The sequence below is a fragment of the Macrotis lagotis genome, chromosome 3, assembly GCF_037893015.1.
Source record: "Macrotis lagotis isolate mMagLag1 chromosome 3, bilby.v1.9.chrom.fasta, whole genome shotgun sequence".
In the NCBI taxonomy this organism is placed as follows: domain Eukaryota; kingdom Metazoa; phylum Chordata; class Mammalia; order Peramelemorphia; family Peramelidae; genus Macrotis; species Macrotis lagotis.
Genome location: NC_133660.1, coordinates 283,609,963 through 283,670,910, shown reverse-complemented (window position 1 = coordinate 283,670,910; position 60,948 = coordinate 283,609,963). Strand labels below are relative to the sequence as shown.

General features: G+C 47.0%; 2 protein-coding genes and 1 pseudogene across 2 annotated transcripts; all 3 read left to right on the top strand.

The window, feature by feature from the left end:
- The first annotated feature begins 739 nt into the window (after positions 1–739).
- Positions 740–25,589, top strand: CAPN1 (calpain 1). Its single transcript, XM_074231101.1, has 22 exons — positions 740–846; positions 2,231–2,498; positions 2,707–2,776; positions 3,097–3,215; positions 8,983–9,116; positions 9,207–9,375; positions 12,665–12,748; positions 12,976–13,061; positions 14,782–14,856; positions 15,462–15,622; positions 16,762–16,940; positions 17,854–17,865; positions 19,676–19,887; positions 20,066–20,105; positions 21,086–21,151; positions 21,244–21,301; positions 22,097–22,161; positions 22,648–22,716; positions 23,008–23,086; positions 23,744–23,860; positions 24,144–24,202; positions 24,679–25,589. The coding sequence occupies exons 2-22, from the start codon at positions 2,232–2,234 to the stop codon at positions 24,703–24,705; spliced, it is 2,148 nt and encodes a 715-aa protein (XP_074087202.1). The 5' UTR covers positions 740–846; position 2,231; the 3' UTR covers positions 24,706–25,589.
- A 95-nt stretch (positions 25,590–25,684) lies between these two features.
- Positions 25,685–50,982, top strand: LOC141518790 (solute carrier family 22 member 20-like). The gene is made up of 10 exons (XM_074231102.1): positions 25,685–29,599; positions 29,687–29,790; positions 34,362–34,516; positions 36,943–37,111; positions 38,561–38,684; positions 39,355–39,470; positions 41,644–41,858; positions 43,636–43,744; positions 47,079–47,282; positions 49,526–50,982. Exons 1-10 carry the CDS (start codon positions 29,225–29,227, stop codon positions 49,623–49,625), a joined length of 1,671 nt encoding a protein of 556 aa, XP_074087203.1. The 5' UTR covers positions 25,685–29,224; the 3' UTR covers positions 49,626–50,982.
- On the top strand, positions 31,373–33,566 carry LOC141517174 (tetratricopeptide repeat protein 39B-like; annotated as a pseudogene).
- Positions 50,983–60,948: the final 9,966 nt, after the last annotated feature.

Sequence of the window (60,948 nt, the reverse complement as noted above, 5' to 3'; positions counted from 1 at the left end):
CTGCAGTTCATTTGCCAGATGAGGAAACTGAGATAAGTGGGGTAAATTGATTTGGCCAGGGTCACCCAGCCGGAGAGTTTCTGAGAGTCAAGTTTGACCTCGGGCCTTCCGGGCTCCAGGTCAAAGTGCTATGGGTGAACAGGAGGCCCTGGGCGTGTAGACTTTAGTTTTTGATCGGACCGAGTAGACCCTCTACAAGTCTAGGGCGGGGTCGCCAGAGCCCCCCAGCCCAATGTTGCATTTTACAGATGGGGAAATTGAGGCCCAGGGAGGGGCCACTCGCAGAATCCCTGGGCGCTCCCGGGGGCGAGGTCCGAGGAAGCAGCCCCCCACGCTCTCCGGGATGGCCAAGGGGGTGGGGGTGGAGCGGCTGGTCCGGGGGTGGAGGCTCCGCCGCTCCTCCCCCTCTGCCCCCCCAGCCCGAGGGAATGCAGGGTGGGGAGCCCTCTCCTGGGCTGGGGGGGGGCTGCCGCAGCGGGGCGGTGCCTGCCCAGCCCTGTCACCCGAGCTGCCTCCCGGTTAAAAATACCGCACCCCTCCCCGCCCCCAGCCAACTGGCAGTGCCCTTCAGCCCCGGTGCCAGGGCTGTCCCTCTCCAGCCCCCCAGGCTGCTGCGGGAGACTGGCGGCAGAGATAAGGGCCGGGGAGTCCGGGCTGGGGAGTCCGGGCCGGGGAGGCCGGGAGGAGGCGGAGGCAGGGGAGAGGCGGAGGGAGGGGAGCGGGCAGGCCCGGGGCTCGGGGCGGGCCCCAGCCTCTTCCTGCTCGGGCCCCAGCACAGTGCCAGGCAGGGCCCCCCGCAGTGGCCCGGGAGGACAGCCCGACGGCGCGACGGACGCCCCAGCCCAGGTAAGGGGCCCCCCGGGGCCCCCCGAGCCCCCCCGCCCCCCGCTATGGCTGCGGAGCAGCCAGTTAGGGCTCCCCCTTGGGGGTCCCTCAGAGAGAGGAGCTTGGGTGTGGCTGGGCAGCCGGGCTCCTCGGGTGCCGGGGCCGGATCCTCCCCCAGCCCCCGACCCCAGGCTTGCCCAGCTCTGCACCCCAGCTTCAGGCTCTGGGAGAAGGGCAGGGGTACGTGCACGGAGACGGGAGTCCGAGGGTCTGTGTTCGGATTCTCCCCTGGGGCCCCTGGGGCCCCTGGGCCTCCATTTGTTTATCCTCCCGGCTGCTCTTTTCTGGCTGTAAAACTAGGCGCCCAGGAGGCAGCTGGGTAAAAGAGGGGGCCTGAGGTGGGGTGGGACCCTGGGCTTCAGAGAATGATGGGCAGGAAGATAGGGCGATTCCCGGGGCGACCTTCTCCCCATCCCCGCCCCCAAGCCCCTTTCCGGAAGGGACATAGTTGGGGTGGCTGAGGGAGAGGAGCTCCAGGCTCTCTGGGAGGGCTTGACTGTTTGGGGCATGGGCCTGGAGAGGTGGCTAAGGAATGCTGGGAGCCCAGCTGGAGGGGTGTCTGGAGGATGGGGCTTAGGACCCCAGGATTCTGCTCACAAAGTTGGGCTTGGTGAAGATGGGGGTCTGGGGTGGTATGAGGGAGGCTGGTGCCAAGCAGGGAGTGGGCAGGAGAACACAGAGGAGCTCTGAATTTGGATTAAGAAGACCCACATTCTGTTGTTAAAAAATAGGAGGCTTTGGGGGCACCTAGGTGGAGTCAGGAGGACCTGAGTTCAAATTCAGCTTCAGACACTTAATACTTAGCTGTGTGACCTTGGGCAAGTCACGTAACCCCATGGCCTTGCAAAAACAAACAACAAACACGAAACCAAAAAAAAAAATGAGACTTGGACTAGATGCCCTCTTTAAATCTCTGCTGGGTTTGGGGTGACAGGAGAGCAGGTCCCCTGGGCTGGCGTAAGAACCTGGATGTCCTGAGTTGGGGGATATGTAAGGGGGGCAGGGTTTGAGGGACCAGACTGGCAGGGTTCTGAAAACAAGGCCTTGTAGACCTTGAAGATGGGGCTAGAGAGATGACCTGGGGCTTAGGGCCTGCGTTCTGAGGAGGGATTAGTGCTGGGGAAGGAGACTTGAGTTTTGGTTGATCTGAGTGGAACATCGTGATGATGGAAGAGAAGGTGTGTTGGGGGGCTCTGAGAAGACAGCAGAGAGACTGGGAGTGGGAGACTCTAGGCAGGGGTCCTAGTGGGGGGGGGTCAGGATTTGGAGAGGGGAGTAGGGGTAGAAGTCCGGGGTCCCAAGGAGGGAGGAAGTCTATACTCTCGTCCCTCCCTTGTCTCCCTAGGATGACAGAAGAGATTATCACCCCTGTGTATTGTACAGGGGTGTCTGCCCAAGTCCAGAAGCAGCGGGCCAAGGACTTAGGTCTGGGATGCCATGAGAATGCCATTAAGTACCTGGGCCAGAATTATGAGCAGCTACGGGCCAAGTGCTTGCAGAATGGGGTCCTCTTCCAGGACGACACCTTCCCGGCCAATTCCTATTCCCTGGGCTTCAAAGAATTGGGGCCTAACTCCTCCAAAACCTATGGCATTAAATGGAAAAGGCCCACGGTAAGTGGGGCCCTGGGGCAGGTCCCCTGGACCCTAGAGGGAGGCCTCGAGGGGGACTGGCAGGAGATCTGGACCCAGGGAAAGAGTCTGGGTTGGGGAGCAAAGTAGAGGTGAGGGGACTGGGGCACAGAGCTTCTGGATCCTCTTGGGGAAAGGGTAACGTTACAAGGAATCCAAGATGTCATCGTTCTCCGTGTCCACATTGTAGGAACTTTTGTCAAACCCTCAGTTTATCGTGGATGGGGCTACCCGAACAGACATTTGTCAGGGAGCCCTAGGTAAGACTGGAACTGCTCCTGTTCTCCTTCATTCTCCCTCCTTCCTGCCCCCCCCATATCTGGGCCCTCCCTCTTGCAAGTAAGGACAAGCTCTGATTATCATCAACAAAGCTGGTTTACCTGGATTCCTGAGTCTTTTCCGTAAACTGTGGGGCTGCTGGGAGGGAAACCAGTCCAGGAAATCTGTGGCTTTCTCTGGTTTAGGGACATAATGGGCACTGCCTAGCCTTGTTTGCTCTCTCCCCTGCTTGTTTGGAAGCGAGTTGGTGGTGGGTGAGCTGTTCCCACCAGAGCTCTCTGATGACTGGTGCTCATTGCAGGGGATTGCTGGCTGCTGGCGGCTATCGCCTCCATCACCTTGAACGATACCATCTTGCACCGGGTGGTGCCTCACGGGCAGAGCTTCCAGCATGGCTATGCTGGCATCTTTCATTTCCAGGTGAGGCTGGCTTGAGAGGGTGGGTGTAGGCTCGGAAGCCAAAAATATAGAGCTGGGGGGGGGGGAGGGTTACCCAGGGTGGAGAGAGGCCAAGTTTAGATAAGACAGTCTCTATCTTCCCAGTAGGGATCACAATCCGGTATTGTTGTTTCCATTTTTTCAGTGCTGTCTAACATTTTGCAACCCCATTAGAGGTGCAAAGATCCTGGAGTGGGCTGACATTTTTTCCTATGGCTCATTTTTTTTTAAGGTTTTTTTTTTGCAAAGCAAATGGGGTTAAGTGACTTGCCCAAGGCCACACAACTAGCTAATTAAGTGTCTGAGGTCAGATTTGAACCCAGGTACTCCTGACTCCAAGGTTGGTGCTTTATCCACTACGCCACCTAGCCACCCCTTATGGCTCATTTTACAGTTGAGGAAACTGGGGCAAACAGGGAGAAGTGACTTGCCCAGGTCACTTGGCTAGTAAGTGTCTGAGGCCGGATTTGAACTTGAGCTATCCTGACTCCAGGCCTGGCACTCCATCCACTGAGCCTCCTAACCTGTCCCCAATGCCTCAGTCTAGTAGGGGAGATAAAAGAGACCCTAATAACTTGAATACAAGCCTACCTTCAGAAGTGCAGAGGTGACCTCCATTTGAGGGCAAGGTGAGAAATTCAAGGAGAGACATTGTGAATAGGAACTCTGAGGATGCTCCTATCTTGTGCAGACCACTGCTCTGGTCTCTGGGGCCTTGTCCTCATGGTGTTCATCGTCTGAGAGGAGAATAAGATCCAAGCCCCCGATCACAACCACAAGACAAGGATGGCCACTGTGGGCAGAGGATTTCACTGGACCATCAAGGGCAATATAGGATAATAGTTCCCATATCTTCTTGGTCTTTTACTGATCTCATGTCACTGCCCATCCCAATGACTTTTCACTCCTCTAATAGAAATCTTTGCTAGATCTCATTGGCCAGCTTCTTTCTTGGCAGAGCTATTGGAGGGATTTGCCATTTCCTTCTCCAGGTCATTTTACAGATGAAGAAACTGAGGCAGAGGGTGAAGTGATTTGTCCAGGGTCACTCAGGTATTAAGTGTCTGAGGTTGGATTTGAACTCAGGAAGAAGAATCTTCCTGCCTCTAGGTTGGACACTTGATCCATTTTACCCCCTGGCTGCCCTCATCACGTCTTATCCATGGTCCTCCGGCCTCAGCCTAAAGTAGTCTATTCCCCCTTTGGATGGTTCCAATTGTTAGGAGATTTTTCCTAACCGTCCCCCAAACTACTCTTTCTGGTCTCAGGCTGAGCAGCATACAAGGGACACTCCTCCAAATACTACTTCAAACTAGCTTTCATGCCCTCACCCCACACACACACCTCAAGGTCTCTTCTCTAGACTAGATGTTCCCACTTCCTTCTGGTGATTCAAGTCCTGGCCTTCCCCATCCTGGATGGCCTCTTGAGAACTCTCAAGTCTCTCAGTAACCTTCCTAAAATATGTTACTCAGAACAAAGTGTAAGACTCCTCCTGGAACCCCAGGAGGTCAGAAGATAGTGCAGTAGTCCTGGATCTTAGGTTTCTCTTACTGTACCTTTCTTGCTTGCCTTATCACACTTCTTCCTTGATTTGGCCCTGACCTAGACTCTGGCCTAGGGTTACCATTCTTCTCTGCTTTGGATTATTTGCAAATCTGATAAACCTGCTCTTTTCATTTTTTATCATAGATAAAATGGTAAAAGAGGGAGGGCCCAGTTCCCAACCAGTTTCCACTCCCTTTTGTAGCTTAAACTTTTCTTGGCTACTCTGTAGCTTGTCATTTCTTCTGTTCCTCTTTGCCCTATTGCTGGAATCTTTCCATCAGCAGGAAAAGTCTGGGATTTTGCTGACTCTGTAGTTTTCTCCTGATTTGTCAGTCTAAAAAAGAAAAAAGATGACTGAAGTCACTGCTTCCTTTTCTAAATGTACATGAGGCATCCCTTCAGTAATACGCTCTAGCATCTTGCCAAGCTGCTTGGCTGATAATTTGCTGACTTTGTTTTTGGTGAAATCTATATTTGCTTTTCTTCACATTCATTGTACCATTTGCAGTTCTTAAGGCTCTCTCAAAGAGAGATGGGTGATGAATTGGGCAGTGTGTGTGGGGGGGTGTCCTTGCTAGTCCTTCGACATCGAGTCATTTGCAAATCTGAGGAGCCTGCTCTCTACTTTTGTCATTGATTCCATATTAAAGTGAGGTGGGCTCTGGGTCACTCCCCTTTCTACCTTAACCCTTTCTTGACTATTCGTTGTGTCTTGACATTTCTTTTGTTCCTCGCAGCCCCATTGCTAGAATCAATGGCTAGCTAGCAGGACCTAGAATATGGCCTCCCCATTATCATGGCCCAAAACTTCAGGGCTACTCACCCTAACAAAGCCGGCTCCCGACGTAGTAGACTGGGGATGGGAAACCTTAGCATTGGTTTTGTGATCTTAGATAAGTCAGTTCCCTTCTTCCTTAGCCCATTTTTTTTCCTCTGTAGAATGAGGATATTAGACCCTTGAGGCACTTCCCTTACTGGGGTGTGTTGCAGGGAAACCACCCCAAGCTGTTTCTCAGGTGATTCATCCCTAGGGCCTGGACCAGGTGGAGGGCATTGCCTAGGGCAGGGCTTATTTTGTGCCAAGAAGCTGAAGTCCACACCTTAATAAATCTCCTCATTTCCTGTGGCTCTGAATACCCTTTCTGTACTGATCTCAAAGTCATAAGCCTTGGATTCAAGTTCTGACTGTGAAACTCACCAGCTCTGTGACTTTAGGCGCTCACTAGTGAAATCTGAGCCTCAGGTTCTTTATCTATAAAACTGGGATACTTATCTTAGGTCTAGTGCTGGAAAGGTCTAACCACTGAGTCCAGTCCCCTCTCATAAAATAAGAAAACTCATCTTTGTGGCACCTTCCCCTCCTGCTCATTGAGTTCAGTGATCTATGTAAGTAATTCCCCAATTCTGTCTTCTCTCTACAGCCCAGTCTGGGACTGCCAAGGGTCTGATGGACATTTGCACCTGGATGTCTAGCCCAGGGGCACCTCAAACTCAGATGTCTAAACTTGAACTGTCTTTACCCTCGGCAAGTCATGGGATTATATTCAATGGGACAGGGACAGCCTATCTCTCCTCTAAACTTCTCTGTTGTTGAGGGGGTCATCATCCTTCCAGTCATATAGGTTGGAAAGATCTGGAAACTCTAGATCTAATCTTTTGCCAGGTTTTATTGACTCTAACTGGTCTCCTTCCCCTAGGGGAGGTTGTAGATCAGGATCCTCACTACCTTTCACCTGGTCTACTGCAATAATCTGCCAATTGGTCTCCCTCTCTAGGCTATCATCTTTCTTTAAAAATGCTTTATTCGGGGTGGCTAGGTGGCGTAGTGGATAAAGCGCCAGCCTTGCAGTCAGGAGTACCTGGGTTCAAATCCCATCTCAGACACTTAATTACCTAGCTGTGTGGCCTTGGGCAAGTCACTTAACCCCCATTTGCCTTGCAAAAACCTTAAAAAAAAATCTTTATTAGACATTTTTTAATGAACAAAAATCTATTTTCGAAGGCATGAGAACTTCCAGGAATCGTCAGACAGAACAGTCTTCATTTGGGCACGTCCACAAAATGACTCTTAATTGCATTCTCACTCCTCTCTCTGGGAGTCACTACATCTACCCTGAGGCCAAATACATCTTTTAGAAAAACAACAATCCCCCAAACAGCTTTTATTCATGTCTTTTTTTACCTTAGCAAAATTTCTCCCATATCCCTTCTCTTTCCGAAGAGCCTTCCTATATAATGAACAGCATTTTTAAAAGAAGAAATGAAACCCCCCCAAGAAAACTGACCTATATATTGTTAGAAATCTGGCAATAGATGCCATACTTGCCCTCCTGGGCTACAGAGCAGTGGAGGTGGGGAGACTCTAGCTAGTTCTTGGTAATTTCACAATTTTCCTTTTGATCTCTGTTCTTTCCTTTCTGCTATAGGAGTCTTCTTTTAGGTAATTTCCTTGTCCCTTTGGATCAGATCAAGTAAATCTTTCCAAACTTCTCTGATTTTGTCAGCTTGTTGTCATTTCTTACAGCATGAGGATGGCAATCCTGTTAGCTTCCCTCTTGTTTCTAAGGAAACTCCTAGCCCTGCTATTGCAGAAGCTGTAGTCTGGCTCCAACCAGTCTTTCCAGGCTGATTTCCCTTTGCTCTCCTTAATCATGCTCAGTTCTAGCTGATTTAGTGTGCAATTCCCACTCCTTTGCAGCTTGACCTTTTAGGTTCACTCAGTTAGGAAGTGGATTTGAACTCAAGTCTTTCTGCCTGCAGACCCAGCACTCTATCTACTGCACCGCCTGGTTACCTGGGTGTATTGGTATTATTTGTACTAATGGGCAAATGACATACAAAGATGAATGTGGATAGTATATGGTAAATAAAGGTAATATTTTGGGGGGTGGGAGGGGAAGTGCCTGCAGCTGAGGAGATTAGGAAAGTTTTCCCGAAGGAGGTGGCATTTGAACTGGCCTTGGAAATGAAACTAGAGATTCGGAGAGGAACAGCCTGTGCAGAGACACTGAGGTGTTTATCTGGAGGCCTGATTAAAAAGGTTGGGAAGCATTGTGGAGAGCTACAAGTGTCAAAGGAAGGCGGGCAACTAGGTGGCACCATAGTGAAGAGCAATGGGTCTGGAGTCAGGAGGACCTGAGTTCAAATCCAGTTTCAGACACTTGTTAGCTGGGTGACCCTGGGCAAGTCACTGAATCATACTGATCTTAATTTCTTCATCTATAAAATGAACTGGAGAGGGAAGTGACAAACCACTTCAGTGTCTGCTAAGAAAACCCCAAATGGGGTCACCCCTTGGGCATGATTGAAAAATGATTGAACCCCAGCAAAAGAGTTTATTGAACAGAAAAGTGATGTCCAATCTGTGCTTTAGGAAGATCCCTATCAGAGTGCAGAAGATCAGGTGGTAGTGGGCAGAGAGCTCTATTAGGAGGTGATTGTGGTAGTCTAGGTATGAGGTTGAGAGGCTGGAGTGGCCCATCACCTAGGAAGTGGCTGTGTGAAGGTGGAGGGTGGAGATGGAGTCAAAACTGGGAGACTCGGGTGGCTAGGTGGTGCAGTGGATAAAGCACCAGCCCTGGAGTCAGGAGTACCTGGGTTCAAATCCGGTCTCAGACACTTAATAATGACCTAGCTGTGTGGCCTTGGGCAAGCCACTTAACCCCATTTGCCTTGCAAAAAAACCTAAAAAAAAAAAAGGTAAAAAAAAAAAAAACTGGGAGACTTGCCAAATAATGAGCCATAGAAGGTAGAGGAGTCTTCACATCTTCGTCAGGCCATGCACATAGTAGGTGCTCCCCCCAAGTCTGCTGAACCATATAGATTTGAGGGGGAGAGGCCAATTCATAACAGACAACACATAGTGATGAGGGATTTAAGGTGGGTGGTGGTCTCCATGGGGGGGGGGAGGAAGAGAAAGAACAAATGAGCAAGATATGGCTGTTAATAGAATTCACAGCAACTCCAGTAGAACCACAGGTGACCTTGATAAATCCCATGCCATCTCCTGAGGAAGAATTCTGGGGGTGGTCCCATCCAAAGAGGACAGGAGGATCATGGGAAAATTGCCAGGGTGAATGTGTGATCACTCAGTACCAATGTCCATCCTTAGGACTTGTGACCCCTTGGGAACTCAGGGCTACACAATGGGATGGGAAGTACAGCTTCCCTCCCCCACTTCACCATCCCTTCTCTCCCACAGCTGTGGCAGTTTGGGGAATGGGTTGATGTTGTCGTGGATGACCTGCTGCCTACCAAGGATGGGAAACTGGTCTTTGTGCACTCAGCCCAAGGCAATGAATTCTGGAGCGCTCTGCTTGAGAAAGCCTATGCCAAGTAAGTCCAGGGGGCTCTCCCTGACCCAAGCTGGACCCCTCCTCCCCAGGTACCATGGGTACCAGTGACCTCTCCATCTTGCCCCTCCAGGGTGAATGGTAGTTATGAAGCCCTTGCTGGGGGTAGCACCTCTGAGGGCTTTGAAGACTTCACTGGAGGTGTTACTGAATGGTTCGATCTCAAGAAGCCGCCTCCTGATCTCTATCACATCATACTGAAAGCCCTGGAACGAGGGTCCCTGCTGGGCTGCTCCATTGATGTGAGTTATCAAGGGCTGTCCTGAAGTGTCTGTCTGCCATTTTCTGACTTTTCCTACTTCTGGATCCTTGCTCCTTCCAGTTCCACTAATTTTTTTCTGTTGTGTTTTCTTTTTCTTTTCTTTTCTTTTTTACTTAAGGCAATGGGGTCAAGTGGCTTGCCCAAGGCCACACAGCTAGGTCATTATTAAGTATCTGAAGCTGGATTTGAACTCAGGTCCTCCTGATTCCAGGGCTGGTGCTCTATCCACGGTGCCACCTAGCTGCCCCCCGTGTTTTATTTTTCAAGCATTTATTTTCTTTCTCCACCTCCCCATTATAAAAAGGAAAAACAAAACATTTGTAACAAATGCACAAAGCACACATTCCCATGCTGTCCATATTCAGGAGTGAGCCTCTCATTCTGAACCCTGGTCCCTCACCTCTTTGTCAAGAGGAAGGTAGCTGGCTCTGTCATTGGACCTCTGGAATCATGATTCGTCATTGCTCAGATGAGAGTTCTTAAATTTTCCTAAGATATTTGACTCTATACTGTACAAATTACTCCCCCTTGGTTTGAACAAGTCCTCTCTGAAGTGGTCCATTTAATCATTGCTTATAGCACAATCTTATTCCATTAAGTTCTTTTATCATGACTTGTTAAACCCAACTGATGGGCACTCCCCTCTCCCCACTTGGTGCCCGTTCTTGACTACCTCAAAGAGAGGGGCTAGAAATATTTGTATACATTGGCTCCTTCTCATTTCTCCAATAAACCTTAAACAAGCCACCTCTTTTTGTTTTCCTTAAATTTCCTTTCTCTCTGAACTCCTTGGGGCATATTCCCCACTTTTGAAAAACTTAAAATTTATATCTTTTGTTTTTACCCCATTGCCAAGTATACCCCCCCCCCCAGCCCCATCACCTCCCAAGAAAGCCATTCTTTGTAAAAAAGGATGAAAAAAGGTAGGGGGCAAAGGATTTCACAGCTTGACCATGCATCCAGGAAAGCATACCCAGTTTTTGCAAAGATGAGAGCCAACTCTATGCTAACCTCCAAATTCTAGCCTAACAGTATCACCTCTTCCAGGGCTAGGGCTAATCATCCCTTTTTCATCCCATCTCTTAGCCTTATAGATTTGAGGTTATGAGGGATCTTGGGCATTAACTAGTCCAGCTCCTTGCAGAGTCCAACCAACCTTTTGCAGAGAAGGACAATTACACTCAGAGAAGGGATTTGTTCAAGGTCATAGGCAGGAAGTGGAAGAATTAGACCTTTAATCCTGGTCTGCTGCCTTTAAATCTTCCCTTCTTTCCAACTACCTCTCTGCCCGATTCAGCACAAGAGTCATGGACTTTCAGAGGTGACCATCTAGGCCAACTCGCCCTGGAATGTGACTCCTTGCTATCTTTGCTGTGGGTGGCAAGTGGTTATAGACTTTTGGGGAGGTATACCTCTGGGGCCTCCATTGGAGAACTCCAGTCTTTTCCTCCAAAGCTTTATGGCCACTCCATTGGCCTTCTTTGGCAGTACCTGATGGTCCAGCAGACCCTTCAGATCCCTTTCCCCACCCCCACTTTCTATCTGCTCTTTCTGAACCTGATTTTTTGAACCTCTTTTTGGACTTTACATTTCTTCCTTTTAATGTTATTTTCTGCTCTTAGACCAGATTTTCTAGACTGTCAAAATAATTTTGGATCACATGTGTCACCTAGTGTGTTAACTGGCCCTCCCAGTTTTGTGACCTTTGCAAATGTAAAGGAGTCACCTGTGCCTTCATCTAGAAATCTTTTTTTTAGTTGTTTTTTTTTTTGCAAGGCAATGAGGTTAAGTGGCTTGCCCAAGGCCAAACAGCTAGGTCATTATTAAGTGTCTGAGGCCGGATTTGAACTCAGATATTCCTGACTACACTGCACCACCTAGCCGCCCCCATCTAGAAATCTTAATTGTCCTTGGGTCACACCCAAGGCCCTGGGTCCTCCTCTGGAGATGCCCTCTAGGAACTCAACATAGAATCATTAATGATTACCCTTAGAATAGTATCTGTTGGGAGCTTAGCTTTTCTTCTTTTCCTGCAAGCTTCTCTGTTTTTGCTCTTAAACATCCTTTATTTCTTTCTAGTCAGTAATGTTCCACACATTCCTAAACAATAGTTATTTTTTGTTTGTCTGTTTTTAAAGGTAAGCATTCCCTTTATTTCTGGTTGAATCTGATGCAAATATTCCAGACTCTAATGGACCTTTGTTTCTCTAGGCCTTTGACTTCCTTTGCTGCCTACTCTTTAGATCTCAAGTTCAGTCACTTTTCTTGGACCTTTCTACCTATATAGCCAGAATATTTATACTCATGCATAGCCCAACCACCAGGGCACCCATGTGTCCATCTTCCTAATAAGCCCCTCCCTATTATCTGGCTTCCTTTCCAATTTGCTGCATGAGAGGTATAGTCAGGGAGTTGTTTTAATGTGAATTTGTCTTATTGCTCATGATCTGGAGAATGCTCATGGAATTGTTTCTGTGCTTCTCATAGTTTTGGGTCATTTTTCATTTGGAAACTGTTTCTTCATATCTTTTGACTACTTATCTTGTGCATGGCCTCCTTTCCAAAATGTCTGAGTAATGAGACTGGCAATTTTACTAGAAAATTACCATCAGGTGCACTGGTCTGTCATTTATTTGCACTGTAAACTTGACAGATTGTCTTCATTTCCTCTTTTTTGTAAATGGGGACATTTGTCTCTTCATAATCCTTTGATAGTGCCCTGTGCTGTGTCCTCGTTCACCTATCAGCCATGACTCAGGAATTAAGGCTCAGGGATGTGCTTCATCTTGGGTTGGAATTCTGGGTCACAAATTCCCATTGGCCAGTTCTGTTTTGTCCTTTCCAATTCAGCCATCATTGTCCTTGGCAGGAAAAATGAAGACAGCATATATTAAGTGCAACGGTAAAAGCAAAAGAAAGAATTTAGCAGGCCCTGCTTTTATCTGATATTGTTTATCTAGAATAGTATTCCAATCTCTTTGAGGCTTTGAGGGAGGGAGAGAGAGAGAGAGAGAGAGAGAGAGAGAGAGAGAGAGAGAGAGAGAGAATGTGTGTGTGAAAACAAATCTCAACAGTTACCCAGAAGATTGCATTTTTTTCAGTGAAATCACAGGGCTCCTAGACTATCCTCGCTGGGCGAGCCTGTAGAGACCTATCTAGTTTAGCTCTTGGCCTCCCTTCTTTTCTTCCCAGCCTGTCCCTGAGCTGATGGGAATGGTGGTGGGATCTGGCAACATTTGAGAGAAGTATTATTTCTTTGCCCTACCTAGATCTCCAGTGTATTTGACATGGAAGCAGTCACCTTCAAGAAGCTGGTGAAGGGCCATGCCTACTCTGTGACTGGGGCCAAGCAGGTAGAACCAAGCCTGAGGAGGGGCTGGGTGAGTGGGTGGGACTCACATTCTCAGACTAGGGTTCTGGGAGCAGGTTCCCAGTTCTTCCTAATGGAGGTTGCCTGGCCCACTCCTTTGGGGTCTGTGTATCTTGTCTGCTTAGTGGGAAGGATGGTGGTTGGTGGCAGGGGGAAGGAAAACTTATTAGGGGAGGCAGGGGCCATGATGATTGGGGCTCTGCGTTATAGGTGCACTATCGGGGCCAGAAGGTGAACTTAATTCGAATGCGGAACCCATGGGGTGAGGTGGAGTGGACGGGGCAATGGAGTGACAGGTAGGCATTGACTCTTGGGCCCCATACTTACCTGATCCAGTGTCCCGGGGTCCAGATGGCCCATCCTTACCCAGAGATGATCCTTCGTGGAGATGCTCTTGTCCTCATTCATTCTTATTTGTTAATCACCTACTTTGCTGTAGTGTTGAGCTGAGGATAGAAAGAGATCTTAGATCTAGCTGAGACCTGGTCCTGCCTACTGAGAGCTCCTAGTTTAAAGGGGAACAAGACGTATAGGTTTTTGTTTATGTTGTTCTGAGCCCAGCAAGTAGAAATACCCAAACATTGTCATATCCAAAGAACAGAGGAAGAGGACTTCCTGTGGAACCACTTGCCTTTTCAGGCTATTAATAATATAACAAAGTGGTTCCATGCTTGGTTCATCTGAGCCACTGACTCTACCCTATCATGTGGTCAGTGGAGGAGCCCACTCTGGCCCAGGGCTCCTCTGAGAGGCCTGAGAAGGGCAGTGCTCCCTCCCACAGTGTCCAGTAGAACTTTGTTTTCTCTCCTTGTCCAGCCCCGTGTCTGACACCCAGACTTGTTGCAGTAAGACTGAATTGGAGGATGCCAGAAGGCTTACCTAGCACTGGCTCCTTCGGACAGCACTTAGAGCAGTAAAAGTACCTGGGCTGGTGTTCTACCATCAGCCCCTACTCGCAGCCTGGCTTGGGAGTCATGTGACTGGCTCACTTTTTGTCTCTGAGCCTCGATTTCCTTATCTCTAAATGGGGGATGGGAGAGCCTGGTTAGGAAGGCTTCCCTTCCTGAGTTCAAAGCCAACTTCACATCCTTTTTAGCTGGTTGACCCTGGGCAAGCTACTTTACCCTGTTGGCCTCAGTTTCCTTAGCTGTAAAATGAGTTGGAGAAGGCAATGGCCAACCACCCCAGTATCTCTGGCAAGAAAAGTCCCAAATGGGGTCATGGAGGATTGGACACGATTGAATGATGACCCTGACAAATGGGGGATAATCACACCTAAGTGGTGTGTGCTTTGTTAAAGGCTATGGAGCCCTTGCCCAGGAATAGGAGGCTGCTTGGTGGCCTTTCCTTGAGGACTGGCTTGGCTGCTCACCAGGTTGGTCAGCGGAGGAGAACTCCTTTTGGTCCCAGCAGCTTTCAAAGACCATCTCCTGAGGCATGGAGCCTGAGATTCCCACAGGAGGTGGTGGGGGAGAGAAAGAGAGGAGGGGAGATCTCTGATTCTTGATGTATACTATCAAGACCCCTTTTCATCCATATTTTTCTCAATGTTGCTTCTTTCTTATCATGTCTGGCTCTCTGTGGCTTCATTTGGGGTATTTTGGTGAGGACACTGGAGTGGTTTGCCAACCAAAAGACAAAATTAAGTGACCTGGCATGACCAGGATCACACAGCTAGTGAGTGTCTGAGGCTGGATTTGAACTTGGGTCTTCCTGACTTTAGGCCCACCACTATGCACTTGGCCACCTAGATACCTGCCTCTCTCTCTCTCTCTCTCCTCTCTCTACTTTCCCTTAACCTCCCAACCCTGCAACCCTAGATCCCTCTTGGGACTGTGAGCCCTTTCTTTGCCTGGTCAGAGAGCAGGGACTGGAATTTTAGGGGCAGTATGTCCTGGTGCCCCACCGGCCCTTAAGCCAGGAGATAGTAGGATTCCTGAAAGAAAGGTTCCTCAAGGGCCAGAGCGGGCAGGCTGTGGGTACCTTTCTGACCCTCTGCCTGGGACCTTCTTTTAGGTCCTCTGAGTGGAACCTGGTGGACCCCTCTGAGAGGCAGCAGCTCCAAGTCAACATGGAGGATGGGGAGTTCTGGTGAGTAGAATGGGAAGAGGGGGAGCTCCTGAGTATGGGTCTCAGAAGACCCCTTCCCACAGGACCTCAAGTAAGCAAAGCATTATGGGAAGACAGGAATTCATAAAATATCAGATCCAAGAGAAATCTTACTTAGAACATAGAAAACGGGGTGTTAGAGATAGGAGGAGCCTTAGATCATCGAATGTACTAACTGGGAGGGTCCTCTTAATGTAGCATTTAGATGATTCAGTCTAGGAATTCTTAAACTTTTTCAGTTATGGACTCCTTGGGCAGTTTGGAAAGCCTATGGATGGACTCCTTCCCAGAATCATATTTTGAAATGCTTAAGAATAAAACCCATAGATCAGAAAAAAACCATTAATGTTGAAATATTTTTTAAAAATTTAGGTTCCTGGTTGGAAAGGCCTGATCTAGGCCAATCCTAGAATTTAAAGAGAGGGGAAACTGAGGTTCTCTGGCAAGGCAAGGAACTGTGTTAGCCATGGGACCAGTGAGTAGCTTAGCTAGGATCTGAACCCAGACCCCCACTCTTTCTGCCACACTATGGGTAGGCCCTCTGGGGCATTCCCTGGGACCCTGATTCATATCTCCTGGTCCCCCAGGATGTCTTTCCAAGACTTTCTCCGTGAGTTCACCCGCCTGGAGATCTGCAACCTGACACCAGATACCCTCAAGTCCCATCGCTTCCGCAAATGGAACACAACACTGTATGATGGTACCTGGCGGCGTGGGAGCACGGCAGGTGGCTGCAGGAACTACCCAGGTCAGCCCTGGCCCCAACATGCACAGGGACGCTTCTGGGAGAGGGGAGTGGGGAGGCACAGATATAGGTCAGAGCCAGAGATTGGGAAAGAGAACCCAGGAAGAATCCTAGACTTGGAGTCTAAAGGCCTGAATCTAAGTCTCAGTTCTGTCAGGGCAGAGAGGGATCCTAGTTCCTTGTCCAGCTCTCATCTGCCTATAACCCTGTTGGTGGAAGAGGATCCCTGAACCTGGGCTACCACTGTGGCGCCCCCATTGGGTGGCAACTTTTACTACCCATGAACCTGTTTCCTCTTAGCTCCTTCTGTCCTGTGTGGGAGTGGAACAAAAGTCTAGTCCTTCCTCCTGATGACAGACCTTGAAACACTTGGGTACCCTCTTTTGTACAGCTTCAACTACCAATGTCATCCTTTCTCTTTCCCCTCTTTCCCCATCCTCCCTCTCTCCTTTCCTTATTTCCTTACTTCTATCCTTCCTTTCTCCCTCTCTTCTTTCCTTCCTTCCCATCCTCCCTCCTTCCCTTCTTTCCTTCTTTAATTCCTTCCTTTTTTCCTTGTAAGAAAACAGGGACCAGGTTGGAAAGGGCTCTGAATGCCAAATAGACTTTTAGATTTGATCCTGGAGGTAATGGGGGCGCCACTGTTTCTTGAGTGGGGGGGGGGTCCTGATGTGTGCATTAGGTGGATCACTTTGGCAACTGAGTGGAGGATGGACTGAGGTGGGGTGAGACTGGAGGTAGGAGCCAGTAACCGGAACAGGTGGCGGTAGCTTGCCCATGCCTGCTCATCCTGGAAGACTCTCATCCATGCAATGTTGGCCCCAGGGAATGGCCAGTGGCTGGGGACCTTCCTTACTGATTGTGTTGGCATTATATATTATTAATAGTCTGTGGCACAAACCATGGACAGAGTTAGGGAATCATAGGATTACAGGATCTGAGAGAGTGAATAGAACCTCAAAGGCCATGAAGTCCAGCTTCCTCATTTTACAAAGGGGGAAACTGAGGTCTGCAGAGGTTAGTTGACTTTTTCATTGTTCCTTGGGGTTCAGAGGAGATGGGGGGAAGAGTTACAAAAAGAGGAGAGAGCATTTGTGGTGTTTGGATCCATGGTCCCCCTGATTCCAGTCCTATTCTCATAGCTACCTTCTGGGTGAACCCCCAGTTTAAGATCAAACTGGAGGAGGTGGATGACAGCCAAGACGACCGCCATGGCCGTGAAGCAGGCTGCAGCTTCCTGTTGGCACTCATGCAGAAACATCGGCGCAGAGAACGTCGTTTCGGCCGTGACATGGAGACCATCGGCTTCGCAGTCTATGAAGTAAGTGGTAGGGTACGGTTTTTCTGGGGCACTCTTGCCTCCCTTCCTGGGCTGGTTTTAACTTGGCTGCCTGCCTTCTTGTGCAGGCCGATCCCTGGACATGCCATTAGCATGTGGGTTTTATGGAGTCCACGTCCTAGGGAGAACTCGGAATCCCCTAGAGATCCCCTAGGAAGGGGATTTGAGTAGGGCAAGTCTAGGCCCCATGGGGGAGGAAGCTGAGACTCTAAAGGGAGCCCTTGTTCAAGGACATTAGGGACAGAGCTAGGATAAGAACCCCACTCCCATTGTCCCCTTCCGTGACTCCCTGGTCTGCTTGAGATCTGCACTGGCTTCCTGTCTTGGGGTTCCCCCTGCTCTCCTCGTTCTCTCCCTGGACTGGGCAGCTTTGGCTCTCCTACTGCTCCCCTTGTTAGGTGCCAACATGACCATCCCTCTACCCTGCGGGGCAGACATGCCTAGTTCAAGGCCCATTTGCCCTTCATGTTTGTCTCACGCTTGGGTTTAAGAGAGTATCTGACTCCCATCCCCCCAACTCTGTGGCAGTACTTTCATCCCAGGATGCCAAATCTGAGTGGGAGGTCACTGAGGCAGTGTCTGGGTTCCTGGGGAGAGCAGGCCTGGGTGGGCAGGTGAATCTTAGAACCCTATGGAACTTTGGTTGCAAAGGGGTGGCTTTCTCATTTATGAATGGAAGGATTCCTCCTCCTTCCTTCTAGGTTGGGCCCTTAGCCCTCTGGGAAGATGACCTGGCTTAGGAGTTGTGGGACCTGTGGAAGTCATCCCACTCTCCTTCTCCCTCCCTAAGATGCTTTCTCTTTTCTCAGAACCCAGGTATCTTCCCACCTTCCCTTCCCCCTTCCTTGAAGCTCCAGACCCTGGTCTCACTGGCCACTCTTTCTTTGTCTTACAGGTTCCTGATGAGGTAAGTGACCCTGCCTGCCTGGAGAGCCAACTGTGACCCTGAGGCCAGAGCTGCAGATGGGCTGGGGAGAGACCACAAGGGCATGGACCAATCGCAGAATGGGGGCCGGCTGCCAGCCTCTGCTGCTCCTCTGGCATAATTAGTTTCTGGCCAGATTCTCTATTTCCCTGGTGTAAAGAGCTGCTCAGGAGAAAGCTCTCCATCAGTGCAGATCCCAAACTGAGGGTCTTAGTAAGGATGGCCACAGACACTGTGGTGAAATGATTTACCCAGGGTCATGCTGTCTGGATGTGGGGGTGGGGGGGCTGGCCTTGGGTCAAGTCTTCTGCCTCAGAGGCTGACCCCACAGCAGCTCCTGGACCATACTGCCTTGATGAATACTCAGAAGTGTTCTGCACATCATGATAACCAAATGATTAGGATCAAATGAGAGAGAGCATGTATAAAGTGACATTCCCCATAAATGAGCAGCTAGGAATACTATTGTTAATAGCCCACCCCGTTATTATTAATATTGTGGCACATTCTGTATGTGCTGACTCATTGATCCTTGAATGACTTGAATGACTGGCATCATTCTCATAATGGCTAGGGAAACTGAGCCTGAAAAAGAGATTGCTTTGTTCCTACTCAGACAGCTAAAAAGTATTGGAGACATGTTTGGATTTGACTCCTCCTGGCTCCATCTGTACTGTGTCACTGAGCTGCCTATTTGTGGAGCACCTGAAGGCTGACAAAGCACTTTTCCCAGAATAAATATGGGAGGGAGATTGTGGCATTATTTCCCTCATTTTATAGAAGAGGGGAAATTGAGGCTCAGATTGGGAAATATCTTTACCAGGGCCACCCAGCTGGGAAATGTGAGAGGCTGGACCTGAACTCCCAAGACCAGGACCCTTTATACAACACTCTGTGAATAATTCCTTGGATAGGGTGAAGAATCCTGCCTCTGACATTGGACAGGTCTCTTAAGCTCTATTACCTGGGGAAAATGATCCCAATAGAACTGCCTGCACAAAGCTGAATCCCCAGTTTTGTGGGTGTGGACCCTGCCCTTCACTGATACATGGCAGCCTCCCATGACTTAGTAATGGTCTTTGTGTATTGCTGTGGTCACACCATCCATCCTGCCTTGGCTGGTCCTCTATTGTGAGGCCAGCTCCCCATGACAGAGCCCAGACTTGAAGCTTGTCCAGGGTTAGCTCTCTGCCTTTGAGAGCTCACAGGCACCTTTGTGCCTCCTGATTGGTCAGTGCAGATTTTGAGATCCAGAGTTGGCAGGGGCCTACCTCTGAGACCAGAGAGTACAACCTTCTCACTTGGCAGAGGAGGCAGCTGAGGCTCAGGAGGGAAGGTGACTTCCCTAAGGTCACAAAGATGATCTTTGGAAGCCTTCTATTTAAATATGCCTTCTCAAGTCCCTTTTTGGGGCCAGGACTGGTTTATTTAGTGTAGGATCTCCCAGGGAGGTAACCTGCTCTGTAATGTATAGTCTTAGAAACGTGTTGAGGGCTAGAGGGGAACTGACTTGCTATGGATCACGGGGTCAGCATCTGGTGGGATTGAACCCCTATCCTCCTGCTGGTGCTCTGTCCCTCCTAGACCCTGCTATCTCTATAGGTAAGCAGGATAGCAGTTATTGTGCCCTCTTTACAGAGAGGGTCTTGGTCCTGGTCCAGGTCCTGGTCCTGGTTTTGGTCACGTCACAGGGCAGGTGGTAACCCTGGGGGCTGAGGTTCAGGCCTGGCCCTAGGAGGGGCACTTTAAGTGAAGTCGTGAAGGCCCCACGCCACATTTCTTCCCTTGGCAGCTGGTGGGCCAGTCTGCTGTGCACCTGAAGCGGGAATTCTTCCTGTCCCACTCATCACGGGCCCGCTCCGAGCAGTTCGTCAACCTGCGAGAGGTCAGCTCGCGCCTCTGCCTGCCCCCTGGAGAGTATGTCGTGGTGCCTTCCACCTTCGAGCCCAACAAGGAGGGTGACTTTGTGCTCCGTTTCTTCTCAGAGAAGAAGGCTGGGACTGAGTGAGTGAGAGAGGGAGAGAGAGGGCCCTGCCCCAGCTCAGCCCCAAGCTCTCCAGCTGGGCCTGCCCCTGCTCAGTGGCCTCAGTTTCTCCTCCACTGCCTTAGCTCCCTGGGCTTCTGGGGGTCTCCCATGCCCTTCTCATTGGTCAATCTGTGTTGTCTGTCTGTCTTTCTGCAGGGAACTGGATGACAAGATTGAGGCTAACCTCCCAGATGAGGTAGGCAGAGTTGGACTGGTGGTTGGAAGTCCTTTCTCTTCTTCCCCTTTTCTCCCTTCCCTTCTGTCTCCTTTTTTTTTTTTTAAGTTTTTTTTTTTTGGCAAGGCAAATGGGGTTAAATGGCTTGCCCAAGGCCACACAGCTAGGCAATTATTAAGTGTCTGAGACCGGATTTGAACCCAGGTACTCCTGACTCCAAGGCCGGTGCTTTATCCACTACACCACCTAGCTGTCCCATCTGTCTCCTTTTCTCCCCCCCCTTTGTTCCTCCCCCATTTTCCCTCTCTCCCCTTCTCTCCCTTCCCTTCTCTTCCTCCTCCTTTCTCTTCTCTCTCCCCTTTTCTCCCTTTCCTTGTCTCCCTCTCTTCCCTTGTCTCCTCTTCTCCCTCTTCCTCTCCCTCCCCCTGTCTTTCTTCTTCTCTCCCTCCTCTGCTCTCCCCTTTCTCTCCCTTCCATTTTCTCCCCCTTCTATCCCTCCCTCTCTCCCTTTGTCTCTCTCTTTCTCTCCCTACCCTTGTCTTCCCCCCTTTCTCCCTCCTCTCCCCTCTTCTCTCCCTGCTCCTCTCTCTTCCCTTCTCTTCCCCCCTTTTCTCCCTCCTCTTTGCACTTCTTTCTCTCCTCCTCCCTTCCCTCCTCTCCCTTTCCTCTGTCTCCCTCCGTCCCCTTGTCTCCTCTCCATTAGGCAGCACTGTGCTATGGAATTGTAGCTTAGTTCCAATTCTGGCTTTGCCACTATGTTGGGGGCCTCTAGGCCAGCCTTTTCCTATTTCTTGGCTTCAGTTTCCTTCATCTTGATGATAAGTGGAGCTTTAGGGTCCCACTCCAGTTTGGAGTTATGTAGACCATTCTCATTTCCTCACCCCAGCACCTCCCTAGTTCAGTTTCTAGGGAAGATCTGCCTTGGCTCAGGATGGGCACAGGCTGGGTGATAAAGGACTCTGGGAGTTAACCATGCCTTCGTCAACCCTCATTCTCCACAGAAAGTGCTTTCTGAAGAAGAGATTGATGACAGCTTCAAGGCTCTTTTTAAACAACTGGCTGGGGAGGTGAGTGGGGCTTTGCAAGAGATGGAGGGGGTAGAGGGACCCAGCTCCCCTAAGGCACACTGAAACCCTCCTCTGGACTCCTTTCTCACCAGGACATGGAGATCAGTGTCAAGGAACTACAGACAATCCTGAACAGGATCATTAGCAAACGTGAGTGTTCCTGAGGAATCCAGGGTCCAACCCCCAATTCCCCCCCCGCCCCAGAACCAGGGCTTCGGGCAACTGCCAGGACAGATGTGTCTCTGAGTGTACAGTGAAGGACCCTGTTTGTTTGTTTGGGAGGCAGTTGGGTTTAAGTGACTTGCCCAGAATCACATAGCAAGTGTCAAGTGTCTGAGGTCAGATTTGAACACAGGTCCTCCTAAGTCCACTTAGCTGCCCCTGGGACCTTGTTGCTGATGTATGATTTTTTTAGTCATACAAAGAAAGGTTCACAGAGCAAGGCCTGGCTTTGGAATCCAAAGACCTGGTCTGAGACTTCCTTACTTTAGGACAGGTCTCTTCCCCTCTGTCTCCTCTTTGATAAAATGATTTGATGACAGTTGAGTCGCTTCCTCTGGGCTAAGCCTGGGGATCCAGACACAGAAAAGACAGCCAGGCTGGCCCTGCCTTCTGCTGTCCTCTCCCTCCCACCAATACTTCTTAGTGCTGACTTAGCTGAGTGTGTCTTGGATCTGCCCCAATGAAGCTCCTGGAGGGTAGGCTCTGGTTCCTTTTTATCTTTGAATCCTCTATGCCTTTCATTTACTAGGGACTTTATGCTTGAGAATGAATGAATGAATGAATGAATGAGGGGATGGTTAGATGCTTTAAATCCCCAATTAGAATTGCAGTATGGTAACTCCCATCATTGAGGAAATGATCCTCTAGCCTTGTTTCCCCCTGGCTTCTTGTCTTGCCCCTTCTCCCCAGTCTCAGTCACCTCTGTCCCTTCCCCCTCTACAGATAAAGACCTCAGGACTAATGGCTTCAGCAAAGAGTCATGCCGAAGCATGGTGAATCTTATGGATGTATCCTTTGGAGTTGGGCCAGCAAAATTTCACTCTGGATGAGGGGACTGGGTGACCAGCCTCAGGACCTTGACAGTAGCAGGGAGTAATGGGCAGGGCATTGGGGAAGGGCGTTCTGGGCATCTTGATGGAATGGGCCAAGAAAGGAGTTCAGTTCAAGGGGTCATTTTTTACAAACCCACGTTCCCACTATCTCCTTTTCACCTTTTTCTCACATGTGAGAGTCAGTGTAGGAAGAATCAGAGGACCTGGGTTCAAATCCTGTCTTTGCTATTAACTCTATGTGACCTTGGGCAAGTCACTTGTTTTTTGGGGGGATTTCTTGGTTTTCTGTTTTCACTTGGTTTTCTCATCTTTAAAACTGGGTGCGTGACTTGGGTGATCTCTAAAGTCCCTTTGGTCCTGCAAACCCTTCTCACCCATCTCTTCCCTGCTCTGGGGATTTCCCCAGCCACCCATTTAGTTTTTCTCTTAACTCTGACCCAGCGGGATGGCAATGGGAAGCTGGGGCTGGTGGAGTTTAACATCCTCTGGAATCGAATCAGAAATTACCTGGTGAGGAAATGAGTGTTCTTGCTCTCCTTTCTCCTCAGTGTCTGGGGTGGTGGGGCTCTGGGCTGCCAGTCTGGGTGCTTGGCAGTGCCCTGCTCTATTTCCCTACACTTGAGTCTCCCCCAGTGCTGAAATCAAAGTATCCAGACCAGGGGAGGCGGTTTTCTTCTTTCTATTGCATCCCCAGCTCTTCACTTGCCTGCTGGCCCATGGTCCTAGAGGCTCCCAGGGGCAGAGGAGAGGATGGATCTATTCCTTTCTCTTAGCCCCTGTCTGTCTGTCCCTCTTCCACAGGCTGTCTTCCGAAAGTATGACTTAGACAAGTCGGGCAGTATGAGCTCCTATGAGATGCGTCTGGCTCTTGAGGCAGCAGGTGAAACCCTGATCTGCTTGGGGTTTGGGGAGGGAACCACCACAGTTGTGGGGATTACCCTGTTGGTGCTGGTCACACTCAGCATCTGATCAACTGTTCCTCACAGACCTTCAGGTCCAGCAAGAGAAGGAAACTGAGACCCACAGAGGGGAGGCAGCTTTCCCAAAGTGATACAGTTTAGAAGCAAGGGTATTGGAACAAAGCCCTGAAACTTCACTATGTTGCCTCAGTTCCTTCATCTCCTCCCTGGGTCTTTTCAGGGATCCCTTACTGAGTTAATGATTTCTGGTCAAGGTCCTTTTGGTGGGTAGAAGACCCAGGAGACAACATGTTTCAAAAGATAGGCAGAGAAAGTTCTCAAGAAGAATGAATTAGATCTATCAATTAAGAAACCATTGGTCATCCTGGACAAAGGAGTGGGAGGAGCATAGGTGGAGACAGGGAAGTGTAGATGGCTTCTCTTAGGGGTTGCCTGTGAGAGGGAAGAGCTATCAGGGAAAGTGGGTGCTAGAGAGGAGTGATCTATCAGAAAGTGAGGAAGTGAAGGGTAGTGAGGCATTAATGACCAGTTTGAACAAATTGCATTAGGGATGGGTGCAAACGAGCCCCCCAGCCTGGCCCCCACCACTGATTTTTGTGTTTCTCTTCCCCATTCAGGTTACAAGTTAAACAAGAAACTGCATGAACTGATCATCACTCGCTATTCGGAGGAGGACCTGGCTGTGAACTTTGACAACTTTGTGTGCTGTTTGGTGCGGCTGGAGACCATGTTCCGTGAGTTCTGCTCTTCCCTCCTTCCCTTCCCTGATGGCTCTGGGGAAAATTTGCCCCCTGCCTTTGTCCTTGTGTCTGACTGCCCCGGTCTCTTCTGGAAGCCCCCTCACCTCCACCATACAACAAAGGGAGACATGGGCATGTGTATACAGAAACATAATCTGTGTTTGTGTGGTCTTTTGTTTGTTGGGGAAAGGGACTCGGATCATCTCTGGCCAGTAGGGAATGCCCTCTGGCTTTTGCTTACCTGACTCATCTTCTTTTCCTTGTACTTTTCCCACAGGATTTTTCCAGAGCCTGGATACAAGTGGTGATGGAGTTGTGAATTTTGACTTATTTAGGGTAACAGCCTATTTTTCTCTTCCTCTCCCTCTTTGTGTGGGGCTGGGTAATTTTTTTTTTTTAGGTTTGTTTTTTTTTTTTGCAAGGCAAACAGGGTTAAGTGGTTTGCCCAAGGCCACACAGCTAGGTCATTATTAAATGTCTGAGACTGGATTTGAACCCAGGTCCTCCTGACTCCAGGGCCGGTGCTTTATCCACTGCACCACCTAGCCACCCCTGGGGCTGGGTAATTGATTAGGGTTTGTGGGAGATGGAAAGTGTTTGGCTCCAGGCACTAGAGGGATCAGGGCATCAGTGCTGACATGAAAGGGAGAACTGGGAGCCAGGACACTAGAGTCCTAGGAGCAGGCCTGCCCTGGGTTGACAGGCAGAATGGCCAGAGATTGAGAGGGTGGGACAGTTGGAGAATGACTCCCCCCTCTTCAAGTTCCAGGTTCTTTTCTCTGCTCTGAGTTTCTCTCCCTCCCCTCTTCCAGTGGTTACAGCTGACCATGTTTGCGTGAAGCAGAGGGGGCAGGCTTCCACCTCTCTCTGCACTGACCCCAGCCTCCTCTTCTGCCTGCCATATGACTCCAGCTTCAAGTGCCTTTTCAGGAGAGATGGGAAGCTGCCCTTCCTTCTGCTTCCTTCCCCTTTGAGCTGCCACGGATATCCTGCACTAGATAGGAGCATGCCTCCCTCACTTGTGTCTAAGACACAGACAGGGTAGGCCCTCCAGAAGGTGGGGATGAAGCCTGCTCAATACTTCAGCATGGAATGCTGCTTGATCCTGTGCCAACCTTGGGACAGGGGTCCCAGGGCAAGCTGGGACTTCCCCTGCCAGAGGCCACTGCCTAGACAGCCCTCCCTGCTGGCCTGCCCACCCGATGCTCACCTGGGATTGAGACTGACTTCTACCATCGCCTCTAAGAAACCCCTCTGAGGGCACCGGCCAGTGGACCCCTGACCTGCACTGTGGATGGACACTTGCCTGCCCCCAGTCTGGCCTTCCTTCTGATCTTACACTCTTCGTACCAGTTCCCTTTGCCTAGTCCCCTCTTGGTCTGGCCCTTTGAGGAACCCCTTTGCTGGGTTCCAGGAAACCATCAGGACCTTCACATTGAGAAAGCCAAAGAGCCCCACTTGGGGCGACTTCCTGTCCCTTCCTCACTTGGATGCTGTCCATCTCCCTAAAGGCTACATATCCTGGGAGGGTTAACCTCTTTTTTTTGTTCCTGCTATTTTTTTTATACTTGGTGATTGTGAGGGAGTCTCTTTAGGGATTGGGTATGTGGTTGTGGGTGCATCTGGGAGATGCCTAGGGTGAAGGTGGAGGTTGTTTTTTTGTAGAACCCAATCAACCATTCTCATGCCAAAAGAACCCCAAATAAAACAGAAAAACCACTAAGCCTTCCTCCCCTCCAGAGTCTGTTGTGGTTGGCTGTGAGAAAAACCACCATTTATTGTTCCATTCAGCCAACTAGCATGTGTTGAACACCTGCTATTTACTAGGTACTATATTACAAAGGAAAACTCGAAACGGTCCCTGTCCTTAACTGCCAGCCAGTCTACACCATGACACACATAAATCTAGACAGCGGATTCCAATGAATGTGGGTGTGGTGCTGGTGGGCCATCGGGTCTGGCCTCCAGGCAGGATATGACTCCAAGCTCTGCTTTGTAGGAAGGCAGGCAGCCTACCTGACAGAAGTGAGCTGGGGAGAATGCTCCAGAACTGGGGGGGGGGGGGGGCAAACTTTATTAAGGCCTCTAGATGAACTATCTTGTTCAAGGAAGAGCAAGTGGGCTCAACTGGCTGGACCATCAAGTGGGAATTGGGGAAGAATGTGTGTAAATTGGAAGGTCAGTGGCGGTTAGATTAGGTAGATTTTTTGTTTTTACAAGGCAATGAGGTTAAGTGGCTTGCCCAAGGCCACACGGCTAGGCAATTATTGTGTCTGAGGTCGGATTTGAACTCGGGTCCTCCTGACTCCAGGGCTGGTGCTCTATCCACTGTGCCACCTAGCTGCCCCTTAGGTATGGTTTTAAATGCCAACCAGGAGCTTGTATTTTATGCTGGAGGCAATAGGGAGCACCAGAGTTTCTTGAGCAGGGGACAAGGAAATCAACTCTGTGTTTTAGGCATATGAGTTTGATAGGGGAAATCTAGAGCATCAGCAGGAAAGCGATAGTGTCTGACTGGAGGCAAGTCGTTTAATCTTGTTTGCCTCAGTTTGCTCATCTGTAAAATGAGACAAACCACTCCAGTATTTCTACCAAGAAAACCCTAAGTAGCTCATGAAGAGTTGGACTCGACTGGAAAATTACTTAACTTGAAGGATGGTTTGGTGAGGAGAGATCCTAGATCATTTAGGAGGCTTTTGTAATAGTTTCAGAGGCAGGACTTGCAGCTGGATGTGACGGGGAGGGTGCTCCTCTCCCTAGGGAGAAGGAAGGACCAAAAGATGACCCTGAGATTGTGACCAGAAAGAGGGAAGAAAGATAAGAAAAAAATCTAACAATAGAACTGTCCCAACCTGGAGGTGGACTTCCTCTGGAGGTGGTAGCTTCTCCTTTCTTGGGAGGTTTGGAATCCTAGAAAGGGAAATCCTTTTAGATCTGGGCTGGGCTAGACGCCACTGAGGCTTTGTCTAGCTCCTGAGATGCTGTGAAGGGATATGGGACCTCAGCCTCTGGACTCTCTCAGCTGGCGTCTCAGCAAGGAGCTGGGAGGCCATCTGCAGAGGGCTGGCTGCCTCTTCTGCCTAGGAAGGGGGGTGGGCACTGGGCTGGGGTGGCAGAGTCAGCTGCCTGGTTTGGGCCTGGGTGATTGGTTTTCTTGAGTCTTTAACACACATCTGCCTCAGTTTCTCCCTTGGAATTGTCCTTTCTCTTCTGTCCTCTCTGTGTTGAAGCCTCAAACTTTGGCCTGTGGAAATAGTCCCTTTGCTCCAATTACATCCTTAACTGCAGTCTCCACCCCATTTGCAGACCCATACATGTGGCGTCAGTCTGTGCTGATACCCAAGCCTAGAGTTGGCACATACCCGATCCCCCCCAGGGTTTCCATGGGTAGAACTACTTCTTTCCTGCCACTTTTCTGGGTGAGGGGAGGCTACTCCTGAGATCTAGTCACACCTGCTGCTTACATAAGTTATGCCTACCTCTCCTGGGGCCCAGTGGTTTGTACCCAGAGATAAGCATTCCCCTACTTGTGCACACTGTTAACCCTCTGGAGATTGGGTTTATGGAGCTTGGGCTCCATAGGAGATAGGAGATAGTGGGGACCGTGGATTTTTAAGCCTCTAATCTGTCTCCTAGGGATTCCATTCTTATGGGACCATTCTTATGGTTTTCTGGAAGACCCACAGGGCATCAATACAGTGGGGGTGGGGTGTGTGTTTGTGTGTGTATATGTGTGTGTGTGTGTGCACGTTTCTTACAGCAATAAAAAGAGCCATTCTTCCACTTTCTAGTTCTGTATTGTGGGGTGTCTTATATACCCTTGTTCCTTTACTTAGTCCAGGATAGTGAGATAGTGCAGTGGATAAGGCACTGGCTTTGGAATCAGGAGGATGAGAGTTCAAATCCAGTCTCAGACACTTGCTGCTTACTTGCTGTCTGACCTTAGGCAAGTCACTTCACCCTGTCTCGCATCCAGGACCATCTCCAGTCATCCTGATTCATATCTGGCTACTGGACCTGGAGGCTCTGGAGGACAAAATAAGGCTGGTGACAGCCGCCCCCTCCCCAATCCAATTCATGAGCTTGTCATGGCATCACCTCCCTGATGTCATGGTCTTCTTTGAGAATGAAGGACAAACATCATCAACAATCGCAATAGTACCTACCATCGAACGATTTGTGTTTATCCTGCACCCCTCTGCTCAACTGCTTTTTTTTCAGGTGAAAGAATTCTTAATTTTGGACAATGTCTATACCAGTGATTTGAGGGAACAAAGGAGCATAACTTTGCTTTTTTGGGGGGGAGGGGGATAGAAGACATTTTTTAGTCTACCCATGCAATCAAGTCTTTACTGAAGACTCAGTTGGAAGCATCTCTTGGTGACCATTGCATTCTTGCTGTGTGATCCTGGGCAAGTAGTTCATCTCCCTGAGCCTCACTTTCCATATCGGTCAAATATGGGCACTACCCACTATTCAGGGCTCCTGGAAAGCCCAGATGAGATCAGGAACAAAAAGACTCAAATTTAAAGGTTCCAGAAGTGTTATTAGCATCAGTGTCTGGCAAGAAGCTGCAGAGACCCTATTCATCCTCTATTTGCACAGGAGTCCCCCCTAGTCATCAGGAGATTCTGGGTACTTAGGAAGGCACCCAGTCCATTTTATAGATGAGACAAGTCAAGATCAAAGGAAAAAAGTGATGTGCCAGGTCACTCAGTTGAATCGAGCTCTGAGAACTAAAGCCCTGAGCTCTTGAAGGAACCTTCTAAATAGTTCCTGGCAGGAAGGTGGAGGTCAAGGTTTTCCTTCCTAGCTCACTTCCCATGAGAGGATAAGTTGGGTTTATGGATAAAAAAGGCAACACAGTTTTGAAGGAAGTGACACATCAATTATCCCCATTTCTCAGATGAGGAGACTGAGGTTCAATTGAAGTTGACCTCTCAGCCTAGAGGCTTGACCTCTATCTCTAGCTCCTTGGTTCCTGTGCCTTTGGATGAGTCCTATAGCTCAGGAGACTGAGAGCAGCTGAGTTCAGATCCCTGCCTTCTCAGGCTGGACCTCAGTTTCCCCACCTGTAAAATGGAGGGGTTGGATGAGGTCCTTCCTGGCTTTCCCCTGGGAGCCAGAGAGGAGACAGGGTGGAGAAGGAGGCAGGAGGGAGGCTGTATGCCAGCAGCCCCTGGACCTGGACACCTGAGGCTCCCCATGAGGTGTAATCAGAGGCTCTTGAGCCCAGGTCCTAATCCTGAGGGCTGTTTCCTCTCTCCACCCCCTCCATCCCCTGACTCGAGGGCTCCCTTACATATGCTTGCCAAAGGTTAGCTGGCTGCATCTGCTGCTGTCCAGCCCTTTGCTGCCATGGCCTTCACCGAGTTGCTGGACACCCTGGGTGGGGTGGGCCGCTTTCAGATACTGTACACCGCCTTGCTCTTGTTCCCTTGTTCCCTTCTAGCTTGCCACAATTTTCTCCAAAACTTCACAGCTGCTGTCCCCCCGCACCACTGTCAGGGCCATGCCAACAGGACGGGGAGCACCAACTTCACAATGGACAACTGGTGGCGGGCATCTATCCCCGAGGACCAGTACCAGAGGCCAGAGTCTTGCCTGCGCTTTGTCCAACCTCAATGGGCCCTACTGGACCCCAATGCCACCGTCAGTGGGGTGGCCACTGAGGGCTGTGAGGACGGATGGACCTATGACCAGAGCGTCTTCCCTTCCACCATCGTGACTGAGGTCAGGAGAGGGTCCAGGCCCAGGCCTTTGGGACTGGGGAAGCACAGGAGGAGATGAGTCACTGAGCCTCTATTTTTTCTCTGGCAGTGGGATCTGGTGTGTGATTCAAAGTCCATGAGGGACCTGGCTCAGACACTCTACATGGCAGGTGTGCTGTTGGGGGCTGCTGTGTTTGGTAGTGTGGCAGACAGGTGGGTCACCCCATCCTTCCCACTCCCACTCCCATCCCCACCTCCACCTTAAACACTGGGTCTCTCTCTCTCTCTCTCTCTCTCTCATCTATCTCTGCTCTGTCTTTCCTTCTCTCTCTAGGTGTGTCTCTTCTCTCTTTCTCTGTCTCTAATTGTTTTCTCTCTAATCCCCCCCTTTGTCTATCTTTCCCCTATATGTATCTTTCCTCTCTCTCTTTGTCTCTGTCTCTGTCTCTGTGTCTATCTCTCCTTCTCTCTGTCTGTCTTCTCTGTCTCTTTTCTCTTTTTTGTCTGTTTCTTTTTTCTCTCTGCCTCTCCTCTGTCTCTGTTGTCTCTCTTCTCTGTCTCTTCTCATTGTCTCTGTTTCTGTTTTCTCTCTTTCTATCTCTCCTCTTTCTCTGTCTCTTGCTGTCTCTGTGTCTGTCTCTCTCTTTGTCTCTCTGTCTCTGTTTCTCTTTTCTCTCTCTCTTCCCTGTCTTTGTCTTCTCTCTCTGTCTCTCTGTCTTCTCTCTATCTCCTCCTCCACCTCAGGAGGACTTGCTCTCATAGAATCAACATCAGAGTAGGAAGGATCCACTGAGGATATATACTCTAAATTCTTATGTGAATCCATATTTTCTTTATCAAATCCCTGACAGATGGTCAATCACCCTGTCTTAAGAGCCTCTGGGCAGGCTCCCCCCCCCCCCCAGTCACAGAAACCAGGAGTTGGCAGGGACCTCAGGGTTGTCCCTGAGGAGGAATTGTCACCAGGATGTGTCCACCAGGGGCTACCTAACCCTCCCTTCACAGTGGTGGGGTGCCCGTCCATCCTGCCAGTTGGAATTCTTCCTTTTAATCAAATCTAAATTTGCCCCCACACATCACCCCTCTCTCACACCCCATTGTTCCCGAAGAGGTGCCTCTCTAGCCTAAAGACCCTGAGGTGCTTCCACTGACTTCCCAAGACATAAACTCAAGGCCCTTTCCCAGCCCACTCCCTTCCTCTGAAGACTCTTCAGCTCATCCAGACTCAGGGGGTACTTTCCAGGGTTCTGGGAAAGTCGGTCCCCAGTCCCCTTACTTTTCTTGGTTACCCCTCAGGGTAGGCTGGTCTTGGAGTCAGGAGCCCCTGGGCTAGAGTCCTAGTCTAGAAACCCCTGTTCTGTGACCTTGGTCAGGTCACTCACTTTGCATGCTCCAGAAAAGGTGCTAGTCACACCCCATAGAGAGATTTTCCTTACTTAGGAGATCCCTAAACTAAGGGCTTTCAGGTTTTCAAAATTCTTTACAAATAGCATCTCCCTGCATCTTCACAACCCTGGGAGGCTGAAGAGGAAACTGAGGTCCATGGAGATTAAGTGACTTGTCCAAGGTCACACAGCTTACCTGACCATATTGGGTGAAGTCACTTAACTTCTCTAGGCCTCAGTTTACTCCTCTGTAAAATGAGGATTATAACTGTACCACATCCCTAGGTCATTGGGAACCTTGAAGGATATGAGTGCATGAAAAAAGTGTTGCGAACCTCAAGCACTAGGGAATTATCAGTTAGATGGGACATCCTGTCTAGATTTTCTTTGCCTCAGTGGGAGTAAGTTGGTTGCTGTCTGGCAGAAAAAGCCTTATCATCCTCATAACTCCAGTAGGTCTGCAATCTTCTTGATGAAGTTATTGTCTCTAACACCAACAACTTTTATCATTCAAAATAATTTCTTTGCTGCTGGCCACAACCTGGAATTGAGGGACTGAGTTTTGATCAGCCAGGGGTGATGGTGGCGGTAACAGCAACCATGAGAGGACCAACAGGAACATGGTGCTCATAGGCCATGGAGTGAAGTCCAAAGAAGAGGAGGAAACCTTCGAAGGTGCTTTCCATTGGCAAACAAAATGGATCTTAGGTGTTCCCTAGAAGAGTGTACAATGGGTTTAGACTTATTTCAAGATATTAGATTCTTAGAAGCCTTGGAATTATTTTGTCCATGATTGAAAGAGAATATGTATCAGGCAAACTCTGGGCATAGCAGGTAACCATGACCTTTGAGTCCTGGGACATCCAAAGTGGCTTTTCCACAAGGAAAAAGGAAACTTTACAACCTTGTCAAAAATTCAGAAAAAGAAACCAGTGCTAGAAGCTCTGGCGAGTCTTGTTTCCAAATCAATTAGTTGAGGGAAGAGGAAATGCGTGAAGAAATATTTTGTGGAATATCTCCTACAGAGAGCAATGTTGACATTTTTATAGGATGAAAGCATGGTCAGCTTCATTGGAGGTGGACTCAAAAGTAGACCAAGTTACCAAATCTTTAAATAATGTCACTCCGTTCTGCAGATGCCTCAGGACAAGAAAAAGTACAAGGAAACGGGAATGAAGCTTGGAATAGGATCATTTAATTTGATGTTAGCTCTTTTACCAGCAAAAGTTCTCCAACCACTTGAATGTATGGGGTTTTCTGGCAACAGGGAATTGGGCCTCATACAGTCATAAGAAGGTACATCTGGATCCAGTTTGTGGTCTATACCATTGAGCTTAACCCCCCCCCCCCCTCTCTCTCTCATTTTAGCAAGGCAAAGAGGGTAAGTAACTTGCCCAAGGTCACACAGCTGGGCAAGTATAAGTGCCTGAGACTGGATTTGAACTCAGGTCCTCCTGACTCCAGGGCCAGTGGCCTATCCACTGTGCCACCTAGCTGTCCCCTTAACTTTTCTCTTGTTGCATACCATTTCTCCTAGTCTTTGGCATAGGAGAAGCCAATACTGAGGAAGCCAAGACTCTTACGACTCTATCTCCAGAAGTTTTTAAGTGACTCTCTAATTTTGTTTTATTCTGTAAGAATGGAACTACTCAAAAAATTTTTTGAAAACAGATTATATTCTTAAATCTCAGAAAATATAGAAATAGATTCATCATTTTTGTTACTGTGATATTATACTTTCTAACAAAAATGGTTTAAGGTATAACATGGTGCAGATCTGCAATATGGCAATATGTGTGTTCCAGAAAGCTACAGTTCTGAGTATGCTCCAAGATGAAGAGGTGAAGTCAATTGGAGAGAATGTTGTGTCTTTGTTTAGGCAGGAGAAGGGTTGGAAACGGAGAACTGCTGGCGTTTGCAGTGAGGATGTCCTAGCATTATTCCAGTATGGCCTTTCTCATAAAGCCGATCTCACTTGCTCTATACAATTGGAATGGTTTTACAATAGTGGCAAAAGACTTGACCTCACAGAAAATCTCTCGAGCATCATCGACGAAGCAATAACAGCTTTGCAAAATGAAACCAAGTACACCATGATCATTTCACAGGTGACTGGTATTTGGTTCAGTTACTGAAAGGGCTCTGTCTAAATCTCTTGGGCTAACTCTTTCAAGCTGAACTATTTCAATTAGGTAATATTCAGAGTGAGAAGCTGCTAACAATTTTTTTTAGGGTTTTTTTTTTGCAAAGCAGATGGGGTTAAATGGCTTGCCCAAGGCCATACAGCTAGGTGATTATTCAGTGTCTGAGACCAGATTTGAACCCAGGTACTCCTCACTCCAGGGCCGGTGTTTTATCCACTGCGCCACCTGGCCGCCCCTACTAAAATTTGCTGCTACCTTGGGCCATTTACTTTGTATGAACTGGGATTTTTAGACCATCTTCAAGGAGACATAGAGAGGGTCTAATGGATAATAGAAACTGCCAAAACCAATTCCAAAGAATCCTCCATGGAGTGCAGACTGCAAGGCTCTTCTGCTCCTTGATGGAAGCCACATGGGAGGTAGCAGCTTCTACTCCAGAGAAGTCCTTGTGTTAAAGTAGATGAGTGATCATGGAGATGAGAGAGGAGGAAAAACCAAATTGATTTTGTTATCGATATTTTCTTTCATCTGATTCTATTTTGATGTTTTCTTCTTATTTCCATATTTTCCTATGGAATTTTATCTTAGCTTTATTCACTCTGTTATTAGAAAGTTTTTATTTTGTCTCCTAAGAAGGAGCTTAATGTTAGACTTGAGGTGTGGGGAATTTATTTTAGGATTTGCAGGTGCGATAGTCTACTTTAGACGAAAAATAAAACAAAATACCTTCTTTTACAATAGTTGCTGTTCTTCTAAGGCATCTTGAAGAGAGGGACAGGCCTAGAGTTGGGAATATTCAAGGTCAGTCACTTGACTCATCCTGTTGTATGACTCTGGCCAAGTCCATTCTTCTCTCAAAAGCCCAGACATCCGGGATGGCTAGGTGACGCAGTGGACAGAGCACCGGCCCTAGAGTCAGGAGGACCTGAGTTCAAATCCCACCTCAGATACTTAATAATGAACTGGCTGTGTGGCCTTGGGCAAGCCACTTAACCCCATTGCCTTGCAAAAAAACCTAAAAAAAAAAAAAGCCCAGACACCCACCTCACTTCCCGAAGACTATAACTGAGTTACACACAGCATAGCAGAGTCGTACCAGTGGAGGGAGTTTCCACAGTGGGAGTTACCAATAATCTATGAAACCACAATGGGGAGTCAGAACTCCCCTGCCCCAAGTCATTAGCTAGTGTTGATCCTGCCTCTAGACACCTCTAGGCAACTCAGTGACTGTGTGTTTTCTCTCTCCTGGGCTCAGGTGGGGCCGGAAGGCTCCCCTCATCTGGTCCTACCTGCAGCTTGCTGTGGCCGGGGCCTGCACAGCCTACTTCAGCTCCTTCAGTGTCTACTGTGTGTTTCGTTTCCTGACGGGTATGACCTTTTCTGGAATCATTCTCAACTCCCTTTCTCTGGGTAAGTCATTCCAGGTAGAGTGAGATAACCCTGGCAAGGGAGGGCATGAAAGGAAAGATAATGTTGCCTTTATTCTTCCAGTAGAGAGGGGAGGACAGAGGGTGGGGAGGGTCACATGTATTTGTCAGATGAAGTCAGACACCTTAGAGGTCCTCAATTCCCAGAAGAGGAAACTGAGGCCCAGAGCCGTAGATATTTGTCCAAGATTCTTAGAGGCAGAGCCTGGAGCCCATTACCTCTACTTAGGTTATGTTGGGGGAAGTAGGTAGGACTGGCTTCTCCTCCTCAGGACCAGGGTGGGAATGTTTGCCCTGGTTGGGGTAGGTTTGCTTGCAACAGTAAAGAGAGATGGAGCCTTGTCTTTCCCACTCAAGTGTTCCAAATTAATCCTTTTTCCTGGCCGGCTTCCAGAGAACTCTGGCAGGCTGTTCCACACCTGAAGCTGGGCTGTGACTGATGAGAAGGACAGGCTAAGCCTCCCCCAAGGCTCTTATTACAGATGAGAGGTTTCACTCTGGTCACTCTGGGGAAACAGCCGTTGACCTTGAGAAAAGTTCACTCCAAGGCAAGGACAGAGAGATAGAGGAGTTGCAGGCTCCATTGGAGGGACATCTTGGTCCTAGAGGGGCAGGCAAATGAAAGAAAACAAAGAGGTCTGAGAAGTGAGTCTATCCATCCATCCAAAAGACAGATAGCAACACAATTCCCAATGAGTACCATAGAATCTTAAGGCTGGAAGGAAGTTCAAAGGGCAGGAGTTCAGTTTTGCTTCTCATTCAGCGTAGACGTTTCTTTTTTCTTTCTTTTTATTATTTTATTTAAGGCAATGGGGTTAACTAACAGCTAGGCCATTATTAAGTGTCTGAGGTTGGATTTGAACTCAGGTACTCCTGACTCCAGGGCTGGTTCTCTATCCACTGTGCCCCCCAGCCACCCCCTAGCCATTACTTATTTATGTAGAGCTGAATTTTTCCTTGTACCCATTGCCTTGCCTCTTGCCTCCGATGCTCCACAGGATCAGTTTTTACACAGTGAGGCTTCGGGTTTGGACATCTAATCAGTGTTTGTTGATTTGAGTCAGGATGAAGGCTTATTGGGATGGTGCAAAGGAGAGATCCAGACAGATCTTGTCAGAAATTCAAAGATGGCCAGGACACTTTGGGTTGGGGGTGGAGGTGAATTAGGAAAAGCTTCATGGAAGACGTTCCTTGCACTGAGCATTGCCAGCAAGCAAAGTTTGCTAACCAGAGCTAGGCAGGAAATTGAGGCCATGAATGAGTCCATACTTGGTGTGGTTAATGGAGTGAGCAAAGATCCAGAAGTGGGAGAGGACAAGATGGAAACTGGCATGTAAGTGATCCAGTCTGGTTATGTCAAGTACCAGAACAGGGATAGTGCCAGATAATGGGGGAAAAAAGTTTAGTCCCAGATTATAGAGGGCCTTGAATGCCAGACTCAGCAGGAAGTAAAGATAGAAGAGGGATGTGATCCTGGTGGGTGGGTTGGAGTAGGGAGAGAATGAAAGGAGAAAGATCACTTTGGGGATGACTCCGTCAAGGGTTTGGGAGATTCTCCCAGGCCACCTCCTATGAAGAAGAGCCAATCCTAGTTCCTATGACTGGTCTTTATCACTTTACTGCCATCGTGGCTTCCACCTATGCACATTAAGGATTACAAAGTGCTTCCCTCACTGCAATCCTCTTAAGTTAATAACATTATCCCCTTTTTATAGTGGAAGAAACTGAGGTGCCAAGAAGTTAAACTCCCAGAACTAAGTAAGGTTCAGAACCAGGAAAGGAACCCAGTGTCCTGATTCCTAGGCTTGTGTTCTTCCTTCTATGCCACATCCCTTCTTTTTTTTTTTTTGCAAGGCAATGGGGTTAAGTGACTTGCCCAAGGTCACATAGCTGCATCACATCCCTTCTTGTGTGATCTGGTTTTTCGATCTGTCGCTATTCTTGTTGTCCGCCCAGATCGACTTTAGTTTGTCAGTGCCCATCATAGATGGGATCATCACACTAAGGGAGAGGACAGTGGGATTCTGATCTCCCTTATTGTGGAAAATGAGCTAGTCCTGGCAGCTTAAGAGGCAGGGCAGCTGAGGGTTTAAATCCCACCTCTGACACCAGCTATGTGAGTTTGGGCAAGTCACTTCAATTCCCACTCCCTGGGAGTTATCATTTCTCCCTTGCTTGTGATTAAGCCAGTTCACATCCATCATGCTATATTTGTGCAATTGATTTTTTGAATCCAAGTGTGGAACTTTACATTTCTCCCTATTCTGTATTTCAACCCATCTTTTTAGTTCACTGAGATTTTTTCCAACTTTGCTATCTCAGCAATGTGGTGTACGTTCAGTAAACACTCCTTGACTTGCCTCTCCTTTTCCTTACTGACTGGGGCCCTTACCTCTGTCTTCTCCCCAGTTGTGGAGTGGATGCCCACTCAAGGACGGACAGTGGCTGGAGCCCTCTTGGGTTATGCCTTCACCTTGGGGCAGATCTTGCTGGCAGGAACGGCATACCTGGTGCGACCCTGGCGATGGTTGCAGTTTGCTGTCTCTGCCCCTTTCTTTGTTATCTTCCTATACTCTTGGTAGGTCATGAGGGGAGTGTTGGAGGATGGAGTGGGGGGTTGTGGACTTTGGCATTAGTGGGCACTTCAACTTCTCCAATGCCTGGGACTTCTCCCTCTCTTCCCTTTCTCTTCAACACCCAGTACCACTTGTGGAGGGCAGAACAGTCCACAGGAGAGAATTCTTGTGATTTGAATTGGGAAATGATGCCCTAAGGAGTTAAGGAGTTAAGTGCTAGTGAAGAGGGGTAGAGTGTATAGAGTTGGGAATTAATAGGGTGAGAAGGGCAGGGGAGGGTCCTGAGGAATCCAGCTTTGGCAGAGACTGAAGAGACAACTTCAGGAGGCTGCTCTGGCATTTTACCATAATGCCCAGGGGACTGAATATTTGTTGGCAGCTGCTGACTGACCAAATGAAGGAAAGGCTACATACAAACTAGTGGATCTATGGACAGGTTGGCCAGATCTTTACACTTAAATGTATACCAATTCATACATGATATCAATCTGGGTTCTAGACTGTGTCCAGAAAGGATTCCTGGTTATCTAGTGGACAGAGCCAACAGTGGCTCCTCTTCTATGCCCCCAGCCAAGAGATAGAAAACCAGTGCCCGCTCTGGGGTATTACATCCAAACCCAGTTTCTATTGACTGGTTCTTTCCCTGGTCAGTACGGCGTGGCTTCATGAGCTACCAGTCTCACAATGAGCTCTTTGCCACTCTAACTTTTGGAAGAATCCCTATCCTCCCCAAAGCCTTAAGCTCTCTTATTCTCCAGACTATCTTGTGTCCAGGTGAGTTAGAGAATGTCGCAGGTAACCTTCAAACAAACAAATAATCTAACAAAGACCAACCACCCAAACCTCTAGATTTTGATTGCTCCATCTATCAGTGTTGGCAATATTATGCACCGCCCCTCCCCAACCCCAGGTCTCCAGGCTCAGCGCAAATACTGTCTTCTCTATGAAGCCTTTCCTGGTCTTCCTAACACTAGAACTTCCCCGTCCCCCAACCATATAGTTTTACATCAGTTTTACATATCTAATCCTTAACCTTTGAACTGATTTGGTCCACCCTCCTCATTTTACAGCTGGGAAAACTGAGGCCCCTAGAGAGGAAGTGATTTTCCCAAGGTCATACAGGTTGTAATGATGGCTTCTGAAATTCCACTTAAGTTCAGAGGCAGCTGTCTTTCCATTATAGCATGCCCCCTCTTATTGATATGCTTAAATATTTGCAGCTAGAACAGCAGGGGCTGTTCCCCTTATCTTTGGAGGTCTGGCTCTTGGCAAGCTACCTGGCACATAGTGGGATCTTTAATAAATGCTTATGGATGGGTTGTTTGATTGCTACCTTCCCCAGGGGCAGAATTTGCATGCAAACAATGGTAAAGGTGACCAGTTATTGGAAGCATTGCTTGTTGAAGCTGCCCGCTGCCAATCTGGACTCACTGTCATGCCTCCCTGCCCAGGTGGCTGCCTGAGTCCTCCCGCTGGCTCCTCCTCCATGGAAAATCCCATCTGGCCATCCAGAACCTGCAGAAAGTGGCCAGTCTAAATGGAAAAAGGGAGGAAGGGCAGCGACTTACCAAGGAGGTAACAGGAAGGAAGAGTTGGGTGGTCAGGCCAGGATAGCATATGGCTGCCCTCTGGTTCCCCAGGGGATTGTATTCTGTGCTTGAAGGCTTGGGGAATGCCAGGGTCCGGGGTAGGTAGGTAGGCTCCCTTGGCTGATCCTGGTCCAGGTCCCACCTGACTATATCTGACTGACTTGGGACAATTAATTCAGTTGCCTCTCCTCCCTCTGGTTTGATTCAGATTTTAAGATTTAATCATGGGAAGGATCTGGAAATCAGTATTGGGGAAAATAGAGAGAGAGAGGCCTGGGGTCATTTAGTGTGATGGGAATGGAACAGCATTATTGAGACTAGGTGGAGCCCAGGTCACTTGTGAACTGCTAATCTCACTGGAAGATTAGTGTGATAGAATCAAAAAACAAATGACTCTCAGGGCAGAAGATTCTGGCTCCAGTACCTTCTACCTTTGGGACCCTGGGCAAATTCCTGAGCCTCCTTGGCTCTCAGTGCTCTCATCTATAAAAAGGGGGGGTTGGATTTGATGGCCAATGAATTCATTTCTGATTTAGATCTGAGGTCTTCTGAGCCTGTCTCCTTCCCTACAGTGGGAAGGAAGCTTGAAGAAAGCAGAGGGGGGTTGGCATGATGTGACAGTACCCAATTTCTCTCAATGGCTTTGCTTCACCCAGGTGGTGAGTACCTACATGCAGAGTGAGTCTTCCATTGGACGACCCTCTAGTTCTGTCCTGGACCTCTTTCGGACCCCAGCCATTCGCAAGGTCTCTTGCTGCCTCATGATTGTTTGGTAGGTGGCGGGATACATCCTTGAGCATGAGATGGTGGTGGCGATCATTCCCCTAATCCTTTGAATTTGGAGGAACAATTTGGTATGCACTGCTAAGAGCTGCTGGGAAATACTGCAGCGAGAGAGTGAACATTGTGGGTAAGCAGATGACACAGGCTGCCAGTAGGTGAAGATTCTTGTCCACCTGGAAAATCACTAGCTATAAGGTTGGTACCAAAGACCATCACTTGCGTTTTTCTCCACTGAGTTTCTTGAAGCTATAAAATAGTGCTTGGACGAACATTTCCTCAAATTTGGAGGTAAGGAGGGGGGTGGTCCAACTCTTTGTTTTAGTGGAAGACAATTATGATACAGAAAATTCAAAATGGTGGTCAGGTCACGGACCTTTGAATGAAGAATGTTGCTGTATTACATTGGAATATGGGAGCCTATAAAATGTCTTCCTACCTTCATATCCCTTGGAAAAATCAGTGAGACCTCCCTTTCTCTGTCTGTCTTGCACATCACCTCTCTGACTGAGTCCACAAAAACTTTTGCAGCATAATCTGTAAAAGATTTTGGCAACTCCCTAATTGACTCAATATCCCACTTATTACAGTGGAACAAAAAGGAGGTCAATGTCATTGGCTTCTGAGACTGTGTTGTATAGGAAAGTGTAAGAAGCCTGGAAAGGTAGGAGGGGGCAAGTTAGGAAGGGCTTTGAATGCCAACAGAGTATTTTTTAATTTAATCCTGGGTGTCAGGAGGAAGGGTTAGGGAACCATTGGGGGTGACTGAATACGTGGCATGTATTTTAGGAAGATTAATTTAATAGCTGAGTAGAGGATGAATAAGAGTGGGGAGAGACTTGAAGCAGGTTTTTGCAACAGTCCAAGTGTGGGATGATGAGGCTCAGCATCAGGGTGAGGGCAGTGACAGAGAGGGAAGGGGTATATTTAGGAGATGTTGCAGAGGTGAAATGAATAGGCCTTGGCAGCAGCTTGGCTATGGGGTAAGAGGTGGTGAGGAGTACAGAACAGCTCTGGGGTTGTGAGTCTAAGGGGCTGGGAGGATGGTGGGATCCTCTACTGTCATTGGGGAAACATAATAGGGATGTTTAGGGGGGAAAGATAATGAATTCTGTTCTATGTACTTCCTATTACCTAGGTCAAATCATATCCTCCCAAGTATAGTTCTGGCCTAAAAAGTCTGAAAAAATACAGTAACTCTGCCAACACCAGTGTTATAGAGAGCAGCTAAAACTCTAACGAGGGTGGAACCATCAGGGTCTTGAACATGGCTCCAAAATTTGGAGAATGGATACTGGCAGCATTTGCTATTATTGGCAGGTAGAGATAGCTGAATGGGGCACCTGAATAATAAAATAATTTAATCAAAATAGGGAGATACCAATGGTGCTTCACTACACATGAGCTTCTCCAATGACAAACTGTCCTTGCCTCTCCTGCTTTCTTCTACCTGCTGACCACAGCTTCACCAGTAGTGGTCTTGCAGGGTCTCTGGGGCCCCACCCACAAGGACTGGTGTCCTTTCAACTCTCACCAGCCAGAATCCCAGTATCTCAATAGAGTCAACCAATTGTATATGGGGAACTAGAGATATAAAATAAGACTGAAATATTTCCTGCCCTCAGAGAACTTCCAGGGGAGAATTGTACAAATCTAGATTTATCCAGAATAACTACAAGGAGTTGGAGTCATGAGGGTGTCCACAGTTCTGCAGCCTCTGCTTGGCAGTTTCCAGAGAGGAAGGCTTAGCTCTTCCCAGGTAGCCCCCACATTCCACTGGTAGAGGGAAAGATTCCAGTATCAAGGCTAGACTGGCCTTTTACTAGCTTCCCCTTACATTGCTCTCTCTTAGACCAAACCAGAAGTCCAAGGAAACTTCCCCACATGCTGAAATTTATCCACAAGCATTTATTATACCTACTAGGTGCATAATCTCCAGGTATTGGAGATAGTTTCCTGCCCTCTAGGAGCTTGTATACCTTGCTTGCACAGAAATGAGTGGCTGATGGGAAGGAAATGGGAGAGGTCATGGGCAACTGGTTGGAAAGGGGGAAACCGAGGCAACAAGCTATCAACCCTCACAGCAGAACTGGAGAGCTAAAGCAGGAATGTGGAGTGGGCCAAAGGGACATAGGATCAAGAAGAGGATTCTGCTGTCCTTTCAGGTTCTCCAATTCCTTGGCTTACTATGGCCTGGCCATGGACCTGCAGAAGTTTGGCCTCAGCATTTACCTGGTCCAGGTGATGTTTGGGATCATTGACATCCCAGCCATGCTCGTCTCTACCACCACTATGATTTATGTGGGGCGCCGGGCCACTGTGGCTTCCTTTCTGATTCTGGCGGGATTCATGGTGATTGCCAACATGTTTGTTCCAGAAGGTAAGTCATAGGAACTCTATTTCTTTCCTTCTTACGTTGCAAAGCACTTGGTATCAATGATTTCATTTAAGCCTCATGATATCTCTGAGTGGGAGGGACTGCAGTGATTTTTGTCCCCATTTTACAGATGAGGAAGCTAGAGTTTAGAGGGAAAAGAGAGGCACAGGCGATGTCAATTTAAGCAGCAGCTGGAAAAGGTGTCAATAATGCAAGGATCTGTGACTCTCACAGCCAACTCATGTGGAGAAATTTGTTTTTCTGTGTAAATAGCCCTATGAGGTTCTGACAAATTGTCTTGGCCATCATCATATAGATAGTAATAATAATAATACTCAAATATTTGAGTCAAATCTGCAAGGCAGTTGACTACAGAGGAAAGAAAACTGGCATGGGAGTCAGAGAAATGGGTTCCACCATCTTCCTGAATGATGCCGACTAAGTTCCCATGCCCTCGTAGCTCCGTTTCCTCATGTGCTAAGTGAGAGGGGAGACAGATAACGCTAAGCCTCTCCCAGGTCTAGATCTAGGATTTGGAGTGTACTCCACTGGGCGTGGGATATCATCACTAATGACCATCCCTCACCCGTTGGTTGGTGGGAAGTGCCCTTCCAACATGCAACATAGCTGACATTGCTTGTTGGTGTTGTTATTAAATCATGTCAGATTCTTTGAGACCTATTGGAGGTTTTCTTGGCAAAGACACTGGAGCGGTTTGCCATTTCCTTCTCTGGCTTATTTCACGACAGAGGAAACTGAGGCCAGCAAGGAGAATTGACTTGCCCAGGGTCATAAATTTGAATTTAGATCTTCCTGACTCCAGGAAGCTCTATTCACTCAGTCAGTGGAGAAATAAAACTGGAAAGAGAAGATGGCTGAATTATTAAGGAGAGACTTGAATGATAATCAAAAGTGTTGAAAAGTATGAGAAGCCAGGGTTCTGGGAAGGACTGCTTCCTGAAGAAGACAAAGTGACATCACTATGTTTGGGACAAATGACAGAGTGTCCAACTGGGGCTGATCAGAAGGACCTGCCTGGAATGCTCCCCCACAGGCCGGACACTAGTCTTCCTTGAACACAACCTACACCTACACTCCTCTGGGAAGGGCAGTACTAAAATGAAAATACTAAATTTGGGAGATGAATCTGCTTTTTAGGTGTAGGATAGGTGATGGAATGGAGAATTTTCACTGGTTTCTTCAGGTTTCTAAGATAAAATACATCCTCCCCATTTGACCCTTGAAAGTCCTTCCTGGTCTGTCTCCAGTCTGATTTCACATTGCTTCCCTTACACACTTTACCCCCCAGCCAAAGTGACTAGTTTGTTATTCCTAAAAGATGGCATTCAATCTATTACTTTGCACAGGCTGTGCCCCATACCTGGAATGCCTTCCCTTGTCCTCTATTCATCCATAGCTCCCTTGATGATCCTGTTTCATAGTCATAGTTCTCCCCACCCCCAATTACTTTCTATTTTACTATGATCACATCTTTTATTTACTTACTTATGCCCTTTGGGTTTTACTTCCCAACTAGAATGTAAGAGGACACTTTTTTTGTGGGCACTTAATAGATACTTGGCTTAATGAATGGATGTAAGGGCAGTTGGCACTAATCCATTGAGATACTTGGGGTCTTTCCTTGGTGGGGCATTGCCAGGACTCTCTAGGCATAGCTTTGGGCAGAAACTTGAGGTGGCAGCTATTTCTGGGACCTTGCTTGGCTTTCTTCCTGACCTGGATGCTACTGATGACTTTCCTTTTCTCCATTCTTCCACAGACATGCAAACCCTACGGACGGCCCAGGCAGCCCTGGGGAAGGGTTGTCTGGCCAGCTCCTTCATCTCTGTGTACCTCTTTGCAGGGGAGCTGTACCCAACACAGGTCAGGTAGGCGACTGGAGGGACTCCTGGCTCACATGGAGATCTACCTGAGCTCCTTAGATCAGAGTCTTCTTTCCTGATCAGAGTTCAATTCAACAAACATGTCACAATCCCCTACTGTGTGAGATGCTATTAGACATGGGGGACATGAAGGGGAAATGAAGTCTCCTGCCTTCAGGGAGCTTGCATTCCATGGGGAGGGGTTGGGGACACAAATATGGATTCAACTAAGGTCATTTGAGGAGGGAGATGGCATCAGTCAGTGGGCATAGGAAGGAGGAAGTGGCTCTTGAGTGGAGCCTTGAAGGAAGACAAAGATTCTAAGAGTGAAGAGGAAGGAATGAGATGAGCCAAGGCTAAAAAACTAAGTGGAAATCAGATTGAAGTCAGTGTACAGATTGTACATAATTCTAATGCCAATGTGGAACGGTATTTTTGAAAAGGCCAGAGAGGGGTTAGAAGAAGATGATTTTGTCACCCGGATGAATGGGAGCCGAATGAGGACGGAGTGGAACAGAGGCAGTGACGGCAATTAGAACAACTAGATGGTGCCCTAGTACAAAAAGCGCTAACAACGGAATGGGGAAGGCTCATATTTGTGAGTTCAAGTCCATCCTCAGAAATGTAGTAGCTGTGTGATCCTAGGCTAGTCATTTAATCTTGTTTGTCTCAGTTTTCTCATCAGTAAAATGAGCCGAAGAAGGAAATGGCAAAGCACCCCAGTATTTTTGCCAAGAAAACCCCAGATGAAGTTAACAAAGAGTTGGATGGGGCAGCAAGGTGGCACAGCGGATAGAGCACCTACCCTGGAGTTAGGAGGACCTGAGTTCAAATCCAGCCTCAGATATTTAATAATTACCTAGTTGTGTGACCTTGGGCAAGTCATTTAACCTCATTGCCTTGCAAAACAACCCCCCCCCCCCAAAAAACCCCCAAAGAGTTGGACATGACTGAATAATAAAAACCACACAGAAGTCCAGTTGACAGGTGCTGAAGGTCTTTAATTAGGATGGTGGTCCAGGGAGTAGAAAGAAGGGATTGAAATCAGGAGATTTTGTAGAGAAGAGTTGATAAGACTGCACCTGCGGTCTCCAGATCTTGGCACAGTCCCTTATACTTGGAATGTACTCCCTCCTCTCTTCTACTACTAAGGCTTCCCCTCACCCCCTAGTGACCCCACCTCTACATTGTGTGGAGACAGCATGAAACACCACACAGAGAGCCGGTCTTGGAACTGGGAACCCTGGGTTCAAATTCCACCTCAGACACCTTCTAGCTAGGTGATCTGGATGCTTTATTTTACTTTATGTCTCTGAACTTGAGGTAGCAACTCTCTATGATTCCAGATAACAAGGAAGGTGCCTAACTGCATTGACAAATGTCGATGTCCTGCATACAAAGAAAATTCCACATCCAGGACTATCCCCAGGTTCCTTTGGAGAACATGCTTCTCTTTTATTTTTAATTTTGTTGCACATCAAGCAGAGTGTTTGGCACATAGTGAGTGCTTCATGAGTGCTTGTTGGGTGATTGGATATTGTTATCAATGGAATTGAGAAGTTTGGAGAAGGGAAGGTTTATGGGGGAAGGAGAGATGCTGAAGGGACAGATAAGGAGATATCTGACAGGCTCTAGGTGACAGAGGACTAGCAAAATGTATGTTCAGGATGAATGTATAAATGGACAGACAAACCAGGAGGTGGTAACTGAACCCAGAGGCTAATAAGATCACACACACACACACACACACACACACACACACACACACACACACACACATATACACATACACACAGAAAGAGAGAGAGTAACAGAGAGAGAAAGACAGAGAGAAAGAGTAAGAGAGAGAGAGAGAGAGAGAGAGAGAGAGAGAGAGAGAGAGAGAGAGAGAGAGAGAACGAACTTTCAAGGCAAAGGCAGAAATTTACAAAGAAATAAGGAAAGATGAAAGCGACAAGGGACAGAGACAAACAGAACTCTAGAGACAAAGGCAGAGAGACAGAGAAATAAGGGGAGAGATGAGAGAAAAAAAGAGGGAAGATGGAAAGGGAAAGAAAGCGGGGGGGGGAGAGTGAAAGAAAACCTGGGACAGAGCTTGGAAGGAGACATGGTTGGTGATCTAGAAAAGACAAGTAATAGGGGCAGCTAGGTGGCACAGTGGATAGAGCACCGGCCCTGGAGTCAGGAGGACCTGAGTTCAAATCCGGCCTCAGACACTTAATAATGACCTAGCTGTGTGGCCTTGGGCGAGCCACATAACCCCATTGCCTTGCAAAAACTAAAAAAAAAAAAAAAAAAAAAAAAAGTAAGGCATAACGAGAGGAGAGATGATCAATAGTGTCCAGAGCTTTTGAGAGGTTGAAGAGGCTGAAGACCAAACCCAAGTGCAGGTCCTCAGATTTCAAAGGGAAGAGGGCCCTGGCAAGTTGAGAGAGCGCAGTTTCCTTACAGAAGTGGAGTTTTGAGGCATCTAACTAGAATAACCCGATAGACTTTGCCTAAGACACTGGAAGTTTGGAGGGGGCGCCAACAGGGACTTCAGTCCTTGGGTAGCTGTGATCCAGCTGACTTCTCTAAGTAGATAGCAAGAGAGGTGCATGGTAGGGATGACTAGTGTTGAGAGCTGTCAGGATCCAAATGGCAGGCAGGCAAGGAGGCAGGCATCTCTCAAGGCAGAGAGCTCAGTCCTTAGTTGATGTGATCAATTATGGAGTCAAAGTTATAAAGAGAACGAAGAAAGACCAGAGGAAGGTGGTAGATGAAGAGGGAGGGACAGAGGGGACAGACAGGTTTTCAAGGGGAAGACAAAAGACAGGTTTCGGAGGAGTAAGGTAGAGGCAGAACTGGGCTGATGGGAGATTGTGATTGAGGAAAATTTCAGAATTTGAGCAAGTGCTGGTGGTAGGTGTAACCAATCCCTCTGGGTAGCTGAGAAGAGTAAGGATGTAGATCATGGGAGCTGCATAGAGCCAAGCATTCAAAGGACCAGCAAAATGAGCACAGAAGTCATTGGTGATGAAGGCAGAGACTGGGATGGGGGGGAATTCTTTGTACCTGTTGGTGACCCCAGCGTGGATCTGGTCTGAATGACATGGAGGGATGGAGCAGTTTCAGTGGTGGCTTAGAGGTACAGGTGGTGAAGGAGGCCTTTGCCCCAGATCCCATATCATGGGGCAGTGGACCTTTTCTCATCAATGAGCGCCATCTCTCAAGCTCAAACCTGTTACTTTTTTGACCCAATCTCTTCATTTCATCTTTGAGGGTCTCAGGACCTGCTTCCATCCCACAACCTCCAACTCCTGCCATGTGACTTGCTAACCTACCGGCTTTGCTCTGTCAGGCAGATGGGCATGGGATTCGTTTCCGTGAATGCCCGCTTGGGTGGTATGGTGGCCCCTCTGGTCTCCATGTTGGGAGAATATCACAGTTCCCTGCCTCCTGTGATCTTCGGGGCTACTGCCATCTTGGCTGGTGTGGCAATCTGTTTTCTTATGGAGACTCGCAACATGCCCCTGGTGGAGACCATCGAGGCAATGGAGAGAAGGTGAGTCCTGGGTCACAGGTTTTTCTTCCTCATTAAAATTTTTTTTTCCATTACATAAATATTTGTTTCACAATTACTACAATGGTAATTTCTAACAAGTATTTTCCTCATTTAAAAAAAGATTAATGTCATATATTAAACAACCAATGAAACTTCTCAATAACTATTTAACAATTTCAGGGCAGAGTAATCTAATACTTTTTTCATCCTTCAAGTTAACCCTCAGGTCCTTGGTCATTCATTCATTACATTTCCTTCTCTCGTGGCAGTAGGTGTGTCTGCCTAACCTTTGGCTCTTCTTTTTTAGTTTTGCAGAATTTCATCCAGAGGCAGGGAGATCTAGGAGAGAGATAGTTGGCCTCTCGATTCAAGTCCTGCTTTGCTACACATTGGCTCTGTGGTCCTGCATGAATCCCTTAACCTCTCTGTGATCTAGGCAACTTTTTAAGATAAGACATTGATGAGAAGGGCCCGATGATAGGTCAGGTCCTGTGCTAGGTACTAGCAATACAGAGCCAAAAATATCCTCCCTGCCTCCAAGGAGCTTAGAGTCCAAAGCAGTTGGGTAGCACAAAGCACCAGCCTTGGAGTCAGGAAGATCCGAGTTCAAATTTTGCCTCAGACATTTATTAGTTGTGTGACCTTGGGCAAGTCACTTAACCCTGATTGCCTAAAAAAAAAGGAACTAGGGGCAGCTAGGTGGCACTGTGGATAGAACACCAGCCCTGGAGTCAGCAGGACCTGAGTTCAAATTCAACCCCAGACACTTAATAATTACCTAGCTGTGTGGCCTTGGGCAAGCCACTTAACCCCATTGCCTTGCAAAAAAACTAAAAAAAAACCCCCAAAAAACTTTAAAAAAAGGAACTTAGAATCTATTAAAATAATACATATATACAAATATATATACAAATATATTAAATATATATTTATATATCCTTTATATTTATATTATATTTATATATTATAAATTTATATATTTATAAATTTATATATTTTATAGATATATTTATATATTATAATATATAATATATTAAAATAATACATATATACAAATATATATTAAAATAATACATATATACAAATATATATGCAAAATAAAAGTTTCTTAATATTTTTTGGGTGGGGGAGGCACTAGCAGTTTGGAAGAAATCAGGAAAGGCCCTGGGTTAGAGGACTTCATTCATTTAGATGATTATGGTCATTGTGTTTATTTTTCTCTTAATTCTCCTTACTTAGTTCAGTATCAGCTCAGACAAATCTTCCCAAGTTTCTCCGAATTACTGAATTTGTCTTTCATATGGCACAATAACACTACTGGGGTGGGCAGGAGAGACAACACATGAACAAAGCAGAACCAGAAGAGAGAGAAAGTATTCTGGGGTGGGGGGGAGCCATTGGCAGCTAAGGGGGAGAGGAGAAGGCTCTTGGAACAGGCCAGAGCTGTCTTGAAGGAAGGCCGGGAAACTGAGAATCGGAGATGAGGGGACAGAGTGACCAGTTGTGTGGGACAGCTAGCACAGAGCTGGGGGGTGGGGGCTGTGCTCTACAAACTACCACTTCCAGAGTGACGGAGTCTGAAGGTGACTGAAGGCTAAAAGCTCAGAGGGAGCCCGGTCATGAAGAGCCCAGAAAGAGTCAGAAGTCACAAGAATAAACCTCACTTCCTGTGTAAATTACTCTAAGTTTGATTCTGTGTGAAAATCCTGAGCTAGAGAGTGACTTCCTGCTATCTTTCTTGGCCTTGGGAGAGGTGGACTGAAGAGCTAGGGCAGACGTAGGCCCGGGAGATGGACACACTCTAACTGCTGCCCCCTCCCCCAGATGCTTGCCCCACTGATAAGCTAGAAAACATCCAGGACAGTGGAGAGACTCTAGTTCATGCTGGATGAGTACTAGTGCAAGGACCTGGGCCCGAGGCTGGACGATCCCTGATTGGGGATGTTGGACTTGGAGTCAGGAAGACTTGAGTTTGAGCCCAACCTCAGTCACTTTCTTAGCTGTATGACCCTGGGCAAGTCATTGAACTATTTGCCTCTGTTCCCTCATTGGTAAAATGGGAATCACAAAAGCACACACCTCCCAAGTTTTTTATGAGAATCAAATGCAGTAATATTTCTAAAGTATTTGCTATTATTCATTATTATTATCCTTGAGCAGAACTCCATGACCATTGTCTTCTCTTCTGTCTTGGAAGTTCTCCCGCTTTGGGCTAACTTCTCTCTATCCTTTGCTTTCATTAGGGCCAAAGGATGCCTTTCCCAGGAGCGTACAGAAGAGAAGGGTGAAGAAGTCAGTCTGCAACCCGTAGGACTTTCTTCTCACATCAAAGAAACCATCTAAGTTGGAGGGACCCTGGGGAAGGACCCTGTTTGCTTGTAGTAAGGAACGGGGTTGGGTGGCAGGCTGCTCTGGGGGAACTTCCACTGGTGGAGGGAGCCAGAGCCTTGGTGCTTAGGCCAGACCAAATGGCATGGTGTCACCTTCCTCAATCATTTTCTAGATGTCAAGCTTTCCAATGTGACTTGAATTGATTGATCTTCAAAATTGTGTGTGTTTTTATTCACTAACATTCTTGTGACTTCTACTAATGGTGACTAGACCTGAGCTATAGGACTATCAAGTTAAATTGCTGCAGAATCTCACATTATCTTTCAGGGGAAGGGGGGCCTTTCCTGACTTGTGTCACATTACCCTTGCTTCTGTTTCCATGACCACAGCTTCTATCTCTAAAGCGTTTTAGGTTTGCAAGCTGATTTCTGCAGAGAGACCCTGCCTGAACTGGGAGTAGGCAGACCCGTCTCTCTCTCTTACTGTTTGACCTTGGGCAAGTTGCTTAATTACAATGGGTCTCAGTCTCCTCATCTATAAAATGAGAGAGTTGGTCTTCCAGGGATGAGCATCACCTGAGTCGAAAGCATTGCCAGGTAGTTCAAGCCTTCTTATTCCTACTTAGAAGTAGTTCAACTGAGGAAAATGAGGCTTTTGGGGTAAAGGAGCTGGTCTACCATGGCACACTATTAGGACCAGAGCAGGGTCTCAAAGGTGGGTCTTCTTCAGGAAAGCCTCCTCTGAACTCCCTTTTTTTTGTTGTTGTTTTTGCAAAGCAATAGGGTTAAGTGACTTGCCACACAGCTAGGTAATTATGAAGTGTCTGAGGCCGGATTTAAACTCGGGTCCTTCTGACTCCAGGGCCGGTGCTCTATCCACTGTGCCACCTAGCTGCCTCGTCTCTGTTTCTTAAAATAGTGGGAGGCCTTTCCTCCATGTTCCAACTGTTGCCACTCTCCCTCTCTTCTTGAATTACCTTGTGATTTCCTGCCTGTGAGCCATATATTGAACCCCCATTCCTTGAATCACCTACTCTAAGAATGTCAAGGTCTTCAAAGCCACTGAGCCTCACTCCACCCAGAGGACCCCCTCCCACCTCATCTTTGACCAAGGGTTCCCCAGTCTTGATTTGAAAAGGAGACCAGTCTATCTTAGAATATCCCTTATTTAGTTTTAGGAAGCTTTCCCCACCACTGGGCCTAGGCTATTGACCTTTTTCTGATGCCAGCCATTGTTTCTTATTCTGTCTTATGGGGCCAAACAAAAGGTCTATCCATGGTGTGGATTTGCATGTTGGTGTGTATGTGCACTGGTCAATGAGCCCAGGCCTTAGAAGCATGAAGCATGTTCAGTATTCTCTACTGAGGCAATCCCCACTTGCACTGCAAGGCGTGGGCAGGCATGTTTTTTAACTGTCTGCTTACCATGAAAAGAAGAGGAGTCTTTCAATTGGCTGTTGAGTTAAAATTGAGAATCTTTGCAAAAGATGTTAGCTAGATACTGGGTTCATTCCTTCTTAGCTGTGATTGAGGAAAGACATGCTGTAAGGCTTTGGTTGGGTTTGGATGGAGAGAAAAACAGAGAGAGAAAGAGAGGTGGGAGAGGGAGAGAGATGGGGAGAGGGTAAGAGGGAGAGGAAAAGGGGAGAAAGTGAAGGTGGAAAGAAGAGAGAGAAAGTGGAGAGGGAGGGAGGGAGGGAGAGAGAGAGAGAGAGAGAGAGGAGCCTTAGGCCTTCATCTTCCCATCTGGGCTAATATGTGGCCAGTGAATGTTGACCCCTGTTCTTTACTCCTTTGTTTTGTCCTTTCTTAGCCTAGTGCTACAATGGGACTAGGTGGTAGCCTAGGAGCTTAAAAAGGTCTGGGACCTGGAATCCACATTTGAAGCTTAGAAGTCAGATTTCATGATCAGTTAAGTCCTTTTTCACCTGGCAGAATAGTAGACTAAAGGCAGCCCAAGAGGGAGGGTTGAAAATCATCCATCTGCTGTGTAGCCCTGAGAAGGGACTTGGTGGGGTGAATGAGTGAATTCTTTGTAGAAGTGGCTTTAAGTTTGAGCCCACTTTTCCAAGACCAAGTGATTTAGAAGCCAATGTTCCCTAGATGATGGGGGAGGGGACTTTTTAAACTTTTGTTCTTCTTATATCTTATCAGGGCTAATGGATTTGTAAAGACTAATTGATATTAATTGGTTAAAATGATACTTGCTCACTGATCACTAGGAGCTACTTATGACATAAGGGGAAGTAGAATTGGGGATTCATATTGAGGAGAATGCACTAAAATGGGGGCTCAAGTGCTACCCATTCTCCTTTTGACATCTCCACATAAAGACATAAAGACAGTTTACACGTCTCCCCTGGGCTTGTGTTCTCCTGGCTAAATGATCTAATTCTTTCACTGATCCCCCTGGTGACATGGTCATAAAACTTTTCACAACTGGGCTTGCCCTTATCAGTTTATCAATATCCCAGAACTCAAACAGATGATATCTGATCAGGGCAAAGGACTGTGGGGACAGCCACTTCCCTTTTCCTGGAAACCACGCCTCTCTTAGGGGAGTTCCAGATTACATTTACTTTCTTGGCCACATTCCACTGCTGACTCACACTGAGTTTGCAGGCCCTGAGAACCCCCACCTCCCCCCAGGGTTTTTTCAGAATAACTTTTGCCTAAAAAATGATTTGGAAGTTTCATATATTAAATAATAGTGGTGATTAATGGCCAATCTTGCTTTATTTCTTCTCTATTGAGTCAAATAGTTTCTGTTTGCTTATATTTTCTCATTTAAATTTTTTTAAGAAAGATTTTATTTATTTTGAGTTTTACAATTATCCCCCTAATCTCACATCCCTCCCCCCACCCCCCACAGAAGGCATTCTGTTAGTCTTTACATTGTTTCCATGGTATTCATTGACCTAAGTTAAATGTGATGAGAGAAAAATCATATCCTTTAAGGGGAAAAAAAAAAAAGATAAAAGTTTTTTTTCCTAAGTTAAAGGTACTAGTCTTTGGTCTTTGTTTAAACTCCACAGTTCTTTCTCTGGATCCAGATGGCATTCTCCATCAGACAGCCCCAAATTGTCCCTGGTTGTTGCACTGATGGAACATTTAAGTTTTTTTTAATTGATTATTTAGCTTGAATTTTTTTTAAAAAGATTATAGAACACTTTATCTTATTAGTTTTTTTAGATCTCAGTTTTATTTTTACTTTCTTTTCAGTTTTATATGTTTTGTTTTATATTTAGTTTGGGAGCAGCTAAGTGGAGGGATGGTACTAGCTTTGTGACCCTGGGCAAGTCACTTAACCTTGATTGTCTCAAAAAAAAATAAAGTAAATAAAATATATAGGTTGTGAGATTTTTCTTTTTTCTTTTTTTGGAGGGATGCTTCTCCTTGGTTTGTCACATTCTGGGTTTTTGGTAAATTACATACCCAAATAATAGATCTTTCTTTTTTTCTTCTATTGATAAACATAAGCATTTTTAAAGCCCCTTATGGAAGAAGCCTGTATAGTGTCAAAGTATAGGGTTCTCAAAACTATAATCCTGGTAAAGAGTTTGATTTCTTTAGAGAGTGCTCAGTTTTCACATATCAACAGGTAAGAAATGACGACTCCTAGGCATCTTCCCCTATATTAATTGCAAACTCAGGAGGACAATGATCAGGAGGCTGGGAGACAGTGTTTGAGGAGCAGTTTTGGGCAGAGATACTGTGCAGCTTTCATGGCTAGGCCACAAAGGAGGCTAATGATTTTCTCTATTCTCTGTTTTTGCATAAAAGTCCAACCAATTCTTTCCTAGTTCAGGGAGATCATTTTCTTAATGGCCTCCGCTTTAAGGTTTAGAGGTAAGACCTTAGAGAAATAAAAGTTAAAAATGTCTAACCCATATGTTCTGTCATTTAATTTGAATCTTATAGTTTTAAGGTTTTTACAGTTTTATGGTTGACAAGGAAGTGTCAACTCCTACTAGGGAGATTGAGACAAAACAAAAATTTAGAGCCTTCCCTGAAGACCCGGATTATTTTCTAAACCTTCAGATCTTAAGCTGCTAGGCCAGTACTTTCCTGGGAGCAGGTATTCAATAGATGGTGAACTGAATTGAGTTGAGTTGAATTAGGACATTTAGGATCACCTGGGGAGTTAGTTTAACCTTGGAGAGAGCACCTCCTCCCATCCACAGACTATTGGAACAGTCTTGATCTGAAATTTATCCCATGACCGGAAAATTGTTAGAAAATCATGTAGGGGAACCAGAACCTGACTTGTTGAAGTCAGACAATTAGGTTGGAAACCAGAGTCTGCCCCTCCCTCCCACCTCTTTTTCTCTCCCTCCCACCTTTTCTTCCTTCCCTCCTCTCCTTTCTTTTCTCCCTTTATCTCTTCCTCCCTTCTTTCTTTTCTCCTCTCCCTCCTTTCCTTTCTTCTTCCCTCTCTCCCTTCCTCCCTTCCCCTTTCCTTTCCTTGCTTCCTCTTTTCTCTTCCTCCTCCCTACTTTCCCTTCTCTTCTTCCCTCACTTTCTCCCTCCCTTTCTCTTTCTCCTCTCTTCCCCTTCCTTTCTCTCTCTCTCTCTCTCTCTCTCTCTCTCTCTCTCCCCTCTTCCCCCTCTCCCTCCTTCTCTCCATGCTTCCTCTCTTTCTCCCTTCCCCCTCCTTTTCTCCCTTTTTTGTCTTTCCTCTCTTTCCCTCCCTTCGTCCTCTTCCTCCCTCCTCTCTGTCCCCACCCTTTTTCTTTCCCTCCCTTCCCTTCTCCCTTCCTTCCGCCCTATTTGTTTTCCTCCAGCCTTCCCCCAGTTCATTACTCTGGAATGTTTTCCCCTCCTTTTCCCCACTTCCTGGCTTCCTTCAAATCTAAGAGTGCCTCTTGCAGAAACTCTTTCTGTTCCTCCTCAATGTTAATGCCTTCCCTCTGAAGAGGCCTCACTGTTTTTGCCTTTCTTTGTATCCTCAGTACTTCGGAAAGGCCTGACCCATAGATGGTGCTTCATGATGCTTCTTATCTTTACTTATGTGACTTTGAACATGACCCTCAAACTCTTGGTCTCAGTTTTCTCATTTGTCAAATGAGAGGTTGGACTGGATGTCATCTAAGATCCTGCCTGTCCCTTCTAGGATCCTAGATTTGGAGCTGGATACATCTAGTCATCTAGTTCTTTTAGGAAAGGAATTGAGATGCAGAGAGTTTGGGGGTCTGGTCCAAGCCATCCAGGTTTTGAGGGAACCAGACTAGACTGGGAGGCCATGAGGTTCTTGGCTTCTAGCACCCTGTCATCTGCCTAAGTCTTCCTCTCAATTGTAAGGGATTTGTCCTACACCTGAGACAGGAAGGTTTCACTGAGCTGGGGTCTGAACTCAGAGCTCTTCCAGTTGGATTCTCACTCCAGCAGCTGTGCCCTAGAGTCTGCATGCTTCACCAATACCAAACTTTGTGTATCTCCTGGTCACTTGGTCACTGCTGCATAGAGAGATTGCCAGAAGGAACATGGGAGAGAGCTCCTTGCCTAAATTGGCTTGAGCGAAGGGCTCCTTTACCTCCCAGATTTGAGGCTCGGTAAGTCCCAGCTAGTTTTAGAAGTAGCAGCTAGGAGGTACGGTGAATAAAGCTCCAGGGCCTGGAGTCAAGAAGACATGTTCAAATCTGGCGTCAGATCCTTACCAGCTGTGTGACCCTGGGTAAGCCACTTAACCATCTTTGCCTCAGTTTTCTCATCTGCACAGTGAACTAGAGAAGGAAAGGGTAAACTCTCCAGTGTCTTTTCTCAAATGAGGTTACTGAGAGTTAGACACAACTGAAAAGGACTGAATAGCAAGCAAAGCTTCCAAAAGGGATTTGAGATAGTCTGCTGAGTTTAAACCCTATTAAAGACAAAGAGAGATGGAGGTAGAATAGAGATCAATGTACTTGGGGTGGAACTAGGAGGGTTCTGAACTAGGTTCTGAGCTTCTCTGAGAGTAATGCAGGATGGTAAACAAGTGATCTGAGTTTCATAGTGAACTGTTGAGTGGAAAGAAACACATTGTTCTAGAGAGACTCACTTTTTCCTGGAACTAATTTCTTGTAGGAATTTCTCCCACAGACTTACATAAGAGACACGGAATAACATCATGAGCAATATCTTCAATTGTGCCATAACAGACCACCAGGGAAGCATTCTTCAGATCTGTCCCCTTCCCTGCTACCACCTAGTTCCCATCTGCTACTTTCTGAGGCTTTGACATATTCATGAATCTGAGATTTAACCCTATTCATTCCTTCTACCCCATTGTGACTTGTGTTCATGTCCTCCCATCAAACTTCCAAAAGGAACTTACCCAGAATCCCAGGAGCCTTTCTCTAGACACCATTATCCTGTAGACGTTTGAAATACTCAATGTCCAACACAGAACTCATATGTCCTCTCCCCCTCAACCTTCACTATTATTGGAGAGGGCAACATCACTCTCCTATCCATCAGTCTCCTAACCCAGGAATTACCCTTGAATTCAAGCAACTGCATATTTAATCTATTGCCATGTCCTGTCATCCCCAACTTTATCACATCTTTTTTTTTTTTCTTTTAGTTTTTGTAAGGTAATGGGGTTAAGTGGCTTGCCCAAGGCCACTCAGCTAGGTAATTATTAAGTATCTGAGGTCGGATTTGAACTCAGGTCCTCCTGACTCCACCCAGGGCTAGTGCTCTATCCACTGCACCACCTAGCTGCCCCCATCACATCTTTTGTATATGCCCTCTTTCTGGCTGTGACATTGCAGTTACTTTGGTACAGTCTCTGATTGACTCACACTTGGATTATTGCAATAGCCACTGGTGGATCTGCCTACCACAAGTCTCTTCTTACTACAATTCATCCTCCACTCAGCAACCAAAGAGATTTTCCTAAAATTCAGGTCCAATCATGTCATTCTCCCAATCAGTCAATTCCAGTGGCTTCCTATTATTGAAGAAGAAATATCAGAGGAATATTTGTCTGGCCTTTCCTAAAATATTAAGGAACTATTATCTATACTTGTCTGATATTTTCTGTGGGCCTATGATTCCCTCTCCATCATTCAGTTTCATATCAGAGAAAAATTTGTCTAGCCTAATATTAATATTTGTCTCTAATATGAAGGTATTATCTGTGCTCATCTGACATTTTCTGTGGGCTTCTGATTCCCTCTCCATCATTTAGCTTAATATTAGAGAAATGTTTGTTTAGCCTATCCTATAATATTTCTCTGGAACATATGGACTGATCACTGGTTCTCCCTACCCAATGACCCACCATTTCTCCTGATGATAGCCATTAAGTTGCGAGTTGCAATAAGCTTGCAACTGCCCTTATTTTCTCTTTTTGAATTTCCCTAAGAAGTCTAGCATGTATTACTGCTGAATTTCCTTGTTACTTTTAAATAAACTTTTTTGGTCAAGAGTTAGTCTTTCAAGTGAATTCATTCATATTCTCGAACCCTAGACTAGATCACCCTGCAACATTTCCCCAGCCATACTTTCAAACAATTATAGAGCTCATTTGGGATAATGTGCAATGTTTTTGAGCTTGATGCTGTAGCAAGATGGTGGTGATACTCTTCTAACCCTAATTTTGACTAGTGGGTTGCCTGCCTCTACTCCTCCCAGGGTTCTAGCTATAGGAGTTGGCTTCTATTGTAATTGTTCTGAGCCCCCATTCCAGAGTGCTTCCCTTCTCTTTCATATCAATGGCCAATCTCCCAATTGTTGTCATTTGAAGTAGAAACAAGAACCTGACTTCTTTCCTTCATGAATGATGAGGTAGTTTTGTCTTGTGAAAGGAAAGGGCATCTAGGTGGGGCAGTGGAATTGAGTACCAGGTCTGAAGTTAGAAAGAATTGAGTTCAAATCTAGTCTCAGACACCAGTTGGGTATTTAGGTAGTGTCTATCTGCCTCAGTTTCCTTATCTGTAAAACAGAATTAATGAAAGTACATGCTTCCCAGAGTTGTTGTGAGGATTAATTGAGACGATAATTATAAAGTGCTGTGTCTGGTGCCTCACACATAGTAGTCCCTATGAAAGACTGGCTATTATTTTTATCTTCAATGATTCTGGTTTTAAAAACTAAGATTGTTGACTTGACTCCTTGGTCTACAGAGAACAAAATAGTCACAAGATGCTCCTGATGTTCTCTGATGTTTGGTTGCTGGAGAACAATGGATGACTCCAGCAAGAGAGTGTTATCCAGCTGAATCAACCTGAGGTGGTCTCTCTTTGTTGCTAGGGTTAAGTAAATCTTCACTAAAAAAAATTGTTGAACCACCTCCAAGTGTCTCATTTTGTTCCACTATTGAACAAAAACTAAAAGGAGATGGGCTGGAGTCAGGCAGAGCCTAGAACTGGTCAGGATTGGAAAAGAATGATTTCTGAAATGAATGGACCTACAGAGGAAGGAGCACCTGCACTGGGCTTCATCCAGCTGTTGGTGCCTTTGGAGAGGTGTCTAGAGATGGCATGATGCCCTCCATCCTTGGGAGAAGAGAGGAAATGGATTGGTAGCCACTCCACAAAGTGATGTTTGCCCTTGTTCTCAAAGAAAACCATGATATCAGGGAGGTGATGACAAGACAAGTACATGAATTAGATTTTTGTGAGGGGGGGCTGTGCTAAGTCACCAGTCTCATTTTCTCCTCCTGAGACATCTGGGTCCAGTGGTCAGATCTGAATCAGGATGATTGTGGATAGGTGCAAGGTAATCAGTTAGTAAGTGACAAGTGTCTGAGGATTTGAACTCCTGTCCTCAATAGAAGGCCAGTGATCACAAAGTCAGGCCAATGACAAAAGTTCTGGGCCTTGGGGATAATTGTGCTAAGTTGTCTTTTTGGCTCAGCATCTGTGTTGTCTCAGAGCCTCCCAAACAGGTCATTTAAGCACGTCTTAGCACCTTCAGAAGAATTTCCTCCCAATTCATTTTACCTTCAAAGCCAACATCTGGATGAAGGAAGTAGATTTACCCTGGATTTAGAAGGACAAAAACTTTAGAAGGAGATGTGCTGATTTAGTTTCCAAATTTTTATATTGCTAACTGCATGACCAGCTCATTAATTACCTTGGGGAGACCCAGGGAAAGGAGGCCCAGTCTGCCTCTAAGGGATCATATTTGTGTGAGAATGCAGAGAAAGCTTTGTTTAGTTTTGAATGACTTAATGGAAATGACCAGACAGCTGAGTCTGCAGTCCTCCAGTCTATAAATTGGCCTATGTAGCCAATTGAATGAGGGACATTCCAGAGGGACCCCAACTGTGATGAAATGCAAATCAAATCAGGTCCCTGGAATAATAGGACTGTCTAACCACCATGCTGAAGAAGCTGTTTGAGATTTGGAAAAAAAAATTCAAATGGAATGATGCCTCATGGATTCTATAATTCCTGGGTGCAAGCCTTTGGGGAAGACTCTTGGAAAGAGCAATGTTTAATTCTTACTAGAATCCCAGAGACGTTTCCGGACCTGGGGTTCTGGACAAATCTGCCAATTACAGTCCCAGTTGCTTTGCTGAGGCCAGGCTGGGACCACATCCATTTTTAAAGTTTTCACTCGCTCTGCCAATCTCTGAAATCTGAACTGGAACAATGAGGGATTGTTGGAGAGCTTGGAATTCAGCTCATTCCTCCCATCCTGGATAGGTAGGAAATTCTGAGCTGGACAGTTCAATTCTTGATGGCAGCCTTATAGGCTTGAGAAGTCAGAAGTTTCTGGGTCTCTCAGTGGGGATTGGAAGTCTGAAGAATTTCCTGCTTTGGAGAGGATGATTATTTGCAAGAAGAGAAGGGAGCCCAAGTCCTGGCCCAAGTGACCAAAATCCTTTTGAAGTACCTTAAACCTTGACATGTGGCAGTCCATGAGTTTAGTGACTTTGGACATAAACTACCAGGGTAATGGAGTAAATTAGAACCATTGCAGAACAACAATACTGGTTAGTATTTTCTCAGTGAAACATAACCATTTGATAGTTCTGTGACAATCAGTAGACAATTGATAACAATTCATTTTTCTGAAAAGATATGACCCCAATACAAAGACTTATGAAAGGAACCCACACTTACTTCTCTACCACCTTGACATTTAAAATTACTTGGGGTAAAGGGGAAGAGAACAAGCATTGAGTAATTGCCAGATCCTGGGCCTAAGTGTTTTAAAAATATATCATTTGACCTTCACAATAATCCTAGGAGGTAGATGCAATTATAACTTCCATTTTACAGTTAAGCAAATTGAGATGGAGAATAATTGACTTGACCAAGGTCACACAGTAAAGTGTCTGAGCTGGATTTGAACTTGTCTTCCTGATTCATGGCTGGTGCTACCTTGAAGGAGCTAACCATGGGGAATACATTAAGACAGATAAGGAAACGTAAGATAATTTGAAGAGGAAGAGAACATATACACAAAATAAGGAAATCAAGAAAAGTACTGTAGGAAGTGACATCCCAGGTAAGCCTTGAAGGAGGGTCTATCAAATGTATGGGCCTCTATCATCGGATCCCACGAACTTTTTTTGCTCCAAAACTCCCATAGAAGACATGAGGGAAGCATACAAAGGCTTCCACAAAGGAAGAAGGAAACATTATTGTGGCACTCAAGGACTGAGCTTGGGATAACCAACCGGCATGCATCCTCTGAACTAGCCACCAGGTGGCGCTCCAAGCTTGAGCTCCTGGACCAGAGTGGCTGACCAAGCAGCAACAGCACTGGTGTGCTGCAATGTCTCCAACTCACTATTAGTCTGGTGGTTTATGTCCAATGAGCACTGGTCATCCTGCCATTACCCCTGGCTGGTCCATCTAAAGGGGCCATTTTCAGTCCCTCTGCACATGTCCTGTCATCCTTAGTCTGTCCTCTCAGGGCTCTTCTTAACTATGATTTCACCCCATTAGTCAAGCTACCAGGCTTGCCTGCATTGTGCTAGCCCCTGGGGACAGTGGGGACAGGATTTATAGGAAACAGTCCCTGACCTTCAAGATGCTTGTTTTCTACTGCTGAAAACAAAACTGTCCTGGATGAAAATTGTCCCTTTAGTGCATAGACAACCCAGGGGAAGTTTCTGTACATTTTCACAGAAAAATACAGCATCTATCTACCCATCCATCATGCATCTATCCTTATCCATCCATCCATCCATCCATCCATCCATCCCTCTCTCTCCTTCTCATTCCATCCATCCATTCTTCTATCTGTCCATCTTTGGCTCAAAAATGCCAAAGCTATTTTAATCTATTGACCATAGGGAGACAATGAAGTTTGTTGAGCAGAGAAGTGACCTGGTCTGAGTTGTATTTTAGGATTGTAGTTTTGTGATAGTGTGGTAGCCGTATCAAGGATGTATT

Coding starts and splice junctions, on each gene's coding strand:
- CAPN1 (XM_074231101.1), top strand. CDS start 2,232: ATGACAGAAGAGATTATCACCCCTGTGTATTGTACAGGGGTGTCTGCC. Junction 19,888..20,065: donor GAGAAGAAGGCTGGGACTGA/GTGAGTGAGAGA, acceptor GTCTTTCTGCAG/GGAACTGGATGACAAGATTG. Junction 21,152..21,243: donor TTAAACAACTGGCTGGGGAG/GTGAGTGGGGCT, acceptor CTTTCTCACCAG/GACATGGAGATCAGTGTCAA.
- LOC141518790 (XM_074231102.1), top strand. CDS start 29,225: ATGGCCTTCACCGAGTTGCTGGACACCCTGGGTGGGGTGGGCCGCTTT. Junction 37,112..38,560: donor GTTATCTTCCTATACTCTTG/GTAGGTCATGAG, acceptor CTCCCTGCCCAG/GTGGCTGCCTGAGTCCTCCC. Junction 47,283..49,525: donor ATCGAGGCAATGGAGAGAAG/GTGAGTCCTGGG, acceptor TGCTTTCATTAG/GGCCAAAGGATGCCTTTCCC.